At 44.8% G+C, this 60,948-nt stretch overlaps 1 protein-coding gene across 3 annotated transcripts; it reads left to right on the top strand.

Annotated features, from left to right (window-relative positions):
- The first annotated feature begins 2,172 nt into the window (after positions 1-2,172).
- On the top strand, positions 2,173-48,781 carry SQOR (sulfide quinone oxidoreductase). 3 transcript variants are annotated; one of them, XM_022587183.2, is made up of 10 exons: positions 2,174-2,283; positions 23,576-23,826; positions 26,603-26,773; positions 33,610-33,663; positions 36,922-37,116; positions 38,952-39,161; positions 44,426-44,609; positions 46,680-46,747; positions 47,031-47,209; positions 48,443-48,781. In XM_022587183.2, the coding sequence occupies exons 2-10, from the start codon at positions 23,593-23,595 to the stop codon at positions 48,498-48,500; spliced, it is 1,353 nt and encodes a 450-aa protein (XP_022442891.1). In that variant the 5' UTR covers positions 2,174-2,283; positions 23,576-23,592; the 3' UTR covers positions 48,501-48,781. The 3 variants fall into 3 exon arrangements, with proteins under 3 accessions (XP_022442892.1, XP_022442893.1, XP_022442891.1); XM_022587184.2 differs by lacking the exon at positions 33,610-33,663 and having other exon boundaries at positions 2,173-2,283; XM_022587185.2 differs by lacking the exon at positions 36,922-37,116 and having other exon boundaries at positions 2,173-2,283.
- The last annotated feature ends 12,167 nt before the right edge of the window (positions 48,782-60,948 follow it).

Raw genomic sequence — 60,948 nt, 5'->3', positions numbered from 1 at the left:
AAATAATATCTGAGAATTTCCCAAACCTGGGGAAGGAACTGGTTATAGAAGTCCATGAAGCTAAGAGAACATCTAATTACCTAAATAAAAAAAGACCTTCTTCAAGACACATTATATTAAGATTGTAAGAAGTCAATGACAAAAAAATGACTTTTAAAGGCAACTGGGGAAAAAAGGATGGTAACCCACAAAGGAACCTCCATTAGGCTTTCAGCAGATTTCTTAGCATAAACCCTACAAGCCAGGAGGAAGTGGAATGACATTCTTAAAATATTGAGAGATAAAAGCTGTTGCCCAAGAATACTCTATCCAGCAAAATTATAGTTCGTATACAAAGAAGAAATAAACACTTTCCCAGACAAACAAAAGCTGAGAGAGTTCATCATCCCTAGACCTTCCTTATAAGAAGTGTTGAAAGGAGCTCTTTACCAGAAACAAAAAGGCAAAAGTACATAAAACTTTGAGCAAGGTGATAAATAGAACCAGAAAATTGCAACTCTCAATCAGAATAGGTTTTAAACACTTTATTATAGCATAAAGGTTAAAGGGGGGGAGCAGAAAAAAGTAACTATAACTACTTCAACTTTGTAACAAGCTCACAACATAAAGAGATAATTTGAGACAACAAAAACAAAAAGGGGGAAAAGGAAGAAACCCATATAGGTAAATGAAGATAAGATGCTATCAGCAGAAAAAGGATTATTTTACCTATGAGACATTGTATACAAATCTCATGGTAACCACAAAACAAAAATCTGGAGCAGAGACACGAAACATAAAAAAAGAGGAAACTGAGAAAAACATCATAGAAAACCCCCAAACTAGAATAGCAGACAGAAACACAAGGAAAAAGAAACAATGGAGATATAGAGCAACCAGAAAACAAAAAGTAAATGGCAGTACTAAGTCCTCATCTATTAATAATCACCCTAAATGTAAATGGATTGAATTCACAAATCAAAAGACACAGAGTGCCTGGATGGATTAAAAAACAAGACCCAACTATATGCTGCCTCTAGGTGACAAACCTCAGCTCCAGGGACAAGCATAAGCTAAAAATGAAGGGATGGTAGATGATACTCCAAGCAAATGGCAGACAAAAGTGGATGTAGCCATACTCATATCAGACAAAATAGACTTCAAGCCAAAAAGATAACAAGTGACAAATATAGACAGTACATAGGGACTTCCCTGGCAGTCCATTAGTTAAGACTCCGTGCGCCCAATGCAGGGGGACAACTTTATTAGGTTGCTTTTCCGAGCTCTTACCTCTTTGATTGCCTCAATTTTAAGTTTGCTAGGGTTCCTCTTTAAAAAGAAAAAAAGAAAAAAGAAAAAAAAGTTGACTGAAACAAAAAATTCAAAAAGAATTATTCAGAATTCACAGAACGAAATAAATGTAAAAGAAACGTAATTATACTTTCAAGGGACTTTAAAGTTTGTAACACATCTGAAGTTATAAAAGCTTAAAATTGCAGTAAGACTTCTGGACACCCTATATGTGTTATAAAAAGGTGCTCTAGATCTGATGTGGTCGAGGACCACTCACCTACACTTCGCACCTACTTAGAGCAGCCAACTGAAAACGTCCAGTCATCAAAGTAGGACGCAACGTGGTGTGGAGACCAGTGTCTGAAAGCCAGCCGACCCTGACCTCCACCCTGAGGGAAGAGCGCTGCTCCGGCGCTTACCAAGGCAAGTTTTGGGGCTTCTCTGAGCCTTGGTTACCTTATCTGTGAAATGAACGCGGGAACAGTTGTCTCTCTGGACAGTCTTGGGAACCAGATGAGAAGCCCAGCAGGGCTCACTGGACGACCCAAAGCAAACCGCCAGGGCCTCTATCCACAGCCCTGCCTTCACCTTTGTTCCTCCCAGTTACGCAACGGTGTAGGCACCCGGGAATGGGGGGAGCGACAGGTGGCCTCCGTGCCCTCCTATGTCGCGCCAAGGGCACCCGGCCGCGCTCCAGGGTGCGCTGCGGGTAGGGGCGTCTGCCCTGCCGGCAGCGCCCCGGGCCCTCTGGACTCGCGTCCCTGGCTGTAGCCTGTGAGCGCTCGAAGCCCGGGTGCAGCTCGCACTTGGCCTTGGCTCCCCGGCTCGTGGCGCCGGGCGGGGCAGCGGCGGGACCTTTCCGGAACTTTCCTGGGGTGGGGGTGGGCTCGCTCTCCCCGCCTCCAGCTTCCGCCCAGGGCCGGGCGGGCCCCAGCAGAGGCGAGAGCCCTCGCAGGGCGCGGCTGCTTTTGCTGCACCAACGCTGTGGCCGGAGGCTCTGCGCACCCCTGGGTAAGAGGCATCCTGCGGCCTATATCGGGCACTTGGCCAGGGGAGGGGGACCGGGCGGGGACAGAGATCACCCATAAGGCCGACTGTTAACCCAACTCTGTCCCAGCAGCTGGGACTGCGCGGCCCCTGTGTGTCGGGTTACGTCCCTCTTCACACTTTTCTTCCCCACCCCCGGCATCTACAGCTAGTGCTGCCCTTACTGGAACCCGGGTCTTGGGACTCCTTCAGGCAGTGTCGGGCCTTGGGGTCGCGGAGAGGCTGACCTGCGAGGGGCGGTTAAAAACCCGAAGCATCCGTCGTCTTGTGTATGGGAATTTCTTGGTATCTTAGTGTGTGGGAATTTCTGGCACCTTTCGCTTGTTGACACTCAGCATGGTTCCCAGGGCGCGAGGGGTGCTCAGCCCCCGGGGGTAGTAAGTGACGTCTGCTTGCCCACAGTGGGGCACATTTATCCACACAGCTCGAGGCACGGAGGGGCGCTCAAGGAGTCAGCTTCAGCTGCGGCTGGAACCAGCAGAGGAGAGCATTTAGGGCACGTGCTGAGCAGGAACTGGTGGAAAGGGTAGAAAGGGTCCTCTCATGGAATTGGGGTCCTTTCCTTTCCTCTTCGCTTCTCTCTTTTAGTCATAAAAGAATCCCGACCTAGCTTCTTACTCAAAGACACAGTGAGCAGAGCCTCTGGATTTGCCTGGGCTGCCCATTGCTGTAATGTAGGGTTCTGACCCATTTTTCTGCCAATTGCCACTTTGGCATTTCTGGGAGGCCTAAGGACCACTTCTTGGTGCAGTACTTTTGAAGGTGTAAAATAAAAGGCATAGAATTATAAAGGAAACCTATTTCAAAACACTTGTCAACATATTAAAAGAATTTATGCAGTAGTATATGTGCCTTTAGAAAAATGAATGCATTAAGTAACATGATCTAGCAGTGGATCTAAGAGCTATCATAATTTTGAAATAGTAATGAACACAAATAATATTTCAGGATTTGGGCAATGCTTGTAATGTAAGAAAATATCTGTGATTTCTATTGGTGACACAGTCATAGGTACTACTAGTACTGCTGGGGTTTCTTGCATAAATATATGAAGAAAGTGCTAAAATTCAGTTAGAGATTAGTGAAAATAAAGATATAAATTTTTATCTTCCACCCAAGTTCAGGAAGTCAGGTCACATGGCTTCTGGTCTTGACACTTCCACTGACTAGCAGCACGAGCTTGTCTTTTGGACTTCTTTTCACCTTGGCTTCTTCATTGTACTGTGGAAATAATCGTACCTTCTCAAGTATTTAAGGTATCCAGTATTGCACCTGGCACAGAGGGGTGAAATAGGTACCATTTATTAGAACTTGTCTCCCTCACTAGACTCCAAGCTTGTGGCAATCACCATTATGTCCCCAGTCCTGGTACATGGAATGTAGTCAATAAATATTGTTTGAATGAATAAGTGCATTGGAGAGGGTTGCTTGTAACTACATCTAAAAAACCCAGAATTTATCCAGGAGACAGCTGGTGGTTTGCGAAATGACTCTGCTTAAAATTCGAGCTGCTTTTTCCTACTGGCTGAACAATGTAGAAACACAGCTGGAGCTGGAGGGCTTGAAATGTCAATCAGGGCCTATGGGTCTGGGCGTGTGGGTCTGTGTGGCTGGTGTTTTGCCAGAGAAAATGAAATTGAGTGTTGATAGGAAACTAGAACTCCTTTGCAGAACAGTTTCTCCTCCATCTTGCCTGTGTCTAGGCCTGTTAATCTGATGTGATGTAACGCAGGAAATTGTCTTATAGGGAATGGAGACAGACCCATGATGAGGCATTTCTGGACACAGATGCACATTTCTCTTTCCTCTTTTCACGTTTCCCTGCTCCGTCACCCATTACATAACTCCTCTATGACCCTTGAAGATTTGATAAAAAGGGGCAGAAGGTGAAAGTTGCTACAAGCTGCCTAGACTAGACCTAAAGCCAGCTAGTTGCTTCTTAATTCCCAGCCTTAAAAGTCTATGTAATCCTGGACATACACACACTAACAAACGTAGTAAGGTAGATAGCTAGTGGGAAGCAGCCGCATGGCACAGGGATATTAGCTCGGTGCTTTGTGACAGCCTGGAGGGGTGGGATAGGGAGGGTGGGAGGGAGGGAGATGCAAGAGGGAAGACATATGGGAACATATGTATATGTATAACTGATTCACTTTGTTATAAAGCAGAAACTAACACACCATTGTAAAGCAATTATACCCCAATAAAGATGTTAAAAAAATAAAAATAAAATAAAATAAAGAAGGAAAATAAATTCTGAAAAAAATAAAAAAATAAATAATCATGCAGGGGAAAAAAAAAAAGTCTATGTAATCCAATAAATGTGGATGGTAATAGGAAGAAGAAAAGTAGATCCAGCTAGTGAACCCTGTGGTTTACTTTGTAAAATTGCTAAGTTGGGGCAGAGAGATGGGGAGAGAACTTTGTAAAGAACAGTAAATTTAGAGCACGCTGGGTCTGTCTACGCCTGTAACTTTGAAGAGGGCAAATGCTGATGTTATGAACTGAATTGTGTCCCCTCAAAAATTCATATGTGGAAGCCCTAATCCTCGTACCTTAGGATCTTACTATTTGGAGAGAGGGCCTTTAAAAAGGTAATTAACGTTAAATGAGATCGTAAGCGTGGGGCCCTAATCCATTATGACTAGTGTCCTTATAAGAAGAGGAAAAGACACCAGGGGTGTGCAGAGACAAGACCATTTGAGGGCATAAGAAGGTCCAAGCCTAGGAGAGAGGCCTCATGAGAAACCAAACATGCTGACACCTTGATTTTGGACTTCTAGCCTCTAGAACTGTGAGAAATCAATTTCTGTTGTTTGAGCCACCCAGTCTGTGGTATTTTGTTATGGCAGCCTGATCAGAATAAATACACAGGGTGAGGAATTTTATATTGAATGTGAGCTCTTTATTCTCTTTCTTCCTTTGTTGCACTGACCTTCAAGGCCATGTGTTCCAAATGATGTTGCCAAAAGATGGAGGAGGAAGGCTCAACCCAGATAAGTTTTCTTGTGTCAAGCCGCTGATATTTCTGGTTCAATTTTTGCTGTAGGATAGCCTGATGTTAATCAGGCAGACTAATTCAACCTGGACCTTGCCTTTTGAAAACAAAAGCTAAGCATCTGACCTTTTGGTTCTGCAGTTCCATAGGGTGAACCCTCCTTGAGGCAGTGGGTGCCACATGTCTGGTTGCATGAGTGGGGTTGACTCCCAGGGTAACTGGGAATCTCAAGGTGAAAAGAGTTGGTTAATATATCAAAATATTATACTGCTGCAATTACATAGGGCCCCAAGAGACCTTGCTCTTGAACTTCCAGCCTCTAGAACTGTGAGAAAATAAATTTCTGTTGTTTAGCTGTGGGTTCTCTCTCTCTCTCTCTCTCTCTCTTTTTTTTAAATGGCAGCTCTAACAAGTTAATATAACTTGGCACTCTATTCTAAGTCGTGATCCCAGCAGGTCCATCACTTTCTTTTAGGACCCCTCTCCTTTACCTACCCAAGAATATCTTATGCTCTCTTTCTACAGACACTCTGTATTGTCCCTTGGATCCTGTCTGAGGTCATTAAGGCCTTCTTCACCTTCATGGTCCTGTTAGGAAAAACAGTCTTAAGCAAATGACCAGCCTAGCTGCTGAGCCATGTACAGAGCAGATGCTTTTATAAATGCATGGTGGGTGATGGGATGATGGTGTTGGTGATCATCCTTAAGTACCATGGGGTAATTCCTTCCCAGTCATAATGAATTTACAAATTTGACCCTAGCCCAGCCCTCAGGGAGCTTTCATTCTGTGCAGCTGGGAACCAGCAGCTCTAGCCCAATCTACAGTAATGGAGAGGGAATATCTGTGTCTTTATCCTGGGACCAATCCCTGACTTGCAGCTGTAGCCCAATCTACAGTAATGGAGAGGGAATATCTGTGTCTTTATCCTGGGACCAATCCCTGACTTGCAGCTGTAGCCCAATCTACAGTAATGGAGAGGGAATATCTGTGTCTTTATCCTGGGACCAATCCCTGACTTCTGGAAGGGGGAGGCCTCAATATTGGGGCCTGTGGTGATTTCAGTCTATGGTACTTTCTTTCTCCCTTGGCAGTTTGCTGTAAGGCAGCCCATGGTGTCTTCATAGGAAAATGGTGTGTTTTAACAATCACCTTGTTTACAGTATAGAGTGTGAGAACATCCCAAGGAGGTGCTGCGTTTAGTAAATGTGGTTTTGTATTTCTGTGAGCATGTGCATGGTGCCTTAAGTGGGTGACGGGCCATCCTATTTTCTGGCCAACTGGGCTTGCACGATAATCGTGAGCCTTTCAAGGTCTAGGTAATCAAATCCAAGCTTGTTTTGAGTCATAGAGTAGGAGGGACCTTTAAAGCCAACTGGACACATCCACTTATTTTACGCTTGTGGAAGAGGACTCAACGCGGTTGCGACTTGCCCGTGGCTCCACAATGTCTGTTTCCTCACTTATAAACAGGGATAATAATACCAACCTCTCGGGTTGTTGTGAGAAATTATGTGAAGTTCACAGTGTAATGCCTGTCACGTAGAAAACCCTCAGTAATTTTTTCTGATGTTTTTGTTGTGTCTGGGACAGTGCACAGTGCAACTGCCCAGTGAATCATGGTCAGCAGTGGTGCTGGTGTCAGACTCGGGGGAAGAGAAAGGGAGATATGGTTTCCATTCTGATTATGTTCAAGGCTTGGTTACAAACCATTGTCATTCTTTGCTGCAGTAGTTTAGAGCTCCAGTCAATTTATGGAGTTAGTAGGACAAGTATTCACGTTTGAGTATCTGCTTGTGAACCTCTGTTTCCCTTTTCCCCTCGTTTAGAGGATCACAGAGTTTAAAAAAGGAAGGGACCTTTGAAACTACCCAGTCCAATCCTTTATTCCACTGATGAAGAAAACATGACCCAGAATAGTTAAGGACAAGCCCTACCTGGCACTACCTGGAATGTGGACTTGGGTCTCCTAACTCCTGACATGTCCTCAGACAAGGCTTTTGCAGGAATGGGAAACTGTGTCATTTATTCAGACATAGGAAAGACACTAGCTTAGGGCACCTGGCACACCTGTTACTGTGTCTACCCCCTCATTCTATCCTAACCATTAAAGTATTGAGCTTGGCATCTCTTCAGTCACGTTCAAACAACACATGTGTAAGGTGTAATTAAAGAGTCTCTTCTCATTGTGTTAAGACCTCACACGCTGGATTCCATGGAACAATATGCCTGACAAATTGGCCAGTCCCTGTTTATAATGAAACTCCACTCCTCAGAGACTTCTTGTATGTGAAACTCTGAGTGGGCATTCCAGCACTCCAGAGGCTGGTGAGTAATTTTATTGTGATCGTTGAATGGGTTCAGGAGATCAAGGCAAAGGTGGATCCCTGCTGTGTGACTGGAAGCAAATTAATTCCACATTAGGCCTCCCTCTCCTGTGTGTCTTGTCGTACAGTCTCGGGATGGACACACACAGGCATATGCAAACATTGAAACCTTCAGTATACTTGACTAGAGGCCAACTGTGAATGGTGGGGTTGAAGGGGAGCTAAATTGTGATGATTTATACACTAGAACGTGAGTGGTCAAGCTCCCACTGGCTAAAACAAGCAGAGAAACAAGGCACTTCCCCCCGTGTAATTCAGACAAAACCTTTAACTTCATTTGAAATAATCCAATTGACTGTCTTATTTTTTTTTTTTCTGGAGTTGTAATGTGAGAGAATTCTCTTTCTGTAAATAGGATTTTTATTTTCTGCTTAGCAAATGTATGGTTTGGTGAAATTGTCAGTCCCCCCCCCCCCCATTGCAAAGCTCTCTGATTGTAAAATGAACATGGGCTAGGGAAACTTGTAGGAAATTTCTCAGTAGCAAAGGGAGCCACTGTTTCATTGCCATGTCCTCATTAGTAACTCTTTTTTTTTTTTTTTTTTTCTGTACGTGGGCCTCTCACTGTTGTGGCCTCTCCCGTTGCGGAGCACAGGCTCCGGACGCGCAGGCTCAGCGGCCATGGCTCACGGGCCCAGCCGCTCCGCGGCATGTGGGATCTTCCCAGACAGGGGCACGAACCCGTTTCCCCTGCATCGGCAGGCGGACTCTCAACTACTGCGCTACCAGGGAAGCCCCCTCATTAGTAACTCTTAATCAGTAATTCTTTAAAGAAAATTCCTACAGTTTCCCCCTAAAGAGTTAGGGAACTAAAAAACCCAATGTGACTCTAAACCCTGAATCATCAGGGAGCTGTCCGGGATTGTTTCTGTTGCCTGGATGATTTTCTCTTGGTCCACTACTAGAGCACTACCTTCACAGCTTCATGTTTAAACAAACATTTGGCATTGTAACAGCTCTAGAGGTAGAGTTCCAACACGGCCCTGCAGGCCTAAATGAAGATTGCCCCATTTTCTTTATTTGTTAACAAAATAGTAATCCAGTTCCTGAATTCAATGGGGAGGTGGGTTGAGAGGAAGGGCGCCACCTGCCTAATCCCTTCTCGGGCTCAGCTCCTTCGGCTCCTTCGTTCTCAGGGCCCTCAGGGGGCGTGGTTTCCTTCTCTCTCACGCTGCTTTGGATCTTCACTGCACTCTGAGTAGTCCAGGGCTGTTACTGACACTGTCTCTCCAGTATAGCCACCTGAACAAGGTCCCGGTTCACATCCTTCCTTCTTTATCCCCTATGGCTAATTTGTCACAAAAATTCCTTCAACATCTGTTTTGCATTCACACCTTCATCTCTGTTCTCGTGTCTATTCGAAGCCCTTGCTGGTGCCTGAATTTCTGAATCAGCCATTTAATGGACCTTCATATTCCTGGTCTTCCCTGGGACAATAGACTCTTCTTATTCATCCCAGGTTCTGCAGTGCCTAGCACAGTGCCTGGGACATAGTAAACACTCAAAAATGCTGAACTCAACTGAATTGCTCTAAGTCATCCTTTCGACTCCCCCCCAGGGGGTCTTTTGCAGTTTCCTTAAGAACTTCCAAGGGCTCTCACTGCCTTTAGCAGGGACCACAGCTCATGTGCAGCTAGGGCTGAGCAGTAACAAAGGAGTATCGTAGGCCACGTGGGGCTGGGTGAGAGCTGGAACCTCGTGCAGGGTCTAGATGGGCAGTGATGACTCAGCTCCAGCAGAGAGTTGACATGTGAGAATGTGGGTTCAGTGTTGTCAGAGAGGCCAATAATCTGGAATCTCAAGGGTAGGATATCCAAAAATTTTAATGTTGGCACTAATTCAAAATTTAAGCAGAATTTGTGAGTCAAACAGAACACAGCTCTGGTCTGCATTGGGCCTGCAGGTTGCTACTTTGTGACCCCTAGACGAGATTATGAATTGTCTAGGATTAAGCCTCCAACCCTAAATTTTACTTAATATGCCTATACAGTCTTATTTCTCTGTCTTCCCAGTTGGCACCAGCTTAGGCTCTCTTCTCCTTGTCCACAGTTATGCCATGCTCATTCTAGCATTTGGGATTCTATCTCCCAAATCCCTAACTTGTCCCAAACTAGCCCAGACCGGCCCTTGCCTAGACTTCCCTGTTTCTGTCCACACAATGCCTCTCTCTTCAGCTGCCTAGATTCAACTTTGGCTCCGTCCCCACAGGGGCCCTTCTTACCTCTCATCCAGTCATTCTCTTTCCCTTACCTCTGTCTTATCTGAATCTTTATTTGTATTTCTTTTCTTTTTTTTTTTGCGGTACGCGGGCCTCTCACTGTTGTGGCCTCTCCCGTTGCGGAGCCCAGGCTCTGGACGCGCAGGCTCAGTGGCCATGGCTCACGGGCGCAGCCGCTCCGCGGCATGTGGGATCTTCCCGGACCGGGGCACGAACACGTGTCCCCTGCATCGGCAGGCGGACTCTCAACCACTGCGCCACCAGGGAAGCCCTTTATTTGTATTTCTATTGCTAGCACTGAATCAGGCCCTTATCATTATACCTGGACCTCTGTACTAGTCTCCTAACTGATGTCCAGAATTGGTTTTGTCTCTCTTTTGACTTAATTTTCTCCTGGACACTAGATTGATTTTCGCAAAGCTTTCCCCTCTGTTCTGAAAACTTTGATATATAAAGCCTCAGTTCCCTGGCATGGCCCTTTATAATCGGGCTATGATGTTTCTTTATTATCTACTCCTCTCAGTATCAGTCATATCTGCTTGGCCTTCCCAGCTTATTAGTCAGGGTCTTGTGAAACACTTGGCACACTCAAACAGTGCTGTTAAGGGTTTAATGAAACAACTATTTACAAAGATGTGGGCAGGGTTGAAGGGAACCAACAAGAGTGGTGAAGCAATGGTATTGATTTGGGGCCTGAAGAAGCAAGTAGAGGGAGTGATTACTAGAACCCTGAGTCAGGGCGGTAGCTGAGGGGAAGGCCACCCCATAGGAACCAAGGCCTTCAGCTGGAGGAATCCAGCATTGCTCAGCTGAGGCTTGGCTGGGAGGGGTCTGGGGAATAAATATGCGAATTTCATTCTTTTCGCATCCTCTGATCTCCTGGTGCCTCCCACTGGCTGAATCCAACTGGAAGCCAGAGGACCAGGGAGGCCAGCTGATGCGCACCTCGCAGGTCAGCTCCCAGGGTTTGGAGAGGGCAGAGAAGGCTGGAGAGAGGTCTGGAGGGCAGTAGCCTACTCTTTGATTCATTTACCTATGCTGTTCCCTCTCATAGCATCTCCACTTGTCCAAATGCTGCCGATCTTTTACCTGCTGCTCAGATTCTGTTTCACCAAGTTTTCATTGATTATTTCTTCTCTCCTCAAAACACCTAAGGTGTTTAGCTCATACTGATTACATTGTACTTTGCTTCTGCTAGTTAAATCTAAGATACGGGATATAAACCCAGATTTTTGGAAGCCAGCACCAACTTTCCTTCCCCTAATCCAGAGATGATGTAGGTGGTGGAAAATACAGGTGCCTCATTTTCTGGCAACTGTCCCTGAGGAGGTGGCTAGACAGTGCTGCACTCCTGGTAGGCTGCAGAGGTTTCCTGCCTGTTGCCACCAACTGTTTGGACCCCAGGGTTGACAAGAAGGGCCCAGATACTCGGTAAGCGTTGTGGGGATAGATGGGACCAGAGTTAGAACCAGAGTCTCCAACCATCAAGAGGTTTCAATTTCTCTGAGAAAACATATGCATCAAAATGTCAACAAATAACAGCGACCACAAGAAAGCTCCAAGAAGGGCAAGACAGGTACCATGACTTGTAGAACCAACCTGGGCTGGAGGGACTAGAGAAGCTGGGACTTGGACTGCACTTTGGGCCACGGCTAAGATGAGGAGACAGGAAGGGGCATTTCAGAAGGGAATAATAGCCGGGGTTGAGGGGCTAACGTGTACTCCATTCCACTAGAATGTAAGTTCCATCAGCACAAGGACCTGATGTGACACGTTCACTGGTTATTTTCCCAGCACAGCTCCTGGCGTAATGAAGGATAGGATCTCAGTAATTGTCTTAGTCTGTTTGGGCAGCTATAACAAATACAGTAGCCCCCTGTTATCGGTGGGGGAATACGTCCCAAGACCCATCCCCCTCCCCCCGCCCCAGTGGATGCCTGAAACCATGCATAGTACCGAATCCTGTATATATATGTTTTTTCCTCTATGTGCATACCTGTGATAATGTTTAATTTATAAATTAGGTACAGTAAGAGACTAACAACAACAATAATAAAATAGGGCAATTATGACAATGTACTATAATGACAGTTATGTGAATGTGGTCTTCAAAATATCTTGCTGTATGAATTTAATGCCTTTTCCATCCTAACTAAGCACTTATCACACCGGGGCTGTAACTTTGGCAGTATGAGGTGCAACATCAATACTAACACGAATTTCTTTTTCCTTCTTCATAATTTCATGGATAGAAGATTCATTCCTACTGTAGACCTTAGCAAACTCAGTATATGATTTCTTTTATTTTCTTAAGTCGAGATCTTTCACCTTTTCAATTAAAGGGAGCATTTTACATCTTCTCTTTGGCAAATCCAAATTGCCAGCATTGCTACTCTTGTGCTTTGGGGCCTTCATTAAGTGAAACAAGGGTGACTTGAACACAGCACTGAAATACAGTTGATCTGATAACCGAGGTGGCCACTAAGTGACTAAGGGGCAGCATACGCTGGACAGAGTGACGATTGATGTCCCAGGTGGGGTGGAGTGGGATGGCGTGAGATTTCATCACACCACTCAGAATGGCATGCAGTTTTGAACTTACGAATTTTTTATTTCTGAAATTAAAAATTTAATTTCATTTAATATTTTTGGACTGAAGTTCACTGTGGATAATTGAAACCACAGAAAGAAAAACTGTGAGTAAGGAGGGACTACTGTACCACAGACTGGGTGGCTTATAAACAACAGAAGTTTATTTCTAACAGTTCTAGAGTCTGGAAAGTCCAAGATCAAGGTGCCAGCATAGTTGAGTCAGGGCCAATGTCTTTTCCCTGTGTCCTCACATAGTAGAAGGGGTGAGGGATCTCCCCGGACCTTCTTTTATAAGGCACTAATCCCATTCATGAGGGTTCCACCCTCATAACCTCATCACCCCCAAAGGCCTCACCTACTAATACCATAACCTTTGGGAGTTAGGATTTCAACGTATGAATTTTGGGAGGGCACAAACATTTAGAGCATAGAATGAATTAGCAGATGGATGGATTTATTCAGTACCTTTGTATGTCAGATGTGTACACAGTGAATGAAGGTAGTACTTAATTAATTCAGAAACACTCTATTGAGTGTAGAGGAAAACACAAAGCACTAGGACACATCCCTACTCAAGCTAGAAAGGGAAAGATGTACACACATCTCACTACCTTTAACCTTCCAATATTTAAATTAGACATTCTAATGTTAAAAAAAACTTTCCCTTGGGGAATCCTGTGGTGGTCCAATGGTTAGGACTCCACGCTTCCACTACAGGGGGCCTGGGTTTGATCCCTGGTTGGGGAACTAAGATCCTGCAGGCCACACAGTGTGGCCAAAACCAACCAAACACCTTTCCCCTGAAATTTGGCTCACCTTATTATTGGCCTACCTTATCAGTAACTGGCAAGCTCTGCTGTTCTTCCATTAGCATCTAAAGCTAATAGACTGGGAATGGGACCAGGACTGGGTGGGGAAATTTCTGTCCATCTGCACAGGTCCTTGTATGTAGTAGGTACTCAACGAATACTTGTAGAAACGTTCTTAGATACAGCAGTATTGTGGCCATGCAGATTTCATGTAACTCTTTCCATAAAGATATGATTGCACATTTAGCATAGCTAAATGTAATTTAATCTGCATACCTTTTGTGTAGGAAATAAATCTGTAAATAAAAATATAGCTTAGGTGATGTTTTTTGAGCACTTCTGGCTGATGACACCTCTCTTTTATCAAGGTTAAATGGCTAAAATATATGGGAAAACTTTCCTTGTTGGAGAAGATATCCCGTTTCAGTACATTAATAGAGTGGGACAAAAGAGAGGACCACCCGGTGCTGTATTCTTCAGGAGTAATTATTGCATTAAAAAATCATACCGTAGCTATGTTATTTAGTTGCAAAACTTGGCTCACTCACTCACATAATTATAGCATTCAACAGTAATATGTAATTAAATTGCTTTTTAAATGCCACCTGACAGTTCAGCGAGTTTGTAAGGAGAAGGAGTAGAGCAAAATTTGTTAAACATGTAAAATCTTCCATCTGACTGGACAGTAGTGAATGCACTTTAATGTAGTGTATTAAAATGTACCTGGGATTTGTTTTCAGTGAGGCATGGTGAAACCAGCACATCAGGAGATGACCGCCACGAAGGACAAAGTTTTGACTCCGAGTTCCCTAGGAATGGGAGGCCTGGTACACCATGTACCAGGGCCACGTGGGGAAGCATGCAGGTTGGTCAGGAGGCAGAACAATTAAGGAAAACCTGTAATGTGGTTTTCATGAGGCAGGGGGAACAGGCGGACCAGGTTTGGGATTGGCTAATTTGAATAATTTTAGTGGGCTCTGGCGTATAGGGACGGCCCTAGTTGTCTGATGTCTGGTCCTGGGATGATTAGGGCAGAAGAATGTTGCCTTCTGGAATGTAAAAGCCAGACAGAGGAAGTGGTTCGGGTATGGACTCTGGGTTTGTTGGCTTTACTTATCAAAGGTGTGCTCCTAGACTGAGTTGTGTACTGTCTTTAGGAGTTGGTTAGCCCTGAGAGGGGCAGTCTCTTTAGGATTAACAAAGCCCCCAAATGTCAAACAATCATAAAATACAGAAATTAAAAACATGATTAATATAGTAGGATTCAAAATATCTCCAGGAAGGTTTCATGAAGTGTCTTATTCAATGCCCTTGATAAGTGCCACAAATATGCCTGCATACTTGCATGTACTTCAGATTGAGATGAGATCACGTTAAGGTACCATAGCATTTGGGGGGCAACGTTTGGTATTTTCCTGGCAATCCAGTCACAGTGACAATTTCCTTCCTGAGATTTTTTCCATATTTGGACCTGCCCTTTTATAGTTTAAGTCAGAGGGTGTGATGGCCAATATCATGTGTCAACTTGACTGGGCCACAGGGTGCCCAGATGTTTGGTTAAACATTATTCTGGGTGTGTCTATAAGGGTGTTTCTGGAGGGATCAGTAGACTGGGGAAAGAAGATTGTCCTCCTCAGTGTGGGGAGTGTCATCCTATCAGTTGAAGGTCTGAATAGAGCAAAAAGGCTGACCCTCACACGAGGAAGAGAGAACCCTTCCTGTCTGCCTGCCTCGACCTGGGACATTGGTTTCCTCCTGCCTTGGTACTTGAACTGAAACATCAGCTTTACCTGGGTCTTTAGCCCGCTGTTCCTTTGGACTGAAACTCCACCATTGGCTCTCCTGGATCTCCAGCTTGCTGACTGCAGATCTTGGGGCTTAGCCTCCATAATTGTGTGAGCCAATTTCCAGGAGTGCCCTTCGTATAATAGGGAAAGTGATGATGTTTGCTTTGGTTCTCTCCCTCTCTCCTTTCCATCCCCTCTGGTTTAATCCTGGTTTTGTCCTTTTTTGGCTGTGTGGCCTTGATGTAACCAGTCTCCTAGAGCCTCACTTTTTTCAGCTGGTAAAATGGGGATGATATGTCTACCTCTAGTGCCTAGCACAGTGCCTGGCACATCGGAGTCTGAGATGGTACAGTGATGAGCCAGTTTTACAATAGGGGTCAGGATGTAGCTTCAGATTGTCCAAAGTAGCCATGGTATGCTGGCAAGGGGTGGGAGGGGCTTTTGCAGAGAACTGGTAGAGGGCGGGACCAGGCCAGTTCAGTGAGTCCCAGAGGGGTGGGTGGGCAGAGTGCCCTAGAGGAGTGCAGTAGGCACTAGAGGTGGATTTACCCGGAAGCAAATGAAGTTTAAGCTTTTGGGCCTCTCTCTTGCACAGGGCTCTGTGGGTGCTGGGAGCTCCAGGAGCAGAGGGGTAGCCAGGTTATAACCAGAAAGCATTATGCTTATGTTTCTGATAAACTGCCTAAAAGAGATCTCAGAAGAGTCTTGACTCATCAAGGATCCAGACATTTATTTGGACTTGTTTTCTCATTCCAAATTAGTATTAACTATCTAATTTTGTATTTGTAATTTTGGGTCTCCAACGTGTACAGGCTTCAATGCCCATAAAACCTGGATCTGCCCCTGCCTGGAGGGCTGCCCTTCTGGGGGATGGCATGTGGAGCCCCAGCAAAGAGGTCATCTTGAGATTCAGAGCTGGGAGAAGGTCCAGACTGGGAGCTCTCCACCTCTGAATTGCAGGCTCCCGCTAATGCCTGCACTGCTGCTCCAAAGGGCATTCAGAAAAAGTTGCTGTTCACGGAAAGGACTCACTGTAGCTCTGACCCTGCTGCAGATTCAGGTGACCTTTGGAAGATCACCTCGGCCCTCTGAGCCTCAGTTTTCCCATTTGTAAAGTGGTATCGATACCTCCAGTGTAGACTCAGGTATGGGTCCTGTGAATTGTAAAGCTCTAGGCACTTGGGAGGGAAGTGTTGTAATTGTGTTGCTACTTCTTGTATTTCTGTTGTCTTGCTATTACTTGAAATATACTTAGACCTTAACATTTCAGTGACTAAAGAGCAAAGGTAATGTCCACCCTGACATACTGTGTTTTGATTTCTGTTTTTTGCTGTTTCATTCATTCGTTCATTTTAATTTTTTATTGAGGAGACTTTCCAGCATATACAAAAATTCATAGATTACCACAAGGAATGCCCATATATATATCCATCAATTGGCTTCAGATTATTATCAACTCTGAAATAATGCCATTTGCAGCAATGTGGATGGACCTAGAGATTATCATACTAAGTGAAATAAGTCAGACAGAGAAAGACAACATATGATATCACTTATATGTGGAATCTAAAAAAATGATACAAATGAACTTATTTACAATTACAAAACAGAAGTAGACTCACAGACATAGAAACCAAACTTATGGTTACCAAAGGGGAAAGGGGGGGCAGGGATAAATTTGGAATTTGGATAAATTTGTATTTGGCAACAGATACAGACTACTATATATAAAATAGATAAACAACCAGGACCTACTGTATAGCACAGGGAACTATATTCAATATCTTGTAATAACCTATAATGGAAAAGAATCTGAAAAAGTATATATATATATATATATATATATAATGGAATCACTTTGCTGTACACTTGAAACATTGTAAATCAACTATACTTCAATTAAAAAAAATATTATCAACTCATGGCCAATCTGATGTCATCTACACTCCTACCTACTCACCTCCTGTAATATTTTTGAGCAAATTCCAAATCATTTAAACTGCAAGAATCCCAGTATTTTAAAAATTTAAGGGCCCATAAAAACTTACATCAGGGGGAAGCAGCCGCAAGGCACAGGGATATTAGCTCGGTGCTTTGTGACAGCCTGGAGGGGTGGGATAGGGAGAGTGGGAGGGAGGGAGACGCAAGAGGGAAGACATATGGGAACATATGTATATGTATAACTGATTCACTTTGTTATAAAGCAGAAACTAACACACAATTGTAAAGCAATTATACCCCAATAAAGATGTTTAAAAAAAAAAAAAAACTTACATCAATACTATTATTCTACCTCACTCATCCCCCAAAAAACTTAAAATTTTTTTCTTCCAATTTGTTTAGTAAGCTAAAATTTAGTATCATATATTCCCTCCCAACTCACTCCCTGGGGCACAAGTTACTTTACATTTGAATTAAATAAAATTCAGCTGATAGGCATTTTCCCTGAATTATCTCTTAGGTCTAACACTGTGAGAACTCAATTGAGGAGTAAGTTTGAATTAAACTCTGCTCTTTAATCAGTGAGGTGACCTTAGGCAGGTGCTCTAACTTTACACTCAACCTCAATTTTCTCGTCTGTAAAATGGGGATACTAACACCCTCTTTACAAAGTTATTGCCTCTGAGACAGCATAAGTACAACTAGTAAACATTCAGTAAATGTTAGCTATTATTATTATGATAGTTTCTCCCTACTTTTTCTTATCGAACCCTGTCTTCTGGAAGTAATTTTGTTGAGAGATGTAAATAACTGATGATAGCCTTGGCTGATTTAAGTTAAAAGGCCCAGGAAGCCTAAGGGGGAGGAGCTAATGGAGGAGGAAGAGCCTTCCAGGAGTCTTACCACCTGCACACTAGGTGTAAGCCCAACCCATGCTGTGTAGACAAGGTTCACTTGTGTCTCAGAGACTGGGACCCACAGGGATCCAGACCCTCAGGACATCACAGCTCAGCATAAGCTTGGCTGGGAAGCTGGAGGTCCAGAGGTCAGGTAGGAGGAATGGGGTGGGTGGTAAGAGGTGGAGGCTGTTCATTGTCTGTTTTCCTCTTTGATTTTTGAAGTTTTCTACAAAGACGATATAATAAAGGTTGGCCTTGTAGTTATTGAAACCGAAAGCAATGAGGGCCCAGCCTGGCATGGGCTTGAGATAAGACAGTTGTGACCCATACAAAAACCCCCTGTTTCCTCAAGAGCAAAAATAGCTGAAAGGTTGGCTAAGTCTTGCTGGCCTGTTGGGTCTTTCATTAAGATGCTCTGAATAATCCTTGTTTAGAGGCCAGCTCTTTTTGAACTGGGCCAAGTGTCCTAGCTGACACCTGGTGAGTGGCATGCACGTGGCATAGGATTAGAGAGCTCTCGACACTGGCAGTCTGTGGCTTGTCCCAGAAAGGCTGGCTGTGAGAGGTGGGGGAGTCCCAAAGACTTGTCTAGACCAGGGGGTCTGGAGTCAGCAGCCAGCGATGTAAGTAGGAGATGCCTAGCAGGCTGTATTATTTTTCAATCAGCAGGGATTTTACTTCAGTCAGACTACAGCTGTAACAAAGCATTTATTTTGATTCTTTGAAGGAATCCCTCAATTGATTTAGCATTAATTGAATTTTTATCTAACTTAAAAGCATGACATTATTTAACTAGGACATGTATTTGTTACATGAAATACATTTTTTTCAATTAAATAAATGTGCCACTTGTTAAATGAAAGTTAACTGTGCCCTATTTATTGATTCTTTTAAAAAGTGTGTGTTTCACCTTGTAAGAGGGTAGAGAGAAAGCAGCTGCATTCGTCTGCATCGTTAGTGGGTAATTCTTATTTCTTAACCTAACAGGTAGATGTGTTTCAGGCTACCTTCTAGGGAGACTCAGACTTAGATTTATGCTCCTTAGTTATTTTGTTGACAGAGGTTTTTTATTTCTTTTCTGTTGACTTCAGGGTCAAGTTTGGCCTTTCCTTTTTTTTTTCATTCTGGTTAAGATTGTGTGACCTGCTTCCTTCAATTGTCTGTTTTCTTGATTGTTGCTCCAGACTTGGTTTAGGTCAATGTCAGAAATTTCTCTTGGTTCCTGTCGATATTTTCTGACACTACTTCTAACACCAGGTGTATGTCTTTTCCAACACCAGCCAGTTCTCTGACACCAACTGGGTGTTCAACAGTTCAGTTCTGATGTTAGCTCCCAGAGCTGCAAATGGCATCCCAGGCGACCCACACTTCTGCCTGCCTGACTACAAATTTTGGGGCTCCCAGGATGCCCTCTTAGGTTTGATAATTTGCTAGAATGACACACAGAACTCAGGAAAACACTTCACTTATGCTTACCAGTTTCTTATAAAGCTTATTTCAACTCAGGAATGGCCAAATGGAAGAGATGCGTAGGGCAAGGTATGGGCTGGGGTGGGGGGAGAGGGTGGGGGGGGGTGCCACAGAGCTTCCATGACCTCTCTGGGTGTGTCACCACCCTCCCAGGACTTCAGCACATTCACCAACCCCGAAGCTCTCAGAATCTCATTGTTCAAGAGGTTTTTTTTTTTTAATTAATTAATTTATTTATTTTTGGCTGTGTTGGGTCTTTGTTGCTGTGCGCAGGCTTTCTCTAGTTGCAGCGAGCGGGGGTTACTCTTCCTTGCGGTGTGCGGGCTTCTCATTGCGGGGGCTTCTCTTGTTGTGGAGCATGGGCTCTAGGCGCGCGGGCTTCAGTAGTTGCGGCACGTGGGCTCAGTAGTTGTGGCTCGCGGGCTCTAGAGCACAGGCTCAGTAGTTGTGGCGCCCGGGCTTAGTTGCTCCACGGCATGTGGGATCTTCCTGGACCAGGGCTTGAACCCGTGTCCCCTGCACTGGCAGGCGGATTCTTAACCACTGTGCCACCAGAGGAGCCCCTGTTCAAGAGTTTTTATAGAATTCAATCTCCAGCCCCACTTCCTCCCAGAGACTGGGGGCGGGGCTGAAAATTCCAACCCTCTAATGACATGTTTGGTCTTTCTGGTGAACGGCCTCCATCGTGAAGCTATCTAGGGGTCCCATCCTGAGTCGCTTCCTTAACAGTTATGGTTGAAAGGGGCTCCTTATTATTATTTGCTATTGAATAACAACTCCTGTCACCCAGGAAATTCCAAGGGTTTTAGGAGCTTTGTACCATGAACAGGGAATAAAGGGCAAATATATATATTTTATTATACCACAGTTGCAAAGTGGGATACTAAAAAATTATGATTATGCATTATTGTCCTGGGTTTTTTCTGGTCTTTGACTTCGTATCATGCCCTACCTTCTCCACAAATAGCATTAGATTGTGGTTCTGGTTTTTCTGATCCGAAAGTGAGGATGACATTACATTGTTAGAATGGGAGTGTTCCTGAGATTTTCAAGTGTTTTCAAGCTTGGAACATTTCCTCTAACACGTTCTTTTATGTTTGTGAAATTTTTGTTTATGGTTCACAAATGAAATTTGACTGCAAAGACCAGGATATTCTGCTTGATGACTGTTTTTAATGAAGTTGATAGAACTGGTTCAGAGGACTTTGTGTTTATTTACACTGAATCCAGAAATAGGCTATGGGTAACTGCTGAAATAAAACAGAACTAGCCTTCTTGGCTGAATGAGGGAAGTATTTGCATAAACTCTTCCTCTTTCAAGAGGAGAACCATGGGGTATTAGGCTGGAAGGGAATTAGGGGGTTGAAGAGCCTCAGATGGCGTGGTTAGAAAGCAGAAACTTAGCCAGGCCTCCTTTTAGATCATTATTTTGTAACTCTTTCCATGGAGTTAAGATGTTGTGTCAGGACCATGAAACAGTGGTTTCCCTAAAAGGCAAGTGAGGAGTTTTGCTGTGATTCCGTTGTTCTGTGGACATATAGAAAGGCAGGATGTGAAGACTGTCTATTCACCATAAAATATCTTCTTCCCTAGCAAACAGCAATATCCTAGCTGGTGATTTCCTCCACTCCTCAATGATTAAGAAACAAAGAACAAACAAACAAAAAACCCAACCAAACAAGTAAAACCAAATTGAGTGATTTTTAAAATTTAAAGCTCATTAAAGAAAACGTGAGAAAAGCACATGCAAAGAAGAGGGAAAAAATCAATTATAGTGTTATCAAAACATTGCTAATATTTAGGTGTCAGTACCGTGCAAAAAATGGTTTCCCTTTTGTGGGAAGTGTGGAAAAGATATCTGGATTTTTTTCATTTAAGATTATCATGTAAGCACTGTTTTGTTGTTATTGATAGAGATAATAGATATAGTGGTTTAAAGCAGAGGCTCTGGCACTGAAGTGCCCAGGTTCAAATCACAGCCCACCATTTGTGAGCTCCCTGCCTCAGTTTTATCATCTGTAAAATGGGGATGATAATGACAGCCATCTCACAAGTTAAATGTTTATGTAAAGGACTTAGTACATGTTTCTTATTGTCATCAAAATAGATTTCATTATTTTAACATTAATATATGTGTACAGTAGAGATTTTATAAGATACAGAAAAGCAGAAGAAATCAAAATCACCCATTATTCTAAAACCCAGAGAAAAACCACTTACCCAGTGTTAACATTTTGCTATTTTTTTAAAATACACTTTGTCTTACATAGTTGAGCTCATATTGTAATTCCAGTTTATATCCTGATCGTTACGTAATTATTCTGGAAAAGGCTAATTATGTAAACATAATTTGAAAAGACTACATAGGTCATCTTGTGTAACCATATTTTACTTAACCCTTCACCAAAGTTTTAACAAGCAGATGGCTATTCCTGCCCATCTCCCCGCACCCCCCCGCCATATTTAAAAGAGAAGTAATCATAAATTAGCCTTGGTTAGAATAGTCTGGAGCCTGAGCCTTCCTTGGCCAGTGTGGAGCCTGCAGTTGTTTTTTCTGTAACCAGGACGTAATCAGATCCAATCCACAAACCAGTTAACTCAGGGTTGAACGTATTATGAATGAATATGTGAGATATATCTTTGTAAAGGTTTGTCTTCTTAAGTATTAGAGGTTAATTCCTTAGAACAGAGTCCCAGAAATGGAAATGCAGGGTCAAAGGATGAGAAATGTTTTCTATAAGGGTCATACTGATTTAAACTTGTGGCAACAGTGTATGAGCCTGCCCCACTTTCTGTGTAGCCCCCATGTCCCTTCCCCCAGCTCTGGGTTGCTTTTCAGATCTGAAATATTGAGGAAATTGTCAGGGGTTCCAAAACACTGGAGTAGAGTTAATCTTAATTAAAATCATCACTCCGGCCCCTCCTTCTCACTCTTCCAGGGCACTTCTTTCTTCCTTTCCTTTTCCCTCCCAGCTTCCTCTAATTCCCTCGTGTAGCCTTCCTCTTCTCCACTGGAGGGGCAGGGGAGTCATATAATTAAGTTGTTCCCGTTAAGAAGTTGGTGAGCTTAGCAGCTAGAAGTGTTATCCCCCAGCTGGGTACTTGCATTTTAATAAAGGGTTCCTGGAGCATTGTTGAACCCACAGGACTGAGCTTGATGGTGGAATTTGGGGTGCTGTAATACGCAGGGAGGGAGATATTTTGGTCTGGACCCCTCAAGTTATACAATAGACTGTATCCAAGATGTAAGGCTGGATCTATGGATGGCATGACGCCAAGGCCAGCTTCTGAGACGCCTTCATTTCCTCACTGCCAAAGCACCAGCTGCTCAGAGCAGAAACACCTTTTCCTAAAGGTTAAAGTGTGTCTCTTGGAAAAACTACTCGGGGAGATTATTTACCGAATTGGGTGGACATAATAAAAGACTAGTCAGCAGCATATGCAGATTCTTTTCATAAAATATAACTTTATGATACCAGGCAGGGCTCCTTTTATGGCTTTTGCATCATCTGGTTGAAACTGCCAAAGATATGGAGGGCCTTTGCTTATGTGTCTGTAGCCAGTGATTTAAATCGTGTGTCGCTGGGCAGGCAGATCCGGGTACTACTTAGTGGGGCTGAGGCTCTGATTACCTTGGCCTGAACTCTGAGCTGCAGAGAAGGTGGGTTTCTTGCTGGACTCTTTCTGTTTCAGCAAGGTCTCAGGTGCCCTTTGTGGCAAGGGATTGTTCAGGTGTCTACCTGTAGACTCATACATATTTGGTGGACTGAAAAGCCAAAGGAAGAATTGAGGAATGTGCCTGAGAGGAGAAGGATGACAGCAGGATACTGTAGATGATGCCCTAGCTTTAGGGAGGGACAAGGAGAGGTACAGGCACATTATGAGGAGAACTTAAAAGATGAGACTTACTTGGTTCAAAGTCTGAGATGTCCTGCAAGGAGGAGGAGAGGGAGAAAAGGAAAGCTTAGCCAATTGTTAGCCATCTGTGGAGCATTCCCAAGAAGCTCTTGACCACAGCCAGGTGGGGAGGTGGTGCTGAAACGGCGTCAACCAGCTCGAGCCGGCCAGATGCCAGCCTCCCTTCCCTCCCTGAATGAAAATGCTTTGGTCCCATAGTGGCTCCTTCCTTACACAGAGCCTTGTCTGTTTCCTTCTAGCCTGATCCAGCCTGAAGATGACCCCGCTGGCCGCTGTGGTGTCCGGCCCCCGTGTCCGACTCTTTGCCTGCCTCCTCAGGCTGGGCTGTCAGCAGGCCAAACCACTTCAGCTTCACACAGGGGCCAGCCTCGCAGCCAAGAACCACTATGAGGTGCTGGTGCTGGGTGGGGGCAGTGGTGGGATCACCATGGCTGCCCGCATGAAGAGGAAAGTGGGCGCAGAGAATGTGGCCATCGTTGAGCCCAGCGAGGTAGGTCTCCCCCTTTTGAGTGCGTGCATGTGTGCGTGTGTGTGTGTGTGTGTGTGTGTGTGTGTGTCGTGCACATGCATGCGTAGGTTAGGAGCTGGGTTGGGGATGACTGTCATGCCTAGGCCACCGTGTTTCCAGGTTAGTGCTTCTCTTTCTGGGCACAAAAAGCAGGTCGTCCAAAAGAATTGGGAGAAGGTGGGGGGAGGGAGAGAGCGAGGACAGATCTCTTGGTTTATGTTCTCTCTTTTAGTTTCTTAGGGCTGCCATAACAAATTACCATAAAGGGGGAGGCTTAAAACAACAGATAATTTATTCTTTCGCAGTTCTGGAGGCTAGAAGCCCAAAACCAAGGTGTTAGCAAAGCCATGCTCCCCTTGAAGGCTGAGGGGGAAGGGGAAGCTGTCTCATGCCTCTCTCCTAGTTTCTATGGTTGTGGACAGTCCTTGGTGTTCCTTGGCTTGTTGTAGATCACTCCAGTCTCTGCCTCTGTTTTCACATGGCCTTCTCTCTGTGTGGCCCTAGTGTCTTCACACGACCTACTTATAAAGACACCAATCATTGGATTAGACGTTAGATAGTCTGATGGATAGATATTAGAGAGTCAAGGACATTCTAATCCAGCGTGACCCCATCTTAACTTGATTACATCTGCAAAGACCCTATTTCCAAATAAGGTCACGATCGCAGGTCCTGGGGTTAGGACGTCAGCATATTTTTTGGAGAGAAACAATTCAACTCGTGTCGTCCTCCACCTTCGGTCTCATGTCCAGAGGAAAATCAGTGGCCGTTGCACTTTCCTTTCCCTGTTCCAGTCTGGAGAAAGGGTGATGAGTTGAGGGGCGGTGGGGAAAAGGTGAAAACCCACTGAAAAGGTGTCAGTGGGCTTGAGAAATTTAAGTGTAAGAGATTATAAACAGATTATAAAGCACAAAAAGGTAGCAGACACGAGGTGGGAAGTTGGGAAGTGTTTGTAAGGCACTATTTCATGAAAAATATTTTAAGATTGTCCAAAGCTTCAAAAAATAGTCAAGATTTTTGGCGGTTGGCTTAATGTTTCCTAAGGAACTGGGTGTGCACCAGTGGGAAGCTGTATCTTTGGGAGGAAAAAGCAAAATGGATCTGGTGCTGGTTTGGTGGAGAGGGTAGGGCAAGAAAGGCACAGTCCTTTTCAGGAAGTCTTCCCAGTACCAAACGAGGCTGCCCAGGGCTTTTTTGCAATCTCCAACTGATACGTTGTGATTTGTGGGGAGACTGGAGGGCACTCTCCGTCTATTTCCTTTTAAAAGTGACTTTAATTCAGGGACAACATTTTAAATGACAGTGGCCTGAGAGCTGTATCAGGTGGCCTGTGGTGGATTGTAGCTAACCCACGGAAGGCCTCCCAGTGGGGCTACTCTTTGTGATGAGACAGGCCCCTCCAAGGCACTGGACACAATTCAGGAGGCCAGAATGGAGTCTGTCCTGCTCTGTGAGGAAGTGCATGACAGGGGCTGTCACAGGAGCTGCCAGCGGCTCAGGCCTTTGGCACTTTCCCTCCTGTGTCTGGTTTAGTGATTGCTAGAGCTCGTGCTTGTTTGCAGTCTAAAAAATAATCCAAGTTTGTATTTTCGTTCCCTTTTCTCTTCAAGATGGACTTGAAATCGTTGAGCTCTCACAGCTGGAGCTCTCACAACTGGAGACCTCTAACCCCCTTATCTTTTTTTTTTTTTTTTTTTTTGCGGTACGCGGGCCTCTCACTGTTGTGGCCTCTCCCATTGCAGAGCACAGGCTCCGGACGCGCAGGCTCAGTGGCCATGGCTCACGGGCCCAGCCGCTCCGCAGCATGTGGGATCTTCCCGGACCGGGTCACGAATCCGTGTCCCCTGCATCGGCAGGTGGACTCTCAACCACTGCGCCACCAGGGAAGCCCTAACCCCCTTATCTTTGATTCCATGCATCATGGCTGTACGGAGATTGCAGAGCTGTTACTTATGTCCTCTTCACTCTCTGGGGGTGTTGGCAATTCTGTCTAGCCAATATGAGGCGTTTTGAGAAAGTTGAGATCTCTTGGTCTCCCGGTCTGCTCCATGGATGCGTTGGAATTCTCAGAGACCATTAAGCCAATATACCCTTTGGCCCCAAGCCTAGAACTTTCACAACTAACTGAGATCAAGAGTGGACCATTTGAAGCAGAAGAACTCCAGAAAACACTGGAAGTTTGGGTATCATGGTGGGATCTGATGCCTCTGAGAAAGGAGAAGAGGGATCCTAGTGCTGATAGGGGATGTCTGTAGTCCTCCCCATGGGCTTGGGAAACACAGTGGGAAGTTAATGAAGTTTTGAGCATCCCCAAAGCGGCAGTAAACTTTTCAGACTCACCTCACAAATTTCTGAGGAACCGTATTTAGGTTTGGGGGCTTACTTTTTCTTTATATCCGTGCACATATATGGATTAATAATGTGTGTGTGTTCATATGCATGTATATGTAACATGTACATGTTAAACACCAAATCTACTTTAAGCAATAAATAATACAGTGCTCACTAAAGATAGTTTATGGCTTTTTTCGCTGATCTTGGCAGAATTCTTTTGTTGGTGACTGCCCTTCAGAGCTTAACACAGTAGGAGACGTCAGTGGAGTCGGTGGGGGGAAGACTAACCTTCTGGAGACTTTTCTCTGTGATGCTCCAAGGGTCTGGAGGGAAGAACTGAGAGAGTCTAGCTCATGTACTTTGAGCTATGACCCTTTTGATCGGCCTCACACTGAAATGAATCTCCCAATACTTTGTTTCTTAGAGACATTTCTACCAGCCAATCTGGACCCTGGTGGGAGCTGGTGCCAAACCATTAGCCTCATCTGGCCGTCCCACAGCGAGTGTGATTCCATCTGGTGTAGAGTGGATCAAAGCTAGAGTGGTTGATCTGAACCCAGACAAGAACTGCATCCACACAGACAACGACAAGGAGGTAACCGTCTGGGTCCTTTGGCTTTTGTTAACCTGAGGGCTTGTATTGAACGCACAGCCATTATCAAACTGGACAGCTTCATGGTAAGGGGGCAGTATACATGTGCGTGTGTGCATGTGTGTGTGTGCTGAATACTGCATGAGATGGGAGGGGGTGTGGGGAATGGAGGATGGGATAGATGGAAGGACTGAGAGATGCTGAATTAATAAATGAACAATGAAGACAAGTATTTATTGAACACCACTGTTTGTCCTATTGCTTGGTACAGTATCATATGCCTGAATTTTTATTGCACAAATACCACTGCTCTGTGTGAAAATACCAGGTACCTCCCTCCTTTTTCCTTTGAAGCAGCCAGCCTCTCTATCTGACCCTGGTCCTGCAGAGGAAGCGGGTGTTGGGAAGTATCCATCCCAGTCACACTCGGGGGAGCTCTGCCAGAGCTGTTAGGGAACCGTGTGACTGCGGTGGTGCCAGGGCTGAGAATTGCTGCTGCTGCAGCTTGCGGCTCATGGTTGCTCTGCGCCATTTAGAAGTCTCCTCCCACCCGCACCACACAGGGATCACAGCTTTTCAGCAACTGCAGCCCCTGTGTCTGACTGAGGGGATGAGGGCAGGATGGTGAGAAGACAGGCTTAGGAGCCATCGGGGCATCGTGTCCCCTCGTCTGCTGCTGAGCCCAGGACAGCCATCGTGCCGCACAGCCCTGTTCCGGGCTCCCATGGTTCTTGGGCCCCCAGGGTGTTATTGGCCTTAATATCCTGACCCGGCTCCCTCCAGACTGGGCACTCCAGCATTTTCACAGAACTGTGGAATCTGAGAGTTGGTGGGAATCTTTCAGATCCAACCCCTTGCTCTAAGCAGGGACCATTGGCGCCAGGCATTCTCAGCCTTTCCTTAGGTCATGGATCTTTCTGAGTGTGGATCTTAATTAGCCCAGTCTAGAAAATGCATATATGTACCTAATTTTGCATTTAATTTCAAGGAGTTCAGAGATTGTTTGCAGCCTTTCCCTGAGCCCTGATCAACCCTGAACCAACCCTCCTTCCCTGCTTCCTTCCTCCCTCCTTCCCCACCCTCTCTCCCTCCCTTCCTTCCTTCCTTCCTCAATATTTATTAAGCATTATTACAACCTAGGTACAGTTTTAGGGATATACAAGTGAACGACAATAGACAAAAATCCTTATTGTCCTGGATTTTATGTTCTAGTGGAGGAGGACATACAATAAACAGTAGACATAATAAGTTATATAATGTGTTAGAAGGTGATGAATATTAATTTAAAAAAATAGAGCCGAATTACTGGGATTGGGGCACGTGGGGTAGGGGGTTGAATTTAAAATGGGTTAGTATTTACACTCTCCAGGGCCAGGGACTTCTCTGACAAGTTATCCCTCTTCATTTTTTATAGACAGACAGGTTATATGAAAGTTCTGCCTTTAATGAGTCAGAATCTACCTCCCTGTAACCTATTTTTTGTTCTTTCTTGGGCCAGGGTGTTAGTGGCCATAATACTGTTCTTGTCCCTTATTCTTCCTACAGTGTGGGAGAGAAGGCCTTCTCTCTTTTCTGTGGAGAAACTCTCCAACTATTTGAAGGTGGCTCCTAGAGTCTGTGTCAGTCTTCTCCTCAGGTAGACTTGTCCTCCTGTCTCCACTTTCCTCAGATTTCATGAGCTCCAGCCCTCTCACTACCCTCTTTACCCTGCTTGAGACAGCATCTGGCTTGTTTTGCCCCCATGATCCATGGCCCCTAGAGGTGCCTGGAAGAGTAGCCAACACTACAGAACAGCCCAGAATAGAGTGGGACATTCTCTCCCACAACTAGATAGAATCCAAGCTAGCATTTGCCAAGTTATCACAGTGCTGATTCATGCTGGGCTAGAGGTCAGTTCAAACCACTGGGTCTTTTTTTCACATGATCTACTGTCAAGTCAGGCATCCCCCATCCTAAAATATATACATACATATTTATTTATTTACATTAAATTAAAAAGTTTATATGTTATATATGTATTATTTTCTCCCTGTTGAAACACGTCCATATTTTCCCCAGCATGTCCAGGAGAGCAGACTGGATTAAACACAAGATAGTTCTCAATTCACAGGATTGAGTTTTGGGGCTCATTTCCCTTGCCAGTCTGCTGCCAGCTCATGGGACCAGCGGACTTGTATCTTCTAATACACATCCCCCTTTGGTACAGCAGTGCCTGCCTCCTAGTCAGACCCCTTTGCATTATAGGAATAGCTCAGAGTCCTCTGTGATTGGGTTTGTGTGTATCTTAAGGAACATAAACTTGTCTTATCTCTTGAGAATGAGAGGCACTGGGAGATGCACTCACTTCTGAGTCCTGCTTCGACATCTAAGGCCTAGACCCTTGGGAGAGTTGTAGAGTCTTGTTTTAGGGCTGTGAAAGAAGTTGGTATTAGTTGGTGAGACTCTTCTCCGAGATTTTTTAAGCAAAAATATTCCATAGCCGCAGAAATCTACATATAACGTCTCTTCTTCTTGGTTTTGGTTCACCCTCCCAGCCTGCCTGGATCTTTTAGATTTTTGATTCAGACATCCAGTTAGCAATTTTTCCTTGCCATTATCCATGATGGTTTCATTTAAGTTCAAGGTTTTAATTCTTTAACATGCCCCTAGAGAACTTTTTTCTAGCTTACATAAATCAATCAATATTCTTTTGAAAATATTAAAAAATTTACCAAATCATTTCCAATCTTTGTTTACACTTTCCTATCCTATTTACAATGTGAGGGTACTGCTGAAATCTAGCCTCAGTGTGCCTGTGTCTCTGATTTTTCCCTGATTCAGAGTTCTGTTTGTTTGGAATGTGTCCCCCAGGCCCCACGTAGACTGGTCCTTGCTCCTTCTCCAGATTTAACCTGATTCTGTTCTCTTCCTTGTTCCTACTCCAGCACACTGGCCTCTCATTTCCTCAAATACTTTGGCCTCCTTCTTCCCCAGGACATTTGCACATGCTGCTTCCACCTCTTACCCTAGCTAACTCCTGCTTATTGTTAGCTTAGAGATGACATCTTCAGACAAGCCTTCCCTGATCTACAAGACTAGTCAGGTTCCCCCTTGACATGCCATCACAGCATTCTGTGGTTTAGTAATTGTTTGTGTGATTATCTGGTAATGTCTGTCTTGCCCACTAGACTGAGTTCCTGGAGGGGTAGGAACTGGGTCTTTCTTGTTCAGCGTTGTATGTCCAGGACTTAGCACAATATCTGTCACACAGAAGGTGTTCAGTAAATCTTTGTGATCAAGTTGTGCCTCAGTTTCTTCATCTGTAAAATGGTACTACTAATAATACCTACTTCATTGGGTTGCTGTGAGGATTAAATGAATTAAAACATAAAACATTCATAACAGTGCCTTGTACAGAGTGAATGCTCAAGAAATGTTGCTGTTATTAATTTTTAAACAATACATGAAATAAACAAATGGGACTTAATTAAACTTAAAAGTTTTTGCACAGCAAAGGAAACCATAAACAAGACAAAAAGACAACCCTCAGAATGGGAGAAAATATTTGCAAATGAAACAACAGACAAAGGATTAATCTCCAAGATATACAAACAGCTCACGAAGTTCAATATCAAAAAAACAAACAATCCAGTTAAAAAACGGGCAGAAGACCTAAATAGACATTTCACCAAGGAAGACATACAGATGGCCAGGAGACACCTGAAAAGATGCTCAACATCACTAATTATTAGAGAAATGCAAATCAAAACTACAATGAGGTACCACCTCACACTGGTCAGAATGGCTATTATCAAAAAATCTAGGAACAATAAATGCTGGAAAGGGTATGGTGAAAAGGGAAGCCTCCTGCACTGGTTGGTGGGAATGTAAATTGATACAACCACTTTGGAAAACAGTATGGAGGTTCCTTAAAAAACTAAAAATAGAACTACCATATGACCCAGCTATCCCACTACTGGGCATATACCCTGAGAAAACCATAATTCAAAAAGAGTCATGTACCAAAATGTTCATTGCAGCTCTATTTACAATAGCCAGGACATGGAAGCAACCTAAATATCCATGAACAGATGAATGGATAAAGAAGACGTGGCACATATATACAATGGAATATTACTTAGGCATAAAAAGAAACGAAACTGAGTTATTTATAGTGAGATGGATGGACCTAGAGTCTGTCACACAGAGTGAAGTAAGTCAGAAAGAGAAAAACAAATACCGCATGCTAACACATATATGTGGACTCTAAAAAAAAAAAATGGTACTGATGAACCTAGTTGCAGGGCAGGAATAAAGATGTAGACATAGAGAATGGACTTGAGGACACGGGGTGGGAGGGGAAAGCTGGGTGAAGTGAGAGTAGCATCGACATATGTAAAATAGCTAGTGGGATGCAGACGCATAGCACAGGGAGATCAGCTCCTCGGTGCTTTGCGATGACCTAGAGGGGAGGGAGGCTCAAGAGGGAGGGGATATGGGGACATATGTATGCATATGGCTGATTCACTTCGGTGTACAACAGAAACTACCACAGTATTGTGGAGCAATTATACTCCAATAAAGATCTATTTTTAAAAAAAAGAATACGTGGAAGAAAGGAAAAGGAAGGATTTGAGTATCCTCCCTGCGCCCGCAGAGTATTTGACTGCTGACTGATGGAAAGCAGGTTTACAATCTGTGAACACATGCTGATGCTTTTCTTTTTCTAAGTTATTACGAGACATCTATTTAGTAGATGAGCCTGGAATTTTGAAATGTTTAAACATCCTATTTACTAAATTGTTAGTGTCAGAATTTACCTCCTTTATCCCCTGTATAAAATTAGAACACTTGCCCATGTTTAGCCTTCCAGCGGGGTCTGCACTGTTCTCTGAAATCGCTCAAAAGTTTTGTCTAAAGTTTTTGCAATTCCTTAAGAGTTAGGTCATCTGGCCTGGAAGCGTGAACTCATTCAAAAGACCTGAGGCTTTCTTGTGTTGTTTGCTACTTTAGGGTTTATTCTCCCTTATTTATTTATTTTTTTAATAATCTTAAGCATGTCTGTTACTAGTCCTTAAAATAATCAATATTATGCTCTAATAGAACCATCAAGGCATGCACAAACCAATGGCTTTTCTTGCTGACAGTGTGCATATGTCTTACCTGTAGGGCACCACCCCCAGACCCCATGCCATCTCTGACCTCACACCCTGAAGACTCAACACAGTTCACTCAGCCATTTAGTGGGCCTGGTACACCTTCCTACAGACCAAGGAATTTAAGGGCACCCAGTCTCTGTGGGTAGGCAAATCATACAGGTGAAGATGTATATATTATCTGTCCACTTTGATAAACTGTATTTTTCACAAGCAACTGAAATCAACCATCCACCTATCCTTTCGTCCAACAGACATTACCAACTTCCTCACTTTAATTTAGTGACTGTGCTAGATTCTAGGACTATAGGGAACAAGGCATAACCTTTATCCTCTAGGAGCGTTCGATGTAGTGAGGAGAACATTGCTGCTGTATAACACAAGTGCTTCTCTATTTGGTACAAGACTGTGGCAGTCACCACCTGTGGCTCCATTCTGGGCTCCTGTCACGGCAATCATTCTCCAGTTTTCTAGGCAAGTCCTTTCACTTTACATCCTTCTTGCTTACACTCTTGTGCTTCAACTTGTCCAACTTCTGATCCTAAACCCCCATTTTCCATCACAATAAACATGGATACTTTTGCCTTCAGCATGGATAAGCACAATGCCCATATATAAAGAGAGGAGTTTTAAATTCCAGACAGCTCATTAAACAAGATCAGGTAGGTTATATCACACACATCCTTTTTAGTGGCCCTCAAAAGAGCAGTTTCTCACTTACGATATTAATCCAATTCATACGACAGGTCAAATTTGCTTGGGATTCACAAGCTACCAGATAGCTTTTAAAGAAAGCTGATTGTTTTTAGAATATTACTCAGCCATAAAAAGATACGAAATTGAGTTATCTGCAGTGAGGTGGACGGACCTACATACAGAGTGAAGTAAGTCAGAAAGAGAAAAACAAGTACCGTATGCTAACACATATATATGGAATCTAAAAAAAAAAAAAAAAATTGGTCATGAAGGACCTAGGGGCAGGACAGGAATAAAGACGCAGGTGTAGTAGAGAATGGACTTGAGGACATGGGGAGGGGGAAGGGTAAGTTGGTACGAAGTGAGAGAGTGGCATGGACATATATACACTACCAAATGTAAAATAGATAGCTAGTGGGAAGCAGCCGCATAGCACAGGGAGATCAGCTCTGTATTTTGTGACCACCTAGAGGGGTGGGATAGGGAGGGTGGGAGGGAGACGCAAGAGGGAGGAGATATGGGGATATATGTATATGTATAGCTGATTCACTTTGTTATAAAGCAGAAACTAACACACCATTGTAAAGCAATTATACTCCAGTAAAGATGTTAAAAAAAAAAGCTGATTGTTTTAAGATTTGAAAGTCATCCTCCCACTCTTCAACGTGAAAAATGTTGTGTTAACACAAGCACTAGGGAAGCACTGTGACCTCTTTGCTGTCGTTCTCCCCTGTGTAAAAATACAGGTGTCTCGAGCTCCCAGAGGCCAGGCAGGTTATACAATATTTGTGAAGCAGTGAGGTGTGAGGCAGCAGAGAATGGTGGGCATGATGGCAAACTGGAACGTGCATCCCTGCCTGCTGTCCTGTGCACTACCCACAACCCCAAGTCAGTCACGGTAAAAAATGGAAATGCAGTGTCGGCCACACACATTTGGGGCCCGAGTCAGCCCTTGGGCTGCCACTTTTTGGGTCCTGGTCTAAAATGTCATTTTTGTGTGTGTTGCAGATTTCCTACAAATATCTTATCATTGCTCTCGGAATTCAGCTGGACTATGAGAAGGTACTGTTTTAAGCTACTTTTATGTTACACTGGCGTCCTTATGCTACGATCAAAACAGCGTTTAGTTGCTTTACATTCATTTTGACAAGAAAGAGTATTAAGCAATCCCCTTCTAGTTTTATTTCTCAGCAGTCTTTTTATGGTTTTGAAAAAGTCTTCTCTAAGATTCTGTCAATGATCATGATATGTTCTAGCTTTAAACTATAATCAGAGTTCGGCGCGTCCATGGCCTGATGGTAATTCTTGCAAAATAGCCACCTTTTCCACACTTACAAGAAAACTACCTTTCTCTGTAGGACTTAGTTGGTTATATTACAGATTAAATTTTCCTTTAAAAGTAAGATTTAGAGTGTGAATTTCTAAGTAGACTTTAAGGGTAGAATACCAGCAGTTAGCTTATCAGGAGCTGGAAGGATGTCTTGAGTTTTGTTGCATAGAGCTGGGGTTTTTGGTATGAAGTGACCGACACAATATAAATGCTGCCCTAGAAGTTCCTTAGACCTCCCTTTTCAGTGAGCTAGAGAGCCAGATGCCTTCTGACAATTGTGAGATTCAAATTTATTTTCCTAAAACATAATGGGGTGAGTTAGTAATTATGATTTCCAGAAGCTTATTGGGGACTGTGGATAAGTAGCTGAAGCACATAAAGCATTGTGATGACCAGGTCACAAGTTTCAGGAATGCGGTCCAGGTGAGGGCCACGTCTGAGTTGGATCAGCAGGGTCTTTGAAGTGTGTTTCTGTGTAAAAAACCAGAATCGTGACATGTCCAGGGTAGGGTGTAGTGAAAATGACCTGGGGCGTGTTCTGTGAAGGTTTAAACAAGCCGTGACTTGGTGTGAAGGTGTGAAGAGTTTGGTGCCATGGGTCATGAGCCTCATATAACGACAAACTGTGGAGGAGACTCTATGGAGAAAGGTGCCAGTTACAATTTCTGGGATGTCTGTGCCTCTTAAAAAGCCCACCAGAGTTGACTTAGCAAAGACAGCCCATCTCCACCATCCTGTCACCCCGACAGCCCAGTGCTGTGAGAGGAGGACTGTTTGAAGAGACCAGTGCTGAGGGTTCTTAGCACCCTTTTGCAGTAAACCAAGAAACAATAATATTTAAAAGCAACTGTTACTATGGAGTCTCCACTATGTACGGGGGCCATGCTAGGAATCTAATGCTGACTCCTCACAGCTGCTTGTGAGGCAGATATTTTTATCTCCTCTTGATAGATGAGGAAACTGAGGCTAAGAGAGCGTGAATAACATTACCAGGGCTACTGTGTTACTTAGCAGCCTTTGCAGATACTAGAAAACTACCCAGGTTAGTGTAAACAAAAAGGGATTTCTCTGATGAGGATACCAGGGTGTTTGGATCTCGGGGGCAGGAATGTAGTTGGGCCTCCAGAAGGGCTGGATCTCTGATCTGGGCTCTGTTGAACCGCAGCAGCTTCTCTCTGCCCAGCTGCCTCCGCCTCTTTCCCCCACCAGCTCCCAAGGGAGTCTCTGCAGCGCCGTGTCCTGCTCGCTGGTCTGCCCAGTGCAGTAGGACGGTCCACAGCTCCCGGCGCACAGCCTGTTATCTCATCTCAGACTTTCCCGTCTCCTTCTGCTTCAGGGTTCCCAGAAGCAACTTGGATTCAGTGGCGTCATAAACTGCCCTTTACGACCAAGTCTCCTTAAAAGGAACTTGGTTACCGCTTTATGGCACCCTTTTCCTTAGCAACAACTTCTTCAGACTAGAGAAAAACGATGAAGGCAGATTTGCTGTTTGTTTGTCTCTTGGACACTGAGTTTTTCTTTGGGAGCCAGGAAGTATGGAGGTCCTGTGGGAAGAGCCACAGGCAGTGGTCAGGGGCCTCGGTATCTAGTTCTGTAAGAGTCTAGGTGGGTCTCTCAACCTCGCTCTTCAGTTTCCTCGTCTGTGTCTGTGGGTCAATAATATTCCACCCCCTCCCTCAGAGGGGTATAGTGAATAGAGTGAATGTTAACATAGATGTGAAACTGCAGAAACATTAAAATGCAAGGTGATTTTATGGTAATAAATGGTTACTGTTGTTGAGACTGAGAATATTACAACTACTTAAACTGCAGCAGAAGATATGGTCAGTAATCAGAGGAATAGTTGCTCTTAATGTTGGATGCAATGGAGGAGACCATAGGACTCTGTTTCCTTGAGACCTGAGGGATAGGTGTTGGGTGACTCTGCAGGTGGGTGCCCTACAGCCGGGAGAACAGGATGGAGAACAGCCTGGGGAGGTTCTGAAGGACCAGGCCATCTTGATGACTGTTTTTGATGGTTCCCTGCTTGTGCCTGAGTCCCTTAACTCACTCCTTTCCATCTTCATTGCATATACAATGAACCTTCTAACATTTAAGACAGGGACCCAGTTAATCTTCCTGGCAGGAATACACTAATACTTACAAAACACTACCACGTAAGTGTCATTTCTCTAATCACCTTACATGCTTGGTCTCCTTTATTCCTGCCAACAACCCCATGAAGCAGTTACTTTTATCCCCATTTCACAGATGCTGAACATAAGCTTCTCAGTGTGCATCAGAATCACATGGAGGGCCTGTTAAAACAGATTTCTGGGCTGGCCTCTGAGTTTCTGATCCAGTAGGTTTGGGGTGGGGCCTGATAATTTGCATTTCTAACAAGTTCCCAGGTGGTCCTGTTCTGGGGATCACACCTGAGACCCACCAGCTGATTTATTGGGTAATTTACACAGGATCACAGTGCTTGTAAGTGGAAAAGCTAGGACTCGGGCTGGGTCTGTAGGGTTCCCAAGTCCATGCTTTTAATTTCCTGCCTTTGTGGCCTTTACCAAGAGCTGGGCCTGGTCCAGCCTGATACAGAGTAATTTAATTTTGTTAATCACTGACAGTATGGCTCTTGGTTCTGCCTGTTGTTCTTTTTCTCCCCAGTAAGGCAACGGGTTCTCCGAAAAGGAAGTAAGCCTGGCTTCTTGTCCTCAGTCTGATGGTAGGCAGAGATAGGTTCAAATGCTGGTCTCCAGGCCAGGGAGGCCGAGGGTTTCCACCGGGCCAAGCCTGTTCTGTGCTTTGACAGGTGACTGCAGGCACCACAGCTCTGGGCTTAGCAGATCCCTCAGCCACCTGCCTGCTCCACTGTGTGTGAGTCCTGGGGCTAATGATTGTGCTGAAATACTTGAGAGGTTGTAGAAATGGCAGAGAACAAGGACTCTAAACACAGGCTCCATTTGCACTTTTGTTAAATAATAATTTCTTTGTGTGCTTTGTTGCAGATCAAAGGCCTCCCTGAAGGTTTTGCCCATCCCCAAATAGGGTCCAATTATTCAGTTAGGACGGTAGAGAAGACATGGAAGGCTCTGCAGGACTTTAAGGAGGGCAATGCCATCTTTACCTTCCCTAATACCCCAGTGAAGTGCGCTGGAGCCCCGCAGAAGATCATGTATTTATCAGAGGCCTATTTCAGGAAGGTATGCTTCTTTTCCAGGGATAGAGACAAGGAGGGCAGGAGGGATTTCATTTTTTTTTTTTTTTTTTTTTTTTGCAGTACGTGGGCCTCTCACCGTTGTGGCCTCTCCCGTTGCGGAGCACAGGCTCCGGACGCGCAGGCTCAGCAGCCGTGGCTCACGGGCCCAGCCGCTCCGCGGCATGTGGGATCTTCCCGGACCGGAGCACGAACCCATGTCCCCTGCATCGGCAGGCGGACTCTCAACCACTGTGCCACCAGGGAAGCCCGGGATTTCATTTTTATCCGTGTCAAAATACCTTTTTTGTTTCAAAATTTTTATTACATATGTACAAAATTATGTAATTGGAAGTTTACAAAATAGAAAAAAAGGAAGAAGTCACTAATAATCCAATTGCTTTGGTATAGCTGCTGTCATCAGTTTGACATGTACTTCCATTCTTTTCCCTATACATATTTTTTTAACATGGTTATAATCATACTGTACATACAAATTTATATGTATTATATGTTATTAAATAGTCTTTGTAATATACTTTTAAATGTGTGTATAAAAGTCTACTGGTGAGATATGTTAGAGATTGTTTAAATATATCCGTGCATTTGCACAGTTAGTTGCACATTGTTCATGTTTGTACATAATAATATCCTCAGCTGCTCCCGCTCAACTTCAGTGTTATGAATATTTTTTCGCTCTTATTATATATTCTTGGATGTATAATAGGCAAACCGCCAACTCTAAAGACAAAAAATTGTTCACTTAGAACTTTGGACCTTAGTGGAAAGAGATGTTTGGGTGAGGATGCTTTCTCAGCGTTCCTCAAACATCTTCAGGTGTCCACAGCTCAGGTACACCTGATGAGAAGCTGTGGCGAAGCTGCTGTCGCCCTCCTGCCCATGTGTGGGATGTCACAGTTGGTTTACCAAAGCACGGTTTGACTTGAGACAGTGACAGGATTCAAAGCAGCCTCTGGTTCTGTAAAGGGACAGGTGGGCAGAAGGGGAGGGGAAGGTGGGACTGAAGAGGTGTTGAATGTGTGCCTGGAGCCTGGCACTGGGAAGGCCTTCCCCTGGGTTATGTAAACCTGCCCCAACCCTGTGGGGTGGGCAGTTAAGGAACAGGTCCACCATCACTGCTGTTTCTAAGAAAAGGTCACTCCTGGGTCATGAGAATTCCAGGTTGGCACAGCCTTTTGAGGTTCTTACCCACCCATCTTCTTTCAAATAGTGTGATCCAGGTGAGCAAATCCTAAAAGGAGCTGAACAAAAGAAAAGAGTCAGAGGTTAGCTTTCTTCCCTCCTGGAATTCTCTTTGCATAACATCTCCCAAGTCTTAGATGGCCCGAGAGGAAGGTTCTCTTTCAGGTGCCTTAAGATCTTAGGCACTTGGGAGGATACCAGCCTCTCTGAAACATATGAACAATACTAGAGCGTATGAGCCAAGCGGACGGGAACTTTGTTTTGTTCACTTCTGTCCTGTCAGCACCTAGAATAGTACCGGGCCAACTCTAGGACCTCATTAAATGTTTACTGAGTGAATCAACAAATGAATATATGAATAAACAATTCAGTTCTGTCTTCCCTTGGACTTGACTTTCATCTCTGGCCCTCTTTGAACAGGGTCCACCTCAACACCTGAATCAAGTTGCTCTTAGTTGCTGTGTCACTGACAGAAAATGTGGAGGCAGTGGATTGGTCCACAGCTCACCCACCAGTGCACAATGATGGAGAAAGCTGGCGAGGTCTCTTCTGAGGGTTTTAAGTCTTGTCTAGGTTAAAAAAAAAAAAGGGTGGCCGGAGTAATACTTTGATGTTGGTTGTTTCTATTCTTTTTCTCAGACAGGGAAGCGATCCAAGGCCAATATCATTTTCAACACTTCTCTTGGAGCAATTTTTGGGGTCAAGAAGTATGCAGATGCCCTGCAGGAGATTATCCGGGAGAGGAACCTCACCGTTAACTACAAGCAAAACCTCGTTGAAGTCCGAGCTGATAAACAAGAGGCTGTTTTTGAAAATCTGGACAAACCTGGAGAGACCCAAGTGATTTCAGTGAGTGTGGAGGTGAAGCTGTCAGCTGAGCAGTGCCGTAGATGCAGGCGGCGCTGAGGCCCTCACTTCCTTGTCCATCATTGTCATGTGCTTGGGAGGCTGGTTACAGTGAGCATATTAAGGTTGCAACAGGGGAGACGGTGGACCAAAATGGGTGGGGAGGAGAAAGAGGTAAGAGGCTGTGTCTATGGGAGGTGAGGAGGGTTCATCTACCAGTACCAAGTGAATTTTTATGCTATTTTGTGTGTACTTCCTTGGCATTGAGTCACGTGAAGCTGCCAAAAATATTTTACAACTTCACTTATTGCCTAGAGTTTAAGAAAGGCTCCTTAAATGCAGGATTTGGTGATTGTCTCAATTTATGGTTTGTGAGAGTCAGCCCTGCTTGTGGGTAGTTCAAGAATGATGGGTATCTTTCAACTGTGGAAGGGGCTGTCTTTAAACATCTTTCACCTGTGCCTGAAAGGAAAGGCTTAAAAATCCTTGAAAGATCTGGTGGAGCCACATCCTGCTTGGAAAGATCTAGCCTTTGTATATGGACTTGGCTTCTATGTGTCTGTTTCTTCTTCTGTGAAGTGTGGGACTAGTACATTAAGAACAAAGCCACCTGGAGAAGATGCATGGAAGCATCATTTGTTTATTGTCATTCTGGCAAGAGTTGTTACTAATGAGGAAACAGTACATAGAGTCACAGTTTATTCATTCAGCATTTTTAGAGGAATGAAGGAGTCCATAAAAGGAAATTTTGAAGTGAACCAAAGATGAATTTTGTAAACATCAAAACTTCACATGTTAAGCTTCCTAGTACAAACTCTTTTTAAAATGTATTTCACACATCTTTCCTTTCTTAAATGGCATGTAATGACTATCATTTAAAATGCTGCTAATGACTCAAGGTCATATTTTTAAAAACTTTTAGTTAGAAATAATCTCAAACTTAGAGAAGTTACAAAAATAAAAATTGTTCAAAGAAGACTGTATACAGACTTTACCTAGATTCACTTTATTATAGAGTTTTACTCATTGATTTCACTTTCTGTTTCTCTCTATATGTAAGTATAATGTAATGTAATACAATATATTTTCCCAAAGCATTTAAAGGTGAGTTATGTACATCGTACAACATGGTCCTTTACCCCTAAATATTTCACTGTAAATTTCCTAAGAGATAGGAGTATTCTCTTCCATAACCACAGTACAGTTATCAATTCAGTAAATTTAGCATGGATACAATATTTTAATCTATGAGTTACAGTCCGGTTTTGTTGATTGACAAGTAGCATTTGTAGTGCTATCCCCTCCAGGACAGAAGCTGGTATAATTGCCATGTCTCTTTAGCCTCCTTTAATCTGGAATGTTTCCACAGCCTTTCTTTGTCTTCCATGACACTGACATTATACAGCTCCCTCCCACCCCGCTTTCATTTTTTAATAGAATGTTCCTCATTTTGGGTTTGTTTATGTTTTCTTCTGATGAGTTTCAGGCTCTGCTTTTTGGACTGAAATACCGCATAAGTGGTGTGTCTTTCTAGGGCATAACATGGGAAAGCACACAGTGCTCATCTGCCCCTCGCTGAAGATGTTCATTTTGATCGCCAGTCAAGATATGGTCCAGGGCTTCCCTGGTGGCGCAGTAGTTGAGAATCCGCCTGCCCATGCAGGGGACACGGGTTCGTGCCCCGGTCTGGGAAGATCCCACATGCCGCGGAGCGGCTGGGCCCGTGAGCCATGGCCGCTGAGCATGAGCGTCCAGAGCCTGTGCTCCGCAACGGGAGAGGCCACAACAGTGAGAGGCCTGCGTACCGCAAAAAAACAAACAAACAAACAAAAAAACATATAAAAAGATATGGTCCAGTTTCTCCACTGTATACTTATTATTCTTTTTCTTCCTTGCTAATAATAAGGAGTTTGGTGGGGGTGAGGGGGGTGCAATTTCAGACCATGCAAACACCCTACTCAGTAAAGTTTCCCACTAGATTTAACATCCATTGATGATTTTTGCCTAATCCAGTCTTTACTATGATGGTTGCAAAATGATGTTCCAGTCCAGCATTCCCTCCACCTTTACTGGTAGACTCTCGGCATCCTGTCAGCAAAAGCCCTCTCTTCTCAATTAATTAATTAATTATTAGTATGAACTCATGAATTTCTGTTTTTTTCCCCCAATGGTTTATAATTCATCCCTGTCCTTAATTATTTTGGTGCTCAAGTTGTCCCAGATTTGGTCAGTAGGAGCCCTTTCAGGATGCCTCCTATGTCGTTGTGACATGTCCCCATCATATTTTTGAGCACTTCCTTGCTTTCTGGTGTCACAGTATGTCTCAGGCTCATCTACTTGCCCCAGCTCAGGGTCATAATTTTGCATAGCTCTTGCAGAGTTATGCTCTTAGGGCCTACTGGGTTGTTTAGAGCTAGTTATCACCTTACAAAAGAGTCTCAGACTACTCTGTTATTTGATATTGTGTGTGTCCGCTTTGTGGTTTTCCAGTTTTCTTTTTTCCTGCTGTCAGGTAGTTGTGGCTTTGGAAGGTCCCTCCAGCTTCAGCTCTTTTAAATTGCTATTTCTAATTTTTTATTGGCTGGAAAATGAGATAGCCAAACGCATTAAATTTTATGTAAAGTTAAAGCAAATAGGCTATGTGTGTGTGAGGGCCCACAGCATACTTTTATGAGCAAAGTGTATGAGCTTGAGTGCATGGACTTAATTTTGTTATTTGGGCCTTTTTACTTTGGTTCTCAGCTGTGCTGTGGATAGTTGAGGCTGCAGATAGGGACTTGCATAAATAAATGGTTATGGTTCTTCTAAAGGGTTTATAAGGAAAGAAGATTATTTGTGCCCTTTTGAAGTATAGGATTTTAGGTAAGATTTTCCCTCCAGACCCAATTCCACTGTTTAAAATATGAATTTCAAAAAATCGACCAAAAGTCTTTAGAGCAGTGGCTCTCAGCCCTGGCTGCACATTGCAATAACCTGGAGAGCTTTTAAAATGTGCTGATGCCTGGGTCTAACCCCCAGGGATTCTGGTTAATTGGTCTAGGGTGTGGACTGAGGATTGGGAATTTCAAAAGTTCCCCTAATGATTCTCTTGTGTAACCAGGATTGGGCACCACTGCTGTAAAGAATTAAATGTACCCAAAAGCCTATAGTCTCTGATCCTTCATAGAGAGCTTGTGAACTGGTCCAAGTCTCCTATGTTTATAAATATCTAAACTTTTTTTTTTTTTTTTTTTTGGCGGTACGCGGGCCTCTCACTGCTGTGGCCTCTCCCATTGTGGAGTACAGGCTCCGGACGTGCAGGCTCAGCGGCCATGGCTCACGGGCCCAGCCGCTCCGCGGCATGTGAGATCTTCCCGGACCGGGGCACGAACCCGTGTCCCCTGCATGGGCAGGCGGACTCTCAACCACTGCGCCACCAGGGAAGTCCTAAACTTTTTTTGTATCATGGAGTCCTAGAACTGATGAAATTTTGGAGATTGTCTAACGTAGTGCATTTCCTTATAGATGAGGAAAGGAAAGGTGAAATCACTTTCTAAGTAATAGCATTTCATTTTTCATTGTAAATGAACCTGTTCCTTCAAGCCAGAGCTTCTAAGACTATCATCTACAGGTTTCATATGTCAGAATCACTAGGGGATTTTGTTAAAGTGCAGATTCCTGTTCTTCTCTCACACGTACTGGATTGGGATCTGGGGGTGGTGGGGCCCAGGAACCTGCATTTTCCTCAAGTCTCCCAAATGCTGCTTATGAACATTGAAGTTTATATTCTCAATAGATGATTTATGTTAATGAAGGATAACCAAGTTATTTATCAGATTCAGTTTATGGAAATAATGGATAAAGAACAAGCTACAACTGAATGCTAATGTTAATTTTCAGCAAATCTATAATGCAAACCCCAGTAGTTCTTTTCTCAAGTAAAGCTTCATACCTTTATGATGATTATGTGGAAATATTTAACCTTCCTTCTAGAAAAGATGTATGAAATTCATGTGTATTTGTGAAATTCAAGCACAGTAACTTTAGTAAGGTTTAGCCCTCAGCTAAAGAAAGTGGTCTGGTTAACTGCAGAAATACAGACATGGCCTTAATAATTTGGTGGATGACGGTTCTTGACCATTCCATCTGCTGTCCTGCAGACATGTGGCCAGTCTCCATGTAAATGAACAGACCCAGCCTCAGGGACCCAGGCCCCTGAAGAGCCACCCAGAGTACTTTGCAGAACACTGCCCATTTGCCCCACTCCTTCTACCTTAAGGTTGATTAAGCTTATAATTGTCTGAGAGTGGGAATAAATACAAGTCACCTTCCTAACTCCCTCTGCCACCAATGACTGCCAGGCCTTGGTGAGGGGACAGAGCTCCTTATGGAAACCAGGGGTTGTTGACTATTACAAGGTTAGGATTGTCCTAAGATGCTAAAGTTTTCACCGTAATGAAATGTTTTGTGAACATTTAAATCAATTTGATATTGCTAGATGGAGTTTATTAAATGAAAGGAATAAAAAGGATAAACTGCAAAATCTCATGTAAACAAAAAAGAACATTACATAAACAAAAGAGTTAAATGAGCCATCAGAATTGACCAGGTTTGGTTAGTGCCCTATTGCCAAGGGTAACCCTGATACAGGTTTTTGGAAAAAAAATCCACCCTGCCTCCCACATGGTTCAATAAACCCAACACTGAATCAGACCCCTCCTTCTTCAAAGTGCTAGCCAATATTCTTGCCACCTTTATTTCGCCTTAAATTGGCGTTTTGATGGTTTCCTTTATGTATTTTGAGTGTTGGCCCACATTTGGGAATGGTGCCCACTTACGAGCTCCTAACATGGCCTTTACAAGTTTCAGGTGCTCTGAGAACCTCTTTGCAGAATAAAACTGAAGTACCAGACTTTTACAAGTCGACAGCTGAGGGTCAGGGCGAGAGCAACTGAGATACAGCCCCTGCTTTGTTTTAGTAATAAATAGAAACATCAATGAGTTCTTTCAAAATGTTAGTGAGGTTCACTCCAGTATTTCGGATTCCCCCATGCCTACTGCCCAAGGGATCACGTGCCCTCTGTATAGGGAGACCATGTCAGTTATTTTATCACCACATTTGCACAGGAGCGTGTAAAATCTTGGAGTGGGTGTGGATCAGTAATGAGCACTTACACTGCTCCGTGCGGCCATAGCACAGTGTGTGGGTTAGGGAGTTAGGACGGGAGCCTGTGGGGCTATAGAAATAACAGAAGAGACTCACATTTGGATGCTCTCCCTTTTTGCAGTATGACATGCTTCACGTCACACCGCCAATGAGCCCACCAGATGTCCTCAAGACAAGTCCTGTGGCTGACGCTGCCGGCTGGGTGGACGTGGATAAAGACACTCTGCAGCACAAGCGGTACCCAAACGTGTTTGGGATCGGGGACTGCACCAACCTGCCGACGTCGAAGACCGCTGCTGCTGTAGGTAAGACCACGAGTTGTGTTTCTTCCCCACTCAACATGATGTCATCCTCAGGCACCATCATAACAAAAACAAAAGTTGGGCACAAGTGGCATTTCATTATGTGCTAATTATATTAATGAAGATAGATTTCATTATCTTCATTAATAATGAAGAAACTTTTGTGGCCTAAAAATGACTTTGGCCTCCCCAACACAGAAGCAAGTTGTCCGTGAACCTAGTGTTGTGTAAAGAAGAAAGTATCTGTTGAGTGCTTTGCACCAGAGTAGCACGACCTCATCTGCCTTTTCTCTGTCAGAGGGGTGGTTTTCAGGGGAGGGGGCATTAGAGAGAGAGAGGTACCGCTTTTCCAGCTCTCTAGAATTCTGTTACTTCTCATACTGCCGTGCTCTCATCCCTGGCCTTCTTTGCCCCCGATGCCAGGCAGGTTGGCTATTTTTCTTCTGCCTGAAACACCGTAAAACTAGGGAAGCATTTGTTTCTCCAGAAAACACATGCAAGTCAATGAAAGCTTGCAGAGCAGAAAATTGCACTAAGACAGATACAGTGGAGAGTGCCCTGATTGGTACATGGTTAAGGCCTCAGCCTGGGAAACTAAATTCTTCACGTCGATGTTCTGCTCTAGCAGTGATGGAGGGAATTGCCTTTTAGATTCTGTTTTCTGTAGACAGGGACTGTCTTCTTTAGATGCTCTGAAACACGGACCTCCCTGCTGACAGGTATGGGAGCGTTTTGTGTGAATTACACACCTGCCAAACATGTGTTACTTCTGCTTGACTATGTCAACCTAAGAAAGACTTTCTAGGAAATCCATTGAATGTCTTTTTAATTATTATTATTACTATTTTAAAATTTATTTTTGGCTGCATTGGGTCTTCGTTGCTGTGCGTGGGCTTTCTCTAGTTGCGGCGAGCCAGGACTACTCTTTGTTGCGGTGCGTTGTGGTGCGCGGGCTTCTCATTGCGGTGGCTTCTTGTTGCAGAGCGTGGGCTCTAGGTGCGCGGGCTTCAGTAGTTGTGGCACGTGGGCTCAGTAGTTGTGGCTCGCGGGCTCTAGAGCACAGGCTCAGTAGTTGTGGTGCACGGGCTTAGTTGCTCCGCGGCATGTGGGGTCTTCCTGGACCAGGGCTTGAACCCGTGTTCCTTGCATTGGCAGGTGGATTCTTAACCACTGCGCCACCAGGGAAACCCGTCTTTTTCATTATTAACAGTAATTTTCCCCCAACTTTTCATTTCAAAAATCTCAAATCTATGAAAAATTTGAAAGTACAGTGAATACTCATATACCCTTCAGGTATTAACCAGTTATTAATATTTTGTGACTAACATAATAATTACCCAATAAATTAATATTTTGATTGATCACTATGTACATTTTTTGGTTGAGTCATTAGAAAGTAAGTTTTGACATCCTGATACTTCACCCTCAAACACTTCAACCTCTATCTCCTAAGAAAAAGCACTTTCTCCTCTATACTCACAAGACCATTATCATATCCAAGAAACTGAACATTGTATTATAAAATCATCAATACAATCCAGTTTGAATTTCTCCATTTTCCCTAAAAATGTTCTTTATAGCTTTCCCTGCCCCCCGGCCCCAATTCCCCTTAAATTCATGAGCCAGTCAAAGGCCACACTCTGTATTGGTTGTCATGTCTCTTTGGTTTTCTTTAATCTAGAAGCCTCTGACATTTATTTATTTTATTTTATTTTATTTTTTACTTTCATGACATTGGCATTTTTGAAGAGTCCAGGCCAGTTATCTTGTAGAATATCCCACAATGTAGAACCCTCTAGTAGTTTTTGATGATCAGATTCAGATCATACGTTTCGGCAAGACTTCCACAGTGAGGCTGTGTACCTCCCACTGTGTCACCTCAGGAGCCCCTCATGTTAGTTTGTCTTGTCCCTGGTGAAGCTAGATTTCATCACTGGGTTAAGAGTTGTGCTCTAGTTACAGTCTAGAGGGATGGGGTCTTCTTAACATGTTCACATTAAAGTTATTTACAAATTAGTTTTCATGGAAAATCTAGATGCTTATGTTTTTCTGACTTCTCCATTTCTCATGTAGCTGCCCAGTCAGGAATACTTGACAGAACAATTTCTCTGATTATGAAGAATCAAACACCAGTGAAGAAGGTTTGTATGCATTGTAAGAATCACTGTCTCAACTTACCATCTTCCGTTCTGCATGAAAACAGTGTTTTCCCACAATTTTGCCACTTTCTTAATTTCTCTAATATGGGCACTTCAGTTTTTGCCTTTAGTGTATTATATAATTTCTGTTTTTTCACTGTACAAAAAATTAGAATATACAAAAAAAAAAAATTACAACTGCTCAGAGTAAACAATAAATTCTAAAGTATCTACATAGCACCGTGAAAGAAGCCACTTTCCAACTCTGTCTCATGGCCAATTTTAGTATGATGGCTACACGTCGTGTCCACTGGTGACTGGCTACAACCGTGTTATTCTCGCGGAATTTGACTACAACGCTCAGCCCCTGGAAACCTTCCCCTTTGACCAGAGCAAAGAGAGGCTTTCCATGTACCTCATGAAGGCTGACATGATGCCGTTCCTGTATTGGAATGTGATGCTAAGGTCAGTGCATTGCCTGGGGGAGAGGCACAGCTGTTAGCAGATCGCACCGACTTGTGCAGGGCGGTTGTTTCTAAAAGGCCTTCCAGCTTCAGAAGATATGACCCCGAGCAGGACTGTCGAAAGGGAACCACCTTGCTGTGCCAGGTCTCATAGATTAGTGATGGCCGCCTGAGAAGGGTTCTGAAGCCTCGGCCAGATGTGGTGGGAAAGAGGCTGCCCTGCGTGAGGGAAAGGAGCCCTAGCACAGCTACCACCCACAGGGGATGCAGCCTGTTGTCTCCATTATTGGCAGTGACCGAGTCTTCTGTCTTCCAGTTTCTGGTTCTCTCTTGCTGCTGGATAAATAATAGTAATCATCATAGTAAATCACTTTGACATGTCAAGTACTTTATCATCTACCTTGCTTTTGTTTTTATTATGTTATAGGACAAAGAAAACATAGCGATTAAGAGCATAAGCTTTGGAGTCTGACCTTTGTTTGAATCACGTGTCTGCCATTTACTAGCTGTGTGTCCTAGGGCCAGTTGCTTAAGCTCTCTGTGTTTTAAGTTTCTCATCTGCCAAATGAAAGTAACATTGTCTTCCTCACAGGATGGGGAAGAATGAGACAATACCTAAAGAGACAGCTACATAGTAGGCATTCAAGTAGTAAACAGAGTACCAAACTTAATAATTCCTCATTTTTTGTTGCAAAAAAAAATGATCTCATTTGACTTTCCTGAACCCTTTAAGAAAAGTAAGTCAGAATATCGATACCAGTGTTTTTCAGCCAGGGGTGGTTTTGCTCCCCAGGGGACGTTTGACAACATCTGGAGATACATTCTGTTGTCACAACTGGAGGGGATGCTACTGGCATCTAGTGAGCAGAGGCCTAGGATGCAGCTGAACTGGACAGCCTCCACCACAGAGAAGTATCTGGTCCAAAATGTCAGTAGGGCCGAGGTTGAGAAACCCTGACCTATACTTAATTCACGAGCAGGTGAAGGTAGAAGGGATTGCAGTGTGCATGTAGTAGGGGCTTTGTTTGGCTGAACCGAGTCAGCGTGTTCAGGCTCACATAGCAAGTCAGTGTCAAAGCCAGGACTTGTCCCCTCCTAGTCCTGGGATCTTTCTACTTCGCTGTCAGTCTTGCTGTATGGCTTGATAAGTGTTTTGTGTGAGCAGCCGCCAGGCTGGCCGAAGTCACCCCCATCTTTTCCGACGCAAAGAACTTTTCTGTGTCATTTCTTACAGGGGTTACTGGGGAGGACCAGCCTTTCTGCGGAAGTTGTTCCATCTGGGTAGGAGCTGAGGATGGCTCAGCTTCTGGATGGCTTGGAGGGATGGCCATCCATCCTTGGATGGCTCCTGGACCAAAATCACAGCCACTGATTGACCGCGAGCAGCATGAAGAACTCAAAATCTAACCCCGTAAAGCATTTACTGCTGGATGATGGTGACCAGATGCCTCCCTTTTCAGTCCCTCTGGACAGCCACCATGCAGGCTGCCCAGGATGAGTTTGATTCTTTGGAAATACGCAAATGAAAGAATAGACTTCTATTTTTTAAATAAAAGCTTGCCACTGATTGACATTCTGTGAGAAAATTCTATCTTGACTAGTGGAATGAAAAGTTACGGCCCTGGGGAGGAAAAGATGGTGGTGGTGGGTTAGCTTACCTGTTATCTACTTCGAGTATTCAACTGATAGCGGGCCTAATTTCTCCAGAGCCTGTTTGGATTTACAGAAAACAAGAGTCATTCCAGGGAGAATAGTATTTCAAACAGTGTCTGTGAAAGCCTCAAAGACGTGCGGCCTAGAACTGGTGCTGCGGGGGCAGTGGACCGAGAGCCCGGCTGCTGCCCCTCTGCTCTGCCACCATGTTCACGCGGAGGCCACGTTCTCCTAGCCAGTGACTGATGCGGGGAGTGGGGTGGGTACTCATGCTGGCCTATTCCTACAGGATGTGGAACTCTTCTTCCTGGCAACTTTGGCTCCAGGATTTCCCATTAGCCTGGCTGAAACTTTCTCGGGACTGCATCAAGCCTGAGGTGGTTCTTTCCCATCCTTCCTTCCTTCCCCTCCTCCTTTCCCAGGTGTCCCTGCCGAATCATGGTCTGAAAGCCCTCCCTTGCCTTCTCCTGTTCCTCTTTCTTTAGCCTTGACAGACATTTCCCCCAATAAATCTCTTGCAAATCTCATTCTGGCATGGCCCCTGCTTTGCAGAGAACATACACACAGCGAGGATGGTGTTGATTCAGTCCCAATTCTGGCCAATAAAATTTTGAATGAGGTCACATTGGAAATATTGCAGGAAGCAGTTGCAGTTTATTTGAAGTTCAGCAGCAAAAGCATTTGTTCCCAACCAGTTTATTTGGAAGCTTGCAGTTTCAGTTCAGTCTGGTATTTGAAAGCTTTGCATGTTTCACATTTATTTATACACTCCACCAAAGGGCATTGCTTAGCAGTCTATGCAATGCCTTAGATTTTCATAACAGTTTAGAGTTCAAACCTAAACTGTTACCTAGTTTAGGTAACAGTGTTACCTAGGGTTGCTAAGTCTCTCTGGTTTCCTGAAGTTCCCTGATGACTTTAGAAACTCTGCTCAGGCATTCATTCATTAATTCAGCAAGGATTTACTGAGCTGCTACAAGCTGCCAAGCACTGTCTTGGCCCTGGAGATGCAGTGGTGAGCCGACAGATAACGGCCCTGCCACAGTTTTGTGGTTCCTAAAGGATAGTTTCCTCTCCTTTCCCTGGGATGCTGGGGAGCTTGCCGAAAGAGGCCTTGCTCTGATTTGGAAAGTAGACTTTCCTCAGTGGCACAGTTCTGAGGAGGAACGGGATACCATCCTAGCAGCAGACCCCTAATCTGGCACTAGAAGTGGGAGACGTTTTCTGCATGACCACACATCTTCCTGTTTAACATATGTTATTCTGGCATAGCTATCAATGACGCCCCCTTTCACTCTCCGAAATGTCCTTTTTGGAGCATAGATTATACTGACCACTGTAGTGATCGCACTCAGCCCTCCCACTCCCACCTCAGTTCTAGAATGGGAGAGCAGTGCTATAATAGGTGGCACTGCTTTTCCCTCTGTGCGGCTCTGAAACAGGCAGAGGTGGGGTGTTTCTGCCCTGTTCTCAGAGTCCCTGGGCCTTTACAGAGTTCCTGCCTGAGACCGCTGCAGCCTGCCTCCTGGTGGGCTGCTGAGTCAGCGAGAGCTGGGGGCTCTTCACCCCAAATGATCTTTCCCTGCAAGGTCCAAGAAGTCCTGGGAATAACCAGCCAGGACCCTCTCCCTAAACGTGGACAAAAATGTATTTTCAGAGAGTGAGGCTGTGTCTCTGGGAACGGCTGAGGCTCCGGGGTGAGTCACTGTGAAATCCTTCCCGGGGTGAGCTGGAGCTTCTTGGGTCTGTTTACGATCATGCATTCCGAATAAACCTCCAAGCATCAGGAAACTGCCTCAGTTCACATTATGCTGGGCAGAATTTACTGCGGGGGCTGGAGGGAGCAGTAACCATTATTGGTCAGTACACTGGTCTCCAGCTGTTACTCCTCCGAGCTGGGAAAGATCAGAAATGTGCTGAATTCCAGAAAAGTCTGGCCTTTGAAACCATATCTCCTTAACCACGAATGTGGGATCGGCGGAGGGCGAGGCCCTTCTCTGGGACTGCCTCAGGTTAGCCGGGTCAGCAGCAGGAAGTGGGGAGGGGTAAGACCAGGATAGGTGGTGGTTTCTCCAAAGGTGGTGCCTGGGGCAGGGTGAGGTTGCTGGTCCCACCCTGTGGAGGGCTCCAGCTCAGAGGCTGATGCTTGCAGAGTGCAGAAGTGACTCAGGGCTAGGACTGCTGACTTGGGAAATCCCTCCTTGCCCCCCCACCCCCACCCTTGGTGTCAGCCCGGGGTGAGCTGTGGATATAGTGAAAACAGAGCTGGGTGGCAGCTTAGGGACCACTGAGATACAGGGAGGGAAGTGAGACTTAAGTCAGCAGGGAGAGCACAGGGTTTCAGATTTAGTTGGTTCTTATTTATTTATTTCTTTTGTATTAAAAACATTTTTGGTGTTTTTTCCCCCCTTATTTCTAAATTTTGTAGAAAATTTAGAGAACAGAGATCAACAGATGGAATAGAATTCACTCCAAATCCATCACCCAGTTGTAACAGCTAATAGCATCTTGGTGTCTTTTTCTCTAGTGTCCTAATATTGCTGTTACATATAAAGTTCCTGAAAACAAATAGGGTCATACTGTAAGTACTGTTTTGTGACCTGTGTTTTACACTTAATATGCGTTGAAGACCCAGGGGTTGGTTGTAGAGAGGAGGAGATCGGTGAGTAATTACTCAAGGTGCACGGATCATTTGTCCTGGCTGAGAAAACTGCTAATTAATTAATGTAACAAATATATGTCATGTGCCTTGGAGAGTATTGGTATATAGTCATCACTAGATACTTTTCTCACATAATCCTCCAATAACAGATAATTATCAAAGACATAGAAGGTCTTTTTGTGGAAGGTGGCTCTGTAATGCAACAGTTAAGAGTAGCTCCTCTGATTGTTTGTATGCACTGGATAAGTCCAGTCTGATTTTAAAGCAAAGTCCCTGCTTTATGCCCTAAGACCACAGATGGAACTTTCATTTGGGATAGGCTCATTGTCATCATTTCGGGGGGGTGGGGAAGGAACAAGAGCAATGCTTTGGATAAGATGAGGCTTTCTGAAAGGATGAATGAAAACCAGGTCTCTCTGCGTAGGTTAACTGCCAAGTAGCTAAGGAGATTGCTTGTCTCATGCTAGAGAAAGTCAAGGCTAATACTTTGCAACAGATGTTAGGTAGAAAGGTCACAAGACACAGTTGAGAAAGATGGATGGCGAAATATGGAACACTTTTCTCCCCCCTCGTATTGATTTTTAAAAAGTAACTTCCCGGGAGGAGTGCATGCTGTGAACAACCCTAAATGAAGTTATAACTTTCCATGTTTGCATGCAGTAAAACTCCTGTAATTGCATCCCTCGGCTACAATTTGAGGCCACACCCAGGCCCTCAGTGGTGCAAAAAGGCAGGAACTCTGGTGCTGTACTCGCACAAGCTGGGTTCAGATTTCTCGAGGGACAGTTGGATAGAACACAGGATCTGGAGCCACAGACGGGGATTCAGGTCCTGGCTCTCCCACTGACTCATGCCTCATAGCGTCCCACTAGTGCGTTTTCATCACCACTTTATAACCTGTAGAGTGGGTAACAATACCTACTTCACAGGGTTAACACAAGCATTAAATGAACTGAGGTATAGCTTTTAGCAGTTTGGCACATAGACTGTAGCTGTGATTGTTGTTGTTAACTCCAGTAGTTGAATGAAGTGCTCAGAAATACAGCTTCCCCTTGGACTAGGAATTCCTGCCTGTCTGTGAGAAATGGGGTCATGACGGCTCTCCAACATCCTTGTTCTAGCAAGACGGATTCTGTCACTTGATACCACCACAGATCCCTGCCCCATTTCGACAGACTTTCAGAGTTGGGAAATAGCCAGCATTATAGATTAGCCCATGTGGGGTGGTGGCTAAGAGTACGTGTCTGGATCCAGCTTGCCTGGTTTGAATCCCAGATCTGCCTCTCACTGGCTGTGTCCCCTAGGGGAAGTCCCTGAAACTCTCTGGGCCACTGGTTAACTTAGATCACAGAAGGCCCTTTGTATTCAATCTCTCTTGATCTCAATCAGTCCCAATCTCCAGGCTATATAAATACATATGATAGATATATACTATTGGTTATAGGGGTTCACTGACTGCAAGAATTCACTATCAACTACTCCCACAAATATTTTGGGGGCATCTAATAAACACAAGGCCCTGGGGATTCAGAGATGAAAACCCTTGTCCTCAGTGAGCTCTGCTGGATTCTTTCCATAAAGCGCCAAGGTAGATGTCCCATCTGTGTGTGGTCATAGCATTCAAAATATGCCACTGTCTTACACCAGACGTTCAGGGAGAATATTCAGAGGAAGGTAAAGTTTGAGATGAGTCCCTGTATTAGCCAGGTCTCATTTGGTTCAGACAGAAATCCAACTCAAATAAGCCTAAGAGAAAAAGGAGAACTTATTGACTCATGTAACTGGGAAATTCAGGTGTTCACTTCAGATTCGGCTAGATCTAGGAGTCATAATATAATCGAGGTGCTCTCTTTTCCCTTTCAATTCTCTCAATTCTTTTTCCCTCTGACTCACTCTCTGTGACAGACAGGCTTTCTCACTGTGCCCAGGGAAGAGGGCTACATGCATGCCCTCCTGGCTTGGCCTCCTTAGTGGAAAAAAGAACTTGGCTTTCTAAATGTCCACAGACCAGTTCTGGGGGAGGGTTACGATTACCAGCAGATGAACAAATAAATGTGTTTCCCCTTTCCGAAAGAGTGCTCTTTTTGTTGAGTGCTGTATTAGCAGTACCTAGAACAGCACACAGTAAGTTCTCAGTAAATATTTGTTAGCTGAACGAACCAGCTACATTTTGGCCATGTGCCCACTTCATAGCTAGGGGGGTGGGGTTTGCTACCTAAAGAAGTAGATTGATGGACAAATGTTCTCAGCGCTCCAAACCATTATTACCACTACAGGCCTGATCTGCGAGGAAGACTTGGCCAGGAGCAGAGGAGCGGAAACTTCCCAGGCGTGGGGAACAGTATGAGTAAAGGGATGCAGGCGGGAGGCTGTGGGGACTGTGGGTAACTTGGTATGTGTACGAGGGATACTGAACGACAGGAAGACGGTGGGAAATGGGCTTCTGGAGGATCTTGGGTTGGGATCTCTGATGTTGCCTTTTGTTCCTCCAGCCCCACCCTGGACTTTCTGCATCCTGCTGTCTGCCCTGGGAGGCGGCCCAGCACAGGCTGTGCGAATGGTCTCCCCTGCTGTCTAGTTTCTGGTTGGGTTTGGCCAGTGTGGGTTGGTAAGAGGTGGGAGGGAGGGAGGAGGGTAAGGTTGGGGCGTTTCTTTCTCTGGCTCCCTCCCGGCGGGGCTATCTTGGCCCTGTGATGGGGTAAGAACAGAAATTGAGAGTAGGAGTTAATTTGACAGAGATATTTTATATCTGTTACCTGTTGAATCTAATAATAAAAGAATTGGGGCTTGTGTTTTTTTTTAACATCTTTATTGGAGTATAATTGCTTTACGATGGTGTGTTAGTTTCTGCTTTATAACAAAGTGAATCAGTTATACATATACATATGTTCCCTTATCTCTTCCCTCTTGCGTCTCCCTCCCTCCCCACCTCCCTATCCCACCCCTCCAGGCGGTCACAAAGCACCGAGCTGATCTCCCTGTGGGGGCTTGTGTTTTCTGTGTTTTCATTTTTTCCCAATAATTTTTAATTGTATTTTGCAGAAGTACTAGTCTGAGAAGAATTAGATTTTTAAAAAATCAAACAAAATGAAAGCAAACCCCACAAATCTGGTCCTTCAGCACAGATGGCTGGAGAAGCCCCACTCTCTTTTTGGGTTCTGATGCCCTCTCCCTGCACCCATCCTGACGGGCACAAGGGTGGCAACAGCTCCCTGGCTACGAATCCCGAGGGACCTCAATGTGCCTGCAGTTTCCCCAACCTGGCCCACCTTTGTACATAAGCCCTTCGTGAATTAGCCTCACTTGACCGTGTCATCTGCTTTCTGTTGGGCTGCTGACTGACACAACGTAAACTCAAAGGGGTGCAGAGCCACTGAAGGAATTTACGCGTGAATGAGAGGAGACTGTAGCAGCTTGGGTGAGCCATGGATTGAGGAGAAGACTCCAGACAGGCTGACCAAGGCCAGGGCCAACTAACTTCAGCAAGGAAGGCTGAGGGCTTGAGTTAAGGCACTAAAGGAAGGAGAGGAGGGGAAAAATTCAGGAATATTTAGGATACTGTATGTCAGGCAAACAGAAACCACTATATAAATAGTGCAGGCAGAAAGGAATTGGAAAGTGCAGAGGCTGGCAAACTATGACCTGTGAGCCAAATTCAGCCCACTGCCTGTTTTTATAAATAAAGAACACAGCCATCCTCCTCCATTTCTGTATTGTCTAGGGCTGCTTTTGCACTACAGTGGCAGAGCTGAGTAGTTGTGACAGAGACTGAACGTGGCCCTCAAAGGCTAAAATATTGACTAGCTGGCCCTTTACAGAAAAAACTTTACCAACTCCTGGAACGTTGGGAAGTTGGTATGTATAGAACTCTAGGAATGGCTGGGGAAACAAACATCATGGGCAAGTACTGCTGGTTTTCAGGGGGTCAAGAGGCTACAGAAATTGCAGGAATACTGGCCCCATTGATCTCAGGATTTGCCCCATCAAATCAGGTGACTGCTTGCAAGCCTCATGTCTACGGACTGATATGCCAGCCATTTCCAAAGGGAAAGGGCTTCCCTTCCATCTTCAATCTGGAAGGGAGGTGCAAATGCCCCTCCCTCACTGGAAGAGTTTGGATGAAACCAGTTGTCTTTTCCCAGCTTTCGTCCTTGATACAGAGGTGAGTATAGGAGAGACAGGGATACAGAAGCCCAGGGCTTTGGGATGACTACATTGGGTGGGGGATAGGGAGGCTGGGATGACTGCCAGGCTTCGGTGACTGTGATGGATGACAGTGCTGCCACGGAGAGGGAGGGGGGTGGAAGAGAAGATTCTGGACAGGGAGAGAGGCACTGCCAGCAGGTTAGTTTCCCAAATCCCTGCCAACTGTGGGGTCTCAGCCAAGTTCTGCGATGGTTTTTTTTTTTTTTTTTTTTTTGCAGTACGCGGGCCTCTCACTGTTGTGGCCTCTCCCGTTGCGGAGCACAGGCTCCAGACGTGCAGGCTCAGCGGCCATGGCTCACGGGCCCAGCCGCTCCGTGACATGTGGGATCTTCCCGGACCGGGGCACGAACCTGTGTCCCCTGCATCGGCAGGCGGACTTGCAACCACTGCGCCACCAGGGAAGCCCCTGCGATGGGGTTTTACTTAGACTCCATCACTCAGTGATATTCATGGAGTGAAACCATAAAGTAGTTTTGACATAAGAAAATTGGATTTACAAGCCTGGGATTAACATATCTTTCCAAGCTTATAGGCTAAAGCAAGTTATAAGTATTCCTTTTAAAGGAGACGTTCCAGGAGATGGAAAACATTGACAATCTCTTTGGCCCAAGGGCCCTGTTGGCATGTGTAGTCCTGTGAATGGCAGAGAGGCCTGAAGAAAAGCAATGAGGTGAAAAGAGCAGAGTGGAGGGAGAGGTGGTGAGAGGCAGAGGGTGGAGAGGAGAGAAAGTGTTGCACCTGGGAGGACCTCATTAAAAAGGGCAGTGGTCACTTAATCCCCTGTATGGGGGCAATGGGAGGACGTGGGGAAAGGGACAAGTGCTGACCAGCCCTTGGCCTCTGCCCGCCCCTGTTTACTATCTCAGTGGTCAGTTAGGGCCCTTCCTCCCAGAGTAGATGACCTAGGTTGACTGGGGACCATCCCCTGAAATTTAACAAGATTGTGGCAGAAAACTCTCCCCACCTTAATTCTTCCTTATCTCAGCAAATGGAGGCCTTTTCACTCCAGCAAAGCTGATTTTATTGCTTACTTCCTCCAAATTGGTAATAGTCCAGCTTGTAAATCCATCCATACATCCTATGAACCCACTGTATATCTGACTAATTAGTGGTTGTCTTCTAAATGAGGAATGCCTTCTTATGGATGTTCTGTGCAAATACAATACTGTAGGTGCTTCAACATCAATAACTGTACAAACAATATAGTAATTTGAATGGTTGTGGTTAAAATGAAACTTTTCTAGAATCCAATTTATAAATCCAGGAAAAGGCTGTTATTTGTGACTAGGAACTATGTGTTCATTGTCAAAATTTCCAAAAGATTTTCAAGATTGCATAGCAAATGAGACACGGAACTGGGATTTGAATCACAGTCTGTTCTCACTGTGTCTGAGAAAAATTGTTGATACCAGGATTACTTTGGAAGGCTTCTCTTACTTCAGTGCTGTCATATTTCTTCTCAGGAGTAAAAGAAAAAGGAGCCATGCATTAGTCCAAGTTCTCTCATTTTCCAAGTAGCAAAAAAGCAATTTATTGGCTTATGTACTTAGAAGTTTAGGAAGGAGATCAGGCATGGCTGGATACAGAGGCTCAATTTCTTCCTCTCTTGTTCTTGCTCTGCGTTTCTTTGTGTTGGTTTCTTCCTCAGGTACACCACTTCACATGCTGACAAAGTGGGGCAGGGTCAGGCTTACCTCTGGTCTTTAGAGCCCACAGTCCCTCTTTTCTGTTAAAATGGCAAAAATCTGGGGAAAGGTGTGATGATCCAAGCTGAGTTTGTGACTTGTTGAACCAATCTTGGGGGAGAGGATTGGGTCAGCTCTCTGAGAGCCACTTGGGCTGAGAATGGGGGTGGTGATGGTGATTCTCCAATGAGATGCTGGGGTTAAAAACCTCTTTTTACTACAAGAATAAGAAGGTGGACACATCCTACCTTCTTCTCCATTGTCAACATTAGTCTACTTACTCACTCACTCAGTCTCTGGCTGGCTGCTGGGGTCCTCAGGTGGGTAAGTTGGGTTCCCCCGTTGGAGGAGCTTAGACACTCAGGGAGCCTGCGTTCTCAGGAATGGTCCTTTTGCACCGTCGCAAAGCATCCTCCCGACTAGGAAGGGGGACTGCAGCTCCTCCAGGATGCCCGCTGACACCAGGGATTCCTGCCAGGACCTGCCAACAAGAGCCCTTTCAGCTTTCCAGGGTCTCTCAGTAGGCTCTGTGACAGAGCCAGTGAAGTCCTGGCCCGCGGAGAGGGAGTGGGGAAGGCGAGAGCGCGCCTGGCTGGGTCCCGGAGCCGGGCTGTGGGCGCCGCCTGCTGGAGAACTGGAGCGCCTGCGGATCTTCTTTTACAAATGGGGCCCAGTAAACGCTAGGTTTGAAGTAACGCCAAGCTGTGCGTGTTTACCACCTGCACCTGATTAACTGGCAGCCAGGTGAGCGCTGAGTAAAGGAGCCAGAATTCCGCGTCACTGGGAGCCTCTGCCCGTCTGTCCAGCCGCCTTCCCCACCACCTCACACGGCACAGGGACCACAGGGACGGCGCCGCGTTCCCTTTCCTTACCAGGTCCTGCGAGGTGAGTCGGGTCAGCCATAATCACAATCATAATCAAAATAATATTAATTGGTGGGGCTTCCCTGGTGGCGCAGTGGTTGAGAGTCCGCCTGCCAATGCAGGGGACACGGGTTCGTGCCCCGGTCTGGGAAGATCCCACATGCCGCGGAGTGGCTGGGCCCGTGAGCCATGGCCGCTGAGCCTGCGCGTCCAGAGCCTGTGCTCCGCAAAGGGAGAGGCCACAACAGTGAGAGGCCCGCGTACCGCAAAAAAAAAAAAAAATAAAAAAAAAAAAAAATTAATTGGTATAATTTTGAGTACTTTGAGGCAGGCACTTGGCTAGGGGCTTTGCATCCAGTTTCATACTTCATCTTCGTGATCACCATACGGGAGAGCATTTTACTTGTGTTTTATAAAGGACTGAGACTTAAATTAGAGAAGTAACTCGCCCAGCGCACGTGGCTAGGAAGAGACAAGGTCAGGCCAGAGCCACAAGAGGGCGCACCTCCTTTTTCAATACTGTCCTATGAGTCTTGCTTTTCCTTGGGGAAAACCCGCAGTGTATTTTGACAAATGTTAAGAACCCACATAAACACAGTATGTATGCATGTATGTATTTATGTATGTGTTTATTTACTGGAGGAAATGGACAGCATTGGGAATATGGGCTGTAGGTAGGATGAACACGTTTCTGGAACTGGAAATTAGACTACATCTGGTGTGACAGGAGGAAGAATTTTTGAATTTAGGAGTCTTCTACAATCTGGGATGTTGGTCATTGATACCATATGGGAGGAAACTGTAAAGCCACGAGAGGCCTTGGTGAGTTATGGCTGGCAATCCACACCGTGTGCATATGCATGCAAGCTGCACACTTACCTAGAGCGTCCTCTCAGGCTAGTGCTGGGTTCTCCCTTGCCCTGATAACACTTAGAATTAAAGTCTGGAGTAGCTGCTTTCCTCTGTCTGAGATAACCTAAAGGCATCAGTCTTCCTCTTTTTCTATTTCCCTCTCCCAATTTTCCCTTGCTCCCAACTCTTGGTCTGATTGAGGGGTGTCTAAATTACGTGTTCGTTACAGAGGAGAATATTGCTATTGGCCATTCCTGATTGCCTTGTTTCAATAGGCCATTTCTGATTGTAAGTAACCAATCTAGTTTCTAATTATCAATCGATTTAAAGTGATAGTTTTTAAACCTTCATTAAGGAAGTACATATCCACTGATTGCCCCCCACCAGACTTTAGGCTTCTGGAGGGCAAAGATCTATTTACTTTATGCAACGAAGCCTTACTATGTACTGTGTTGAGTCTTGATGCTGGGCAGCTGCATATCTGTGGTTCCCAAACCTGGTGGTAGAGTACAATCAACTTTTTTTTCTTTTTTCTTTTTAAAGTCTTTGCCTGGGGATTCTGTCTGGATCACTTTGGGCTGAAGCCTGGCAATTTGTGTTACATGAACAGGTGGCGCACATCCCTGTGGCATCTACCTCTGCTGCACCAATATCTCCCCCGGCTCTTATTATGGCTTCATGGGGTGGGGTGGGGTGGAGGTTCCCTATGATGCTGGGAGAAGAGCTTGGGTCTCTTGGCAGGGGTTGAAATGGACTGCTGTCACACTACTGCCCCACACAAGAGTGGCCTTAAGGACTGTGATGAGGGAGATAATCCCAGTAGGCAGAGCTGTGAGTGGTACCCTTGTTTGTCCATTTCGCATGGAAGGAGAGGTGGCCTGAGGTAGTTACCATGGACTCCTGAGCAGTGGTAAATAATTTGGTTAGGTGTCTGGAAGGATTAGGAGTGGAAGATCCAAGACCAGGAGTCTGGGGAAGAAGCATGTGATTGAACTATGGGAGTGGGCAGGTCTTTATGTTGACCATCAATACCCAGCAGAGGGGTCACTCAACAACCAGGTAGTCAAGATGACTCGTCTGATGGATGTCTGTCAGCCTGTGCTCTTGGCCGTCCCGGTGCTCACACAATGGGCCCATGGATGGAGGAGCTACAGTAGCAGGGATAGAGGCTCTGCATGGGCTTCCTCTGCCCAAAGCTGGTCCAGTTATTGTCACTTCTGAATACCTGATGTGTTAACGGCAGAGATAAAAGATGAACTCTTGATATGGTACCATTTCTCAAGAAGTCCAGCCATACATTTGTCACCAAGTTGATGCCCTCAGGCCTTTATCACCCTATATGGGACAGTGATTCATCCTTTTTGGAAATGATCCCACCAGATATTCATTGGCCTTTCCTGCGCCTCCACTAATATCATCCCAGTGTTCACAGAGTGCTTGTTTACTGTCATGGGAGCCTACCTAACAGCTTTTCAGACCAGAAACCTCATTTTACAGTGAAGGAGGTGTGGTAATGGGCGTATGAGTATAGAATCCTCTAGGCTTACCATATCCCACATCACCTGGGAGTGAAATAGAAGGTTGGACTGGCCTATGGGGCCTTTTACCCCTCAGCTCGAATCAGCTGGCCATAGACATCCTTGAGCTAGGGCCTTCCAGGGCACGCAGGGACTCTGGGTGCTGGTGTTTCCATAGAGGAGGCCAGAGGCCAGATGAGTAGGAGTGCAGGTCTGGGAGGGTGTGATCAGGGGGACACTGGATGTCTAGGAGCAGGGGTAATGCGGGAGCATAATGGGGACAGAAGAGGGTGGCAAACAAC

This window comes from Delphinapterus leucas, chromosome 2 (genome assembly GCF_059928025.1).
Source record: "Delphinapterus leucas isolate spDelLeu-1000000601 "Yukka" chromosome 2, BTC_Dleu_Yukka2, whole genome shotgun sequence".
Lineage (NCBI taxonomy): Eukaryota > Metazoa > Chordata > Mammalia > Artiodactyla > Monodontidae > Delphinapterus > Delphinapterus leucas.
Note: the sequence above shows the minus strand (reverse complement) of the source record. Positions and strands in the feature narration are given on the sequence as shown.

Coding starts and splice junctions, on each gene's coding strand:
- SQOR (XM_022587183.2), top strand. CDS start 23,593: ATGACCCCGCTGGCCGCTGTGGTGTCCGGCCCCCGTGTCCGACTCTTT. Junction 37,117..38,951: donor CAGAGGCCTATTTCAGGAAG/GTATGCTTCTTT, acceptor TCTTTTTCTCAG/ACAGGGAAGCGATCCAAGGC. Junction 47,210..48,442: donor TATTGGAATGTGATGCTAAG/GTCAGTGCATTG, acceptor CATTTCTTACAG/GGGTTACTGGGGAGGACCAG.